The sequence below is a fragment of the Bubalus kerabau genome, chromosome 7, assembly GCF_029407905.1.
Source record: "Bubalus kerabau isolate K-KA32 ecotype Philippines breed swamp buffalo chromosome 7, PCC_UOA_SB_1v2, whole genome shotgun sequence".
Classification (NCBI taxonomy): domain Eukaryota; kingdom Metazoa; phylum Chordata; class Mammalia; order Artiodactyla; family Bovidae; genus Bubalus; species Bubalus kerabau.
In genome coordinates, this window is record NC_073630.1 from 100401212 (window position 1) to 100473300 (window position 72089).

The following is a 72089-nucleotide window of genomic DNA, read 5'->3' on the forward strand; positions in this document are numbered from 1 at the left end:
CTCCTCCATCCTCCCTGCTGCTCTCTTGGTACAAGGTTTCACCATTTTTCACCTTCACCCAACCGTTTCATACCTCCCATCTCCTGTCGCCAATCTTCCTTTTTTCTTCCAGCTGCTACAGAGACATCTCTTACCACTCAATCTGATCATGACTCCATGGCTTAAAAGACTTCCACAGCTCCCTTGACTATAGGAGAGAAACCATGTCCCTTTCCTCTGCACATGAGATTTTGGTAAACGGAAAAATGGCAACAAAATTGTCCCTTCCCTAGATGCATGCACCTTTGCAAAATGACTTTGCCATTCTTTCCTTCAAGAGATGGAGTCAATTTCTCCTCCCTTTCATAATGGACTTGTGATTTGCTTTGACTGTTGGGACAACAGCAAAGCTGATACATGCAGAGGCTTTAAAAGCTCTGTCTTACTCTTCTTTGGAAACTTCAGACATCCATGTGAACAAATCAGTGGATGACAGACCACAGAGCTCGAGGGTCCAGTCATCCTAGACATTCCAGCCATCATCAACTAGCTAAACCACAGGCACATGGACAAGCCCAGCATGGACTTGCAGAAGAGCCTCTGAGCTTGGATCACCCAAGATTACTGATCCACAGGCTCATGAGCCACCACCACTCAGTTTTGGGGTGACTGATGATCAGAACTGGGGTCAGGGAAGTGAGGCCCCAGGGTGCAAAATGTAAGGAGGACTTCACGCATACCTCCATGGCCCTGAACATGAAGCTCCTTGTGTGCCCAAGGTGCCTTATTCACCCACTCCTCTCACCCTAGGCCTGGTCCTGCATAGTTGGGTGCCCAGCTATGCATAATGAGGGCTTCCCAGGTGGCACTAGTGATAAAGAACACACCTGCCAATGCGGGAAACTTAAGACCTGGATTCGATCCCTGGGTCAGGATGATGCCCTGGAGGAGGAAATGGCAACCCACTCCAGTATTCTTGACTGGAGAATCCCATGGACAGAGGAGCCTGTGGACTACAGTCCATAGGGTCACAAAGAGTCAGACATGACTGATGTGACTTAGCACACATTCATACTGATACTGGGATCTTCTCAAATTGGTTCCTGGAAAGTTTATTCCGAACAATCACAGCACACAAATCATGGCCACCAGTCCTTTAATCTCCCTGCCATGTCCTATGACATGCGTCCGAGTACCGAGACCTATGACATATTGCTCTGTACATCCGTGACAGCTCCTGGGCACCCAGGTCAGGTACCGCCCTAAAGCTTTATAGCAGATTCAGAAGTGTGCTGATACACAAAGTTCTGCTCAGGCAAAAGATTGGTGATGTTTAATTTAGACTAGAGATTCTAAACCTTGAATTCTGAACCAGGAAAGTTTGAGAAAATCTGTCAGAGAACGAAAGTATGCATCCATTAATTCCTGCCTAGGAAACCCTCAAGGCACCCTGGAATCCTGAACGGCCTTCCATAATCAGCAACATACGGCAGTACTTTTTCTTAGAATTACTTGAGATTCTTGTGTCTCCTGATCCAGGTAGAATTTTCTTCACTTGGCGCCACAAAAGTCTACCCCCTAGCTCTTTTGCCTTTTTGGCTTCTGTTGTGTTCACCCTTTGTGTTGAGAAATACTGAGTCTACTTTTCTAAGCGCACATCACCTTTGTACCTTCACTCAGCTGATTCTTTGCTAGCTCCCTTTCATGTGTCTGGGCTTCCCTGGAGCTCAAATGGTAAATAATCTGCCTGCAATGCAGGAGACCCGGCTTCGATCCCTGGGGTGGAAAGATCCCCTGGAGAAGGGTATGGCAACCCACTCCAGTATTCTTGCCTGGAGAATCCCATGGACAGAGGAGCCTGGCTGCTACAGTCCATGGGCTCACAAAGAGATGGACACAACTGAGCGACTTTCACTTTCACTTGACTCTGAGAGAGGACTCGGAGAGTGAAACCAGATTGCCAGAACCACGAGATCCTTTAACTGTATCTCACAACCTTGCTCCAGTTTCTGTCTGCTCTGCTGCTGGTCGCTTCCTCCTCCTCCCAGCACTCATGACCCTGGAGATGATCTGTATTTCCTGGTACACTGGGGAGTTTCATCCCCTCCTCTTGCTTGTCCATCAGGGAAGTCCATTACCAGTGACAGACTGGTGTGAAACTGCAGATTTCTCTTCAAGGAGGACAAACACTGAGGTGTCATTTATGCCTCAGAGCTCAGGCTGAATCTGGGACTTCACTCTTGCTTGGCTCCTTCCCATCTTTGGGCTTTCCTAGTGGCTCAGATAGTTAAGAATCTGCCTGCAATGCAGGAGATCCAAGTTCGATCCCTGGATTGGGACAATCCCCTGGAGAAGGGAATGGCAACCCACTCCAGTATTCTTGCCTGGAGAATTCCATGGACAGAAGAGCCTGGATGGTAGCACAGAGTCAGGCACAACTGAGCAACTAACAGTCACACACTCCCTCCCGTCTTCATATGATATCCTGAACTCCCTTACCAGCTTCTCCTGGAAACGCTTCCCTTGCATGTATTCCCCTGCAAAACCCATACTTGTGGTTCCAAGTTATGCTTAATGATCACGGCTGTGAAGTGTCCCTGACCACCTAGGAAAAATCAATTCCTCCTTGCCCTGGGCCAGTGCTGACTTCTCCAGCAACTTCAAAGCTTTGCATTTAAGCAGGTCAACAAGTCAGTGAGTGGTCTCTCTGACTGGTCAGTGAGCACTTTGAAGGCAGTGGTATGGTTCTATTACCATCCATGAGAATACCTCCTGAAACCATTAGGAACACAGGACATATTTGTTCATTAGAAAATTCTTTTCATTGACTTGAAGTCTGTATCCTTGTGATTTTCAATTTGGGGCCCTAATTATTCCTGTAACACAATAGACTGAAAGCTTCTGATGGAGGTTATTTCTCACCAAGTTTTCCCTTCTGGCTTAACTCCTCTGGGTCCAGCCACAGTTTCACATGTCTTGGATTCCTGAAACATCACTATGCTTACCGCTGCCTTTTTTGGTGCTCCTGAGTTTATCAATGTCCCCCTTAAAGCCTCAGAAGCAAAGACAATAAGATGACAAAATAATACAATGACAAAACTACAGATGTAGTTTTAGCAGGATAGATGGTCAAAAACCTCTAGTCCTATATCAAGATGCAGGATTTTTTATCTTTTTTTTTAGATGTTATCATTATTATTTTTAAATTTTTAGTAGAGTACACTTGATTTACAACGCTGTGTTAGTTTCAGGTGTTCCACAAAGTGAATCACGTGGCATGCAGGACCTTTGTTCCCCTGCCAGGGATCGAACCCACCCGCTCTGCTTTGGAAGCTTTGGAAGCCAGACCACTGAACCACCAGGGAAGCCCCAGGATTTTTCTAAGTGAGACTGAGATGGCTGCTAAGAGCATCTGCATGATGCCACACTATGGGTCCAGTGGAGAGAGAGGTGAGTTTAAATCCCTGGGGCCCTTTATCTGAGCTTTTGTAAGACACATTCTCTCTCCTTGCATTTATAAGAGTGAGTTTTGAACCTAGCTTCAGCCAGTCAAGCTTCATCTGATTTAGTTTTATTCCTTTTTTTTTCTCTTTTTTCATCTGTACCCCACTGCTTGTGGGGTCTTAGTTCCCTGACCTGGGTTTGAACCCGGGCCTTCAGCAGTTGGAAGCTTGGAATCCTAAGCACTGGACTGCCAGGGAATCCCCAGGTTTTATTCCTTATTGCAACAAAACAGAAATGTTTTGAATGTTGATGCCACATCAGTTTTGCAACCTTTTCAATCTTCATGCCGGTCAGTGATGAAAATGAGAGTGGACCAGGGTCGTGTGGGAATGCTGTCATTCCCTGCCAGACCAGTATCCAGGCAACGCTGACATCCATCTACAGTCTGCGGGCACCGCTGTGCAGTGAGCTCTGAATCCTGTGCTGGCAAAGGTCTGAATTTATTCACCCATAGGATAGCATGAAGACTTATTTTAAAAATTGCCAAAATCAATTGTTCTTATATCTTTGAAATCTTCTTAATCTATGGAGCAAAATCATCTAGCAATTAAGAACGTGAATTTAGAGTCTGACATAGATAAATCTGAGTTGTGCCACTCAGTTTTGTGACATAAACAAGGTGCTAACATCTCTATGCCATGGCTTCTCTAACACTTCAGTAAGAGTGAGAATGGTTTCCAGTGCATAAGATCACTCTAAGTAAATATGTTTATTGTATCAAGAGTTAACAGAGAAGCTAGCATATAGCAGGTGGCTTAGTGGTACGAGAATCTGCCTGCCAATGCAGGAGACACAAGAGATGCAGGTTCGATCCCTGGGTTGGAAAGATCCCCTGGAGAAGGAAATAGCTACTCATTCCAGTATTCTTGCCTGGGAAATTCCATGGACAGAGGAGCCTGGTGGGCTGCAGTCATGGAGTCACAAAGAGTTGGACATGATTGAACACACAACACACACACATTACATATCACAGTCAAATTCCATACATGTTATAACAAACTAATGGAAGCCTTGGGGAGGGGTTTGGTGCTTAGGGGAAACAGTTATGATCACTAATTCATCATGTGGAGGGGGGTTCTTCCCACACTTACCAAGCAATTCTCCAACGCTAACTGGAGGTACTACAACTCAGTTGAACTCTGAGTTAGATCCCACAGGCTAAGGGCACAGTCCTACAAGACTTCCCGCCTCCCCTACTTCAGATGCCAATCACAAGTACGGGCTATTACCTGTATTTCTGACCTATTGGCTATATTTTGAAAATTTCCACAGCCTCCCCCTTGGGTTTGACTAATTTGCTAGAACAGCTCACAGAACTCAGAGACATATTTACTTACTAAATCACCCGTTTATTATGAAAGGATAGAACTTGGGAAGAGACAGAGGGAAGAAATTCCTAGGGTAAGGTCTGGGGAAGGGAGCTTAGTGAACTGTACTCTGGTTTCTCAAGAGCCTGCTGGGAAATGAAGTCACTTCCCCTCACATTTCACCAGACAAAGCCACCGCCGGCCTCTGCCTAACTTCAAAGATGATGGGAAATGCAACCCAGCACATGCCTAGGAATTCGAGACATGGAAGTATTTGGTGACTAGCACCAATGACTACTGCTGATGAGAAAATCAGGAGTGTTTTTGTTTTCATTTTTTGGACATGACCATCCAAGTGGAGGTGGAGTGTGTACAAGTCTGGGTCCCAGGGGACAGTAAAGGGTGGACCCAGTTTTGTGGAACCAAGAGTTTATATCACAGGAAGCTTATTTAAGGTTAAGAAGTCAAAAGTGAGAGATGAATTAGGAGTTTGGGATGAACAGATACATACAGTATGTACATATAAAATATAGATAAACAGCAAGAACCTACTATTTATAGGTCCCTATACAGCCCTGCTGCGGCTGCTACTAAGTCGCTTCAGTCGTGTCTGACTCTGTGCGACTCCATAGACAGCAGCCCACCAGGCTCCTCTGTCCCTGGGATTCTTCAGGCAAGAATACTGGAGTGGGTTGCCAGTTCCTTCTCCAATGCATGCTAAGTCGCTTCAGTCATGTCTGACTCTGTGTGACCCCATGGATGGCAGCCCACCAGGCTCCTCTGTTCACGGAATTCTCTAGGCAAGAATACTGGAGTGGGTTGCCATTTCCTTCTCCACTATATAGCACAGGGAACTATATTCAATAGCTTGTTTGAAAAAGAATGTGTGTGTATATATATATATATATTCTTATCCTGCAAATGGGGACGTCACCAGGTAGCAGAGAATTTTAAAGCAACGGGATTGAAGGAAGTCACCACTGCAGTGATAATAAATAAAGGAGTCCCTGATCCCTGGGTGTTTGAAATTAAGAAGCAATTAGCAAAGGAGACTGAGAAGTAGCCAGTGAGACTGATTTGATAATAAATATTTTTTCTCTTTGCATTGACTTTGTGCTTGCTCTCCCATCCGCTGCGATTTATTTTTATAACAGCTCTTTTCTTGAACTCCTGCAAAATAGAGTGCCTTTTATCATTTGACTTTTAGCATCTGCATTCAAAACCTGGGGGTGGCCTCAGACCAATTCAGTGCAAAGAGAAATTCAACATTGAACAAGCAGTATAGGAGAAATAATTGACTACAGGTCAGGAGATGAAATCTTAACTTCTAGCCCTGTCACAAATTTGTTAAACACTAGCCCCAGGTCACATAAATGCTCTGGACCATAGTGTATGCACGTATGAGGGTTATATTATTTTCTCCAGAGTCCTTTCTGACTCTACCATTTGGCCCATGTATTCCATGTCACTTTGGTTCGGATCTTACATCTAGATCACATCAATTTCCATGATATGTATTTAACAACATTCACTGACATGTGCAAACTTTTCAAGTTCCCTATTCATTTTACACTGATTAAGATTGGTGCAGTTGAGGGTAATCAGCAAATAAAATATGGAATTCTAAAAAGATGTTTGGCAATAAAATGGAATGAGTAGTCTCAGAGTTCAAGGTAACATGTAGGAAGGATTACCTAATTCTTTTATAAACCTCTTTATTAGAGGGGTTTAATTAATGGCACAACACTAATTAATGGCAGAAACCAACTAACATATAATTTAATCATAAAAGAGACAGACGGTTAGTTTTCTAAGACAGCTGTAGGAAAGTACCACAAACTGAGTGGCTTCTACAGAAATGTATTACTTCTGGGGTCTAGAGGCCAGAAGTCTGAGATGCAGGTATTGGCTAGCCTGTCGTCCCTCTGCAGACATCAGAGAAGGACCAGCTCTCAGTCTCCTACTTTATGGTAGTCCCTTAGCTTGTGGCAGCATAACCCCATCTTTACATGCAATACCCAACTTAGACAGCATATTAAAAAGCAGAGACATTACCTTGCCAACAAAGGTCCATCTAATCAAGGCTATGGTTTTTCCAGTAGTCATGTATGGATGTGAGAGTTGGACTATAAAGAAAGCTTAGTGCCGAAGAATTGATGCTTTTGAACTGTGGTGTTGGAGAAGACTCTTGAGAGTCCCTTGGGCTGCAAGGAGATCCAACCAGTCCATCCTAAAGGAGATCAGTCCTGGGTGTTCATTGGAAGGACTGATGCCGAAGCTGAAACTCCAATACTTTGGCTACCTCATGTGAAGAACTGACTCATTTGAAAAGACCCTGATGCTGGGAAAGATTGAAGGCGGGAAGAGAAGGGGATGACAGTGGATGAGATGGGTTGGATGGCATCACTGACTCAATGGATGTGAGTCTGAGTGAATCCGGGAGTTGGTGATGGACAGGGAGGGCCTGGCGTGCTGCAGTCCATGGGGTCACAAAGTGTCGGACACAACTGAGCGACTGAACTGAACTGAGCAGCCAGTATTTTCTTGCTAAAATGCCCCTGGGACCTTGTCACCTCACTGCTAAAAATCCTTCAATGGCTCCACATAAGACCTTTTGGATAAAGTACCATTTCTCAGCACAGATCTCTAACCTTTCCTCCTTCTGGGTCCTGACTACCTCTCAAGCCTCAGCTTAAACCCTAATTCAGATGTAACGAACACAAGGTGGTTCTTTGAGTGGCATATTTTCTTTGTGCCCTTTAGGAAGGCTGCTCTTAGCGTGAAAGAGCCTCTGTGCCAAGTAGGAAAAAGTATCCCATCAGGGAGGATGAATTATATAAAGCCCTCCTTTCTCAGGGTGGATGTTACCTCAGTACAAGCTCCATACACAGCTTGGGGATGGATTTCAGTGCCAATCAGAACAAAATAATATATCCATATCTAGCTTCCTGGTCCTGCCCACACCTCAGTAAGACTTCCCCAGGCTAACATTCATAAGATCTCAGATTTGCATCTACAAGGAAAAGCGCTCTGATCTCCCAAGCTGATTATTTAAGAATAGAAAATTCTATGGGCGCATTAGGGAAGATGGACTCCCAACACCTATTTCACTGCAGGCTGGTTTCCTCAGGGGAAGGTGAGCTCCTTCAAGCCTGGTTCTGGGTCTGGGTCACATCCCAGTATCTCGGCACTCAGCACACGCTGCAGCACACTCTGTCCATCTCAAGTGAGATTTTTTCCTTTTTTTTTTGACAAGTAGAAAATCTGTGAATTCAAAAGTGCTGGATTAGCTGAAAACAGCACAAGTTGTTGAGGGTGTGAACCTGGGCAGAGTCCCAGACAGGCTGACCTGCTCTGGAAGGAAGCCGCTTAGTGCCAAGGAATGCTCCTAGATTGTGGCTCTAGTCCCAGGCCACTCACCAACTAGCTTGATGGCTAGAGGAATCAATTGCTTGGTAAAACCTTTAAAGGTCTTCCATTGTATGGTTTTATAAGGTCCTCTTGTCCACATTTCTCTCCTTGCTGCCTAAGTTTTTAAATGCTACTAGAATTTCTAAATTCCACTCTACTGTATGCCCTAATGGGCTTCCCAGGTGGCACTAGGGGTAAAGAACCTGTCTGCCAATGCAGGAAACATAACCCCTGGGTTAGGAAGATTCCCTGAAGGACGGCATGGCAACCCACTCCAGTATTCTTGCCTGCTGAATTCCATGTATTGAGGAGCTTAGCAGTCTACAGTCTATGGGGTTGCAAAGAGTGGGATATGACTGAAGAGACTTAGCACACATGCACACATATGTCCTAATACTCTACCAGCTAGACAACCAACATGAAATGATTCTGTCAATCACACAACTGTATGAGTTGCCTTAAACCTGCAAATTGCTAGCTAAAATCAGCAGACCCTGAAGAAACGCACATTTCAATTTGAAGAGAGCTCCAGGGCAAGGAGAATGTTAAGGGGGAAGAATGGGAGGTGGGGCTGTCCAGGCTTGCTGGAAATAGTGTTGTCTGATACTAACAAGGCTGAGTGGCCTCCATTCATCCCCTACCTTCTACAGCATGTGACCACCAACCTCCCGGGGCCCAGACCCACTCCAAGCAAAGATAATGGATAGGACTCTTTGTTAAGGCAAAGAAAAGAGACTCCATAGATACTATAGCACCTGGGGATTGTGCTGAAAGAGGTGGCCAAGCTTAGTGCTGCAAGAAGGGAAACCTCTTCCACAGCCTGAAAGTGGGCTTTTATCTAACACTCAGAAATGAATGGTCTGGGGAGACTTGCCTGCTGACAAAGCAAGAGACTTTATTGGGAAGGATAGCTAGGTGGAGAACAGGAAGGTAAGGGAACCTAGAACTGCTCTGCCGTGTGATTTGCAGTCTTGGGTTTTATGGTGATAGGGTTAGTTTCTGAATTGCTTCTGGCTGGCCCATCAGGGTCCTTCTTGGCAGCGCGTGCATCACGCAGCCAAGATGGATTCCAGTGAGGAGGATTCTGGGAGGTTGGTAGCAAATGTAGGCTGGTGTTTCCACTCTCCTTTTGACCTTTCCTGAACTCGTCCGGTTGTTGGTATCTTGTTAGTTCCACATTCCTTACCAGGACCTCCTGTTAAAGATAATTCATGCAACTGGTTATCACTATGCCTGCTCAAAATGCAGGCAGTTTCAGTCAGTGGTTTCCCTGATATTAGCAGTTCCAGAACTATTTTCCTTCATAACTTCCATATATGTTAGCTGCTCAGTCATGTCCAACTTTTTGTGACCCCAGGGACTGGGGCCCTCCAGTGTCCTCGGTCAATGGAATTCTCCAGGCAAAAATACTGGAGTGTGTGGCCATTCCCTTCTCCAGGGGGAATCTTCCTGACCCAGGGATCAAACCTGGGTCTCCTGCATTGCAGGCAGATTCTTTACCATCTGAAGGGAAGCCCCAGGCCCTCCAGGTGCTAAGTTGCTTCAGTCGTGTCCAACTCTTTGCTACCCTATGGACTATAGCTTGCCAGGCTCTACATGTCATGGGATTCTCCAGGCAAGAATACTGGAGTGGGTTGCCATGCCCTTCCCCAGGGGATCTTCCTGACCCAGGGATCAAATTCGCGTCTCTTACATCTCCTTCATTGGCAGGCGGGTTCTTTACCACTAGTGCCACCTGGAAAGCTTCTGCCTTCCATAAGGGCAGCATAAAAGTCCCTTCAGGTTCTTTCCAGGTTAACAGATTACAGGCTGAAAAACTACTCAAGAAAAACCTAAGAACGATTTGCACCATACTCTGAATTCTCTGAATATAGGAAGTTCTCTTTATAAGCATACCTTGGTCATAGGACTGCACCCCCACCTCCTTATAAAGTTTAAGAGCAGAGCTAAGGGATCCCATTTATTCCACTGTGTACCTGGCCATCGCAGCATGGCTGGGTTTATCTGTAAGCCAAGTGAACACCCTGAAAGAAAAAGAGCATTTTACAAATCTTGAGCTTTTGTCGGGGCATCTAGGAACCCTGTGGGTTATCCTTATTTCCCATCTGAGTCTAAACTGCCTGAAAAAGCATGCCCTCCTGCCAGGGTTTCTCTGCCCTGCACAAAGGCCTTGACAATTTTCGAATAGATGGAGAAGGGTTGGTGATGCCTGTTTTCCAGAATTTTATAAACTTTATTTTATGGAGTTCAGTAATTAAAAATATCCTCCCTAGTTATCTTTATATCTATCCATTTCCCTGATACTGATTTTAATAGCTAAATAGCTTGTAGTTTCCCGAGGGAGCAGACTTCCTTGATTCATTGTTTTCTTATTAGATCTTCAGTGTCTGAGTATTTCAAAAGCTTCAACGCTGCTAATGCTACATCTCTTCCTAAATTCTTCCACTTGCCAAAGCTTTGTCATTTACATATCCCTCTACAGTTTTCTCTCTCTTCTGAGTTGTTTGCCTGTTCCTTCCTTTGATCTTTCCTCTTTTGCACAGGTCTTCCTGGACTAGGCTTCAGGGAGCATTTGTAGCCAAAGGAGAGAAGGTATCCACGCTCACACGAGTGGTCCATGCCCTTGCTGGTTTCTTTCCGTGTAGGTCTTCCTGTAAAAGGTATGTCAAATTCAGGAGTCTTCAGAGGAGGTCTCCAATCATTTTTAAGATGTGAAAATTGACAAAATGCAGAAGTGGACTCTGATCATCATGAGTCTGAGTTTTGGTCTTTTAAGCCAAATATTGACTCATTTGTAAATGACTAGGTGTGAACAGGCACTTTATCTAAGATTTTATCTGTACAAACAAGCACAACTGCAACAGCTGCCGTGGCAAAGATATAGTCTACTCAACAAAGCATTTTTGTAGTCTTTGGTCTTTGGAAACTTTGCTTTCTTCATCTAGAACCTTCGAAATCACAGAACTGGACTTGCACAAAGGGAATTTTTTGGTTTCTGGTCTGGGTAGCAATCACTCTTTACCATAAAGAGCCCTATCCCTTTGCGTGGAGTTGAACTGGAGGGGGAGCTGAGCCTTTATCACTTCTTTGTCTCCAATCAAGTAGCAATTATCGTCTTATCCATTCCCTCTTCAGATACAACAAACAAAAGAGCCAGGCAGAAAGAAGGGGTTGGCAGCACAAATGCAGGATGCTGTATTTACTTGCTAACTCACCTCTCAGTCCAGTAAGAGGAGGAAGTGCTTTCCCAAACCATGAACTCTCAGACCATGAACAGCAGACATCAATTAATCCAGATCCATTACTTCCAGTTGAGGACACTGAGGTCCAAAAGTGGGGGAAAACTTCCCAAAGTCCAGAATATCTGGGGAGAGTGAGGTTTAGCCCATAGGCCTCCCATTCTTTGGGCTTCCCAGATGGCGCTAGTAGTAAAGAACCTGCCTGCCAATGCGGGAGACATAAGAGATGTGCGTTAGATCACTGGTTTGGGAAGATCCCCTGAAGGAGGGCGTGGCAACCCACTCCAGTATTCCTGCCTGGAACATCCCATGGACAGAGGAGCCTAGCGGACTACAGTCCTTGGGGTCGGTCACAAAGAGACTGGATCAGAATCACTCAAATTTACACTCATTTCCAAAGTCAGACTGCTGCTAAGTCACTTTAGTCGTGTCCGACTCTGTGTGACCCCATAGGCAGAAGCTCCAATTCCCAGACAGGTAACCAGCTCCTGGATTCAACATTTTAGTACTGAGCACAGATGAAGACCCCACATGGTTCACCTGCGCATATGAGGATCCATAATTGCACTGTAAAAAAATGAACAACGCCACAGTCCTCCCACTGCCGTGTCTCAGCCAAATGGATAAACACTGCTGAACGGACTTTCCCACAGTGACTCATCCAGGAAAAGACGATTTCATGCTTTCATTTTGTCTGGGCAGCGTAGGTGGAAAGAGGGAAAGAAAGCAAACTTGCTTTTAGGGTGGAAAGCCCACTGATTTGGCACTCTTCAAGGAACACAAAATTTTCCTGATTGTTCTGAGAAATATTAGTTCCCTTCTTTATTTCTCGAAATTGTGTTCCATAGACCATTACATAGAAGTCCTAACATGTTGGATTATGTGCACATTTAAACTTAAGTTTGCTAACAACTAACCATATTTTGGGGCTTCCCAGGTGGCGCTAGTGGTAAATAAAGAAGCCGCCTGCCAATGCAGGAGACAAAAGAGATGCAGGCTTGATGATCCCTGGGTCGCGAAGATCCCCTGGAGGAGGGCATGGCAATCCACTCCAGTATTCTTGCCTGGAGAATCACACACAACCATATTCTAAGACTGCTATCTCATGCTATCCAGAATGTGAGTATACACTTTGGGATGTTTCATTTCTCATTAGATCAAATCTTAGCGAAATGAAGGAGGGTTCAGGCTTGTGGAGTGGGGTTTAAACCTGCTGAAGCCTGCTAGCACCAAAGGGAACTGACTACCTGTGAACATCCTCATTGCATTAAGTAAAGAAAAAAATGCATCCTTTAAGAGAATTTGATTCTTAATTATGGAATTAAGGCAGATTTTTAATTAGGGTCTATTTTGCATGGATCCGGACTTATTCGATAGTTTCAAGCCTCTAACCTCTAACAAAGGCAACGTTTGGAAACCTTAATCTCCAATGCCAACCTCTTCTGTTAGCACAGAGTAGGGTCAAGTGATCTTGATGACATGAAGCAGAGAACTGAATCTATTGCCTAATCTTTCAAACCCAGAAAAAAATCTTTGGCTTGACTTACCCAGGAATTCCCCAATTTTCTAGTAAAACTCTGGAAGCCCAGGTCTGACAAAAGTCCTTTTCAAAATGTCTTAAGGGTAAAGTTAATAGAGTCGTCATCAGAATCTCTTTGCGTTCAATATGTTTAGTTAGTTTCCAGGTCACTAAGCACATTTTTCTCCAGGAAGCCAATTCAGGAATTCCTTTGAACTCTTAGCTCCCCTTCCCACAAAAAAAAATCAACTGTTCTAGCCCACGTTTCTATCCCCAGCGGTCCACTCTCCATCAGAATAGCAAGACATGTCTGGAATAGAGGCAGGGGCTTTTGTTGAGACGGGCCACAGGGTAAACAGAACGCAGCGAAGTGGAAGGCAGAGCTTCTCTATCATTTGTAGCCGATGTAACTGTAGCCTGTACAGTTGAGCAACTCAGCTTCCAAGGCTGAGCCGTGCTTTCTTGGGATTCTACGTGCAAGAGGCTAATGGGCAGCAGTACAAAAAGAAGCACAAGTGTGCTAAAGGTGCAAGAAGTATGAGAGGAAACAGCAGGGGTGTCAGAGCTGGGGCCAGTGGAGAGGGAAAGCTGAAAACCTTCAAAGACAGATGCACGGCAAACCTTTACCAATGATGTTCTTTGTTAGATGCAAGGCGGGCCAACGCTGGGGAACCTGGGCCTGTGTCCTCAAACACAGGAGGTTTGTCCTCAAACACAAGGGATACTTCAAACCCTGAAAGGGGGCTCTCTTCCTTCCCCACCCAACTCAGCTTGATGTGAGGCCTCAGCTCAGAGCCCGCAGCTGAGGAATGCAGGGCGTGTCTGAATAGAACACATCAGAATCCACATCTATGGGATGCTGTTCACACTTGTGTTTACCCAGACTTCCATCCAGCTACAGCCATGATCAAGACACCTAGACCCAAACCCAAGGAGGAGGATGGTGAATTACTGCCACAGCTCAGTTCCTGGTTTAAAACTGCTGGCTTATCTGGGCATGAAAACAAAAGGCACAAGAATGGTAACTCTTTCCGTGAAGAGTTATGGTTTAAACACCCTTATAATCTCTAAAAATCCCTAATTTGTTAAGCCTCTTATCACTTTAGGAAAAACATGTTCACTAGCCCCATTTATGTATCTAATTCCACTCATTAGAGCTGACTCATTGGAAAAGACCCTAATGCTGGGAAAGATTTGAGGGCAGAAGAAGGCAGCAATGACAGAGGAGGATGGGCTGGTTGGATGGCATCATTGACTCAGGGGACATGAGTTTCAGCAAACTCTGGGAGATGGTGAAGGACGGAGAAGCCTGGCGTGCTGCCATCCATCGGGTCGCGAAGAGTTAGACACAGCTTAGCGACTGAACAACAACAACAGTGCTTTAAATAGAAAATCTTAGAGCATGTTTGCAAACTCATTGTAATGCTCAGAACAACCAGTTAAGAGAGTCGAGGTCAGCAGCACACTTTCTGTAAAGGGCGGAGAGTAAATATCCGAGGCTTTGTGGGCCATTCTGTCTCTGTTGCAACTATAAGACCCTGGTTTGTAGGCAAAAGCAGCTGCGAGGAACTGAGTAAGCAAGCGAGTGAGTCTGTATTCCAAAGACTTCACTTATGGATGCGGAAACTTGCATTTCATATCATTTTCATGTATCGTGAAAACACTTTTTTCCTCAATTTTTTCCAACAATTGTCACCTTGTGGCTCGAATAAAAGGAGTAGATTTGGCCAGCAGCCCATCATTTGCAGACCGCCCAACCTAAGTGGTTGAAAGATGGCCATGGCTGCTGTCATGGCAACACCTGCAGGATGCAGAGTTCAGGGCAAGGCAGTGGAGGCACTGAGAGGCAGCGCTGTAGGGCACCCTGCTGCTCTTCAGATTCTAGGACCAGCAACATCAGCATTCCCCGCACCCTACCCCAGACCTACAGAATCCACACCTGCAAGTCAACAACATCCCCGTGTTCCTCGAAAGCTTGAAGGTTACACTGAAGTCTGAGAAGGCTGGACAATGTGATTTAAAGCCTGGGCTCTAAAATTAGAAGGTTTAGGTCAAGTCTTTGTGTCTCTCATTAGCTACATGGCCTTGAACGAATCATCATCATTATTGATGCACCTATTTCCACACCTAAAAGCGTGGGGATGATGATCCATGCCAAACATTCAGACGTATCTGGCAAGTGATGCTTATTAAAAGATGGCTCAGTGGTAAAGAATCTGGCTTCTGTGCAGGAGACCCGGGTTCAGTTCCTGGGTGGGGAAGGTCCCCTGGAGAAGGGAATGGCTACCCACTCCACTATTTCTGCCTGGAGAATCCTACAGACAGAGGAGCCTGCTGAGCTACACAGTCCATGGGTTCGCAAAAAGTGGGACACAACTGAGCAACTACCACTTTCATGTTTTCAAAAATGGGTTCAAGAAAGTCAGGAGCCACACACATGCTTCTAAAGGCCACTTCCCCAAGGACAAGCCACATTTCCAGCCAGTCCCTTGAGTCGAATGACTGAGACTCCAGTCCCCCACCGCCCCCACCTCCCCATCAATTCCATCCAGTAAAGAAACGAAAGGCATCACAACTCCAGGCCGCAGAGTGTCAAATATATTGATGGTTGTAAAGGGACAGCTTAGAGACATTTTCGGTCTGCTGAGATGGCGTGCAGTATACAGACATGCTCTGTTTTTTGAAACCATGTCATTAAGTTTTCAAATACATCTCTGTTTTGAACATGATGTCTTGTTTTTTTTTCATTAGCACAGTTTACTACTCTACAGATTCTCCTAGAGTAAATAAATATAATGACTGCAGAGCAACTACGGATTTGTTTAGATGTTTAACAAGGTGAACTATTTCACAATTAGATCGACCTCTTGAGTTAACAGCAAGATGTTTTTCATGTGTTCACTGCTCTAGTGGGTAGGGAGCGGGGGGTAACTTTACCAATTTGTTTTCTGTTCACATGTTCAGTTGCCAACAGATTCCAAAAGGTAATGAAAAATAACAGACTGTTAAAAACTTGAATTGTAATTAGACCATGGGGTTTTTTTTCCCCCAAGGCCCTTACAGTCAGATAATTCAAATTTACAAGAGGAAAAAATAATACACATCATGGAAAACTAAGTAACAAGAAAAAAACTACTAAAAAATACATCCGTAGAACACAGTGGTCAGTTGTAAACAGCTCAGGAGGGCAAAGAAAACAGACAGTCCTTCTAGAAAGTTACGCAGTCCAATGACAAACTCTGCCTTTTTTTTTTTTCTAGTGGCTATTTTCCTACCACAGTGTTGAGCTTCATTATTATATTAAATAACTTATATGGGTAAAAAGGAGTTTGCTAACCAGCAGCCAACTCAAAACCTTATAGGAAAAGGGAAGAGGGGAATTCACAACACAGCCTGAGCTCAGGGAAGCTAAGTCCAAGGCTGGCTTCCAGCCAGCCTGATCCCTCTGGGGCAACGCCACTGAGCTGCAGTTTGGGATCTAAAAGGAAGGCTTGCTTCCCCTCCCTTCTCTCCCTTTTTCTTTTAAGTTAACAAAGAAACATGGGCTTCCTAAGAGCCAGCCCTCAGCTGGGCAAGTCCCATTAGCAGCAAATGTAGAACCAAATTAAAAACAAAACAAAACAAAAACACACACATACACACACAAAAGAAAGCTCCATCCAGGTGCAGAGCTGTGATTCACATGGAAATTCCAGGAGATGAATCATTGCAGAGCTGGGACCCTTAGAGGATTCTTTCTCAAGTGTCCTCAGTGAACATTTCAGTCTCATAGAATCTGAGTCAATCTGTCAGCTGCAGGGAGCAAGGTCCCCATCTGCTCTTGAGGGAGCGTGCTTGCAGGGACTTCATGATTTTTTTGGTAGCACAAGATTCCCGAACACAAAGGCCAGCCCCTCGATGATCTACGTGATGCAGCGGTGGAGGCGGCAACAGCAGCAATCAGCAGCCCGTGTGTTAAACTCTGCCCAGGAGGCTGGATCTGAGGAATAAAGAAGACACGATCAGAAGGGAGGCGGCAGATGATCTGAAGGAGGATGAGAATCCTCACCTAACACCAGTTTTATCTTTCCCGTGTTTGAAGCTCGATTTTAAATAGTTTACAGTAAATCAGACGAATATCATGTGATATTACATGTATGAGGAACCTAAAAAAATGACGCAAACGAACAGATGGACAAAACAGAAACGGACTCACAGACATAGAAAACAAAGCAGGATTACCAAAGGGGAAAGCAGGGGGAGGGATAGAAATTTTAGAGTAACATACACACACTGTCCATGCATGCTAAGTCGCTAATCCACTGGGATTTGCTATACTCAAGTTTGGGAATTTCTCCACATCTCTAAAGTAATAAAAGTATATAGGGTAAGATAGAAATTCTATATTAATAGTTAACTTCTGACTTTTTTCCAGCTTTACTGAGATATGTGTGTGCTAAGTTGCCTCAGTAATGTCTGACTCTGTGACCCTCTGGACTGTAGCCCATCAGGCTCCTCTGTCCATGGGATTTCTCAGGCAAGAATACTGGAGTGGGTTGCCATTTCCTTCTCCAGGGGATCTTCCTGACCCAGGGATCGAACTCGCATCTCCTGCATTGCAGGCAGAATCTTTACCTCTGAGTCACAGGGGAAGCCAACATATACACACTACTATATATAAAATAAACAACAAAGACCTATACTCCATATTTTGTAATAACCTATAAAAAATCTGAAAAAGTATGTGTATATATGTGTGTGTGTGTGTACACATATATAAAATTGAATCACTTTGCTATACATCGGAAACTAATGCAATATTGTAAATCAACTATAATAAAAAATAATTTAAAATAAATTTTAAAAAAGGACAGAAAAATATTAAGCACTGAAGTCTTTCAGATTTTCTGGGAGAACTGCTAGTTCAGGCAGGGTACATCATTTGAGAATCTGTTGTTGCTGTTCAGCTGCTAAGTAGTGTCCAACCCTTTAAGACCCCGTGGCCTGCAGTGTGTTAGGCTCCCCTGTCCTTCCCTATCTCCTGGAGTTTGCTCCAACTCATGTCTATTGAGTGATGCTATCCAACTACCTCATTCTCTGTCATCCCCTTCTCCTCCCTGCCCTCAATCTTTCCCAGCATCAGGGTCTTTTCCAATGAGTCAGCTCTTCACATCAGGTGGACAAAGTACTGGTGCTTCAGGTTGAGCATCAGCCCTTCCAATGAATGTTTAGGACTGGTTTCCTTTAGGATGGACTGGTTGGATCTCCTTGCAGTCCAAGGGACTCTCAAGAGTCTTCTCCAGAACCACAATTCAAAAGCATCAATTCTTCAGCACTCAGCCTTCTTAATGGTCCAGCTCTCACATCCATACATGACTACTGGAAAAACCAGAGCTTTGACTAGATGGACCTTTGTTGGCAAAGTGATGTCTCTGCTTTTAATGAGCCTTAGTATTCACTTAGCATGTGTGATTTTGCAAAGAACCATCGCATACTTCTTTTTTATCTTCCTTGGGGGTGCTCTGCCTTGCCCAACACCTGCATTACCCTCAGTGTCATTGCTCAGCAGCACAAGAACATGTCCAGAGCTGTGGCGGACATGAGGGAGGAGCTAGTGCTCACCCTAAGGCTCACAGAGCAGAAGGGTAAAGAAGAAATAGCTCCAGTCCTTTGCCTATTACCACGATTTGTTCTAACGATAATAATTCCAACGCCTCCGTACCTTATCTCTCCTCTATAAAAGGTTCAAAGAAGGCCTAAATTTTCCTTTGAAACAAAATCACACAAAAGCAAATATATCTTAGATACCCTGGTTCATAAAACCTAGCCCTGATCGAGTTTAACGAAGGCTCCCAAATGACTCTGGAAAGAAGAGAAAATGGGCCTGTCAACCTGGTACCAAAAGGCACATACTCCTAGAGTCTCTCAGTAAAAATACACAAACAGCAATTTTGGTTATAGTAATTCTATATCCTGGGCTACTTTCACCCATTAAAGCATCTCAAGTGGTTAAAAGACAAACTTATCTATCCTGCTGCTGCTACTGCTAAGTCGCTTCAGTCATGTCCAACTCGGTGCGATCCCATAGATGGCAGCCCACCAGGCTCCCCCATCCCTGGGATTCTCCAGGCAAGAACACTGGAGTGGGTTGCCATTTCCTCCTCCAATGCATGAAAGTGAAAAGTGAAAGTGAAGTCGCTCAGTCATGTCCAAGTCCTAGCAACCCCTTGGACTGCAGCCTACCAGGCTCCTCTGTCCATGGGATTTTCCAGGCAAGAGTACTGGAGTGGGGTGCCATTTTAGTTTTGTTCAAAAATACTAATAAAATAACAAAATGTTTAAATTTGAAAAGATTGTGGATTATGTTTCAAGTCCTAACTCTCTCTCAAACCAAAGAGGGGACCAAGATCTAGGCAGTAAGTGACACTCTCAGATTTACTAACCCAACTGGTTTTTTTTATTTCAGGTCAAATAAAATTTTAATGTTAGAACAATTCTTATCTTTTAGATGAAGAAAATGTGTCAGAGGCCTTTTTAACACACCATGGGGAAATTTCAGTTCCTCATCCCATAAAATACTGGGAGAGAAAAAGCAGCACAGAGTCACTGTATATCTGCCAGTATTAAAAAAAAAAAAAAGCAATAAAACTGAAGGATGGCAATGAAGATTTTAAGCCACAAATATTTAGTAAACAAGAGCTAAGCGACAGAGAGGGCTTGCAACATGCAGGCAGGGACTTCCTACAGCAAGCACGTAGCTTTTTTCACTTCAGGCCAACATGTTTAGATTTGTACAGCAATGCGAAGCAATGAGACTCACCTTAAGGACTTCCATCTGTCTTTCTCTATATGATTTTCAGGTCCTTCACTTTCATAGGATGCCAAGTAGAGAGCTACAATCAACCAAAAGGAAGAATGCATGAATGCGGAAGCCTTCTAATACATTACCCACCTCCATTCATCTCCCATTCAACCTCAGCCAAACTCTACAGCTAAGCACACTCTTTAAAACATCGAATTACAATTGGGAAGCTTTAGAAACACAGAACACCACTTTGCCCCTACTGGACCCTCTCAACAAAACACCAGGGGCCTCTAGACCAAAAAAGCAGTTGGTTAAGTAAGACAATTTATTATTATTATTTGTTAAAGGGATACTTGTGAAAGACATGCAAAGTTTGACATGCCCACAGCATATCTCCCAGGTTCTATTTTTTTAAAAGCTTATTTATATATCTATATATTTTGTTAATTTATTTTTGGCTGGCCTGGGGGGGCTTTTTCTCCAGCTGCAGCGAGCAGGGGCAACTCTCTGTTGCAGTGAGAGGGCTTTTCACTGTGGTGGCTTCTCTTGTTGCAGAGCACGAGCTCCAGGGTGCTCAGGCTTCAGCTGCTGCAGCACGTGGGCTCAGTAGTTGCGGTTCCTGGGCTCTAGAGCACAGGCTCAATAGTTGTCGAGTGTGGGCTTAGCTGCTCCACAGCATGTGGGATCTTCCCAGACCAGGGACTGAACTCTGTATCTCCTGCATTGGCAGGCAGATTCTTTACCACTGAGCTGCCAGGGAAGCCCATAACTAAGACAATTTTTGAGGCCAAAAAAAAAGCTTATAAAGGCAAGCCACAGGACTGGAATATACACTCACATTTATACTCTTTACAAAAAGGAGGACTGGGATGTGGAGCCTTTTCTGCTGGATTGATTGATTTATTTGGCTGTGCCGGGTCTTAGCTGTGGCACATGGGATCTTCAGTCTTCACTGTGGCACATGCGATCCAGTTCCCTGACCAGGGATCACAGCCGGGCCCTCTGTACTGGGAGTGCAGAGTCTTAGCCACTGGACCACCAGGGCTTTTAAAAAGACTCCCGGACCCCTGTTATCTTTTAAAAAGACCTTTTAGCAGGTAAAAAGTTAGGGTTTTTAGGTCAATTTTTCACTCTTCTAATGTTTTCACTTTAATTTTAAGTCAAAAAGATTTCCAAAGCTTTAAAAGCTGGGTATTAATCTTGCCTTCAGAGGTTAGTAACAATCAAGCCCTCTCTGGAATAGATCTTATTAATTCAAAATGTTCTTTAGTCATTATCATAAACACTATCAATCTACCATGAGAAATAGTTAATAGTGCAATTGATTTGTATAATATTAGGCTATAATAGAGTAATATAATCAATCCCCAAGTCTTTTACAAACTTTAAGTATCCAGTCAGTTTTTTTGGTACACAATCACTGTTTCTGTCTCAAAGTCCCTAATGTTTTAACAGGTTAAGACTTTCCATGGTTTATTTTTTACAAATAGCAGCGGGTAGCAACTGCTTTGTTTTTCAAGTTTATCTTGAATATCAACATGTCACGAAACACCTTTTTTCTCCATTAAAGCAAGCCTGAACAAGGGGAAAAAAATCCCTCAGTAACTTTCCATTTGTGCCCCAAAGCTCTGCAGATCTAATATTATAAAAATTTTGTTTAAACACAGAAATGTACTATTGGTGGCTGAAGAGTGAGTGAGTGCCTGACTCAAATATTTTAGGGATAAATCACACAGTTTTTTGTGCAACAGAAAACTCAAGATGGAACAGGTCAGAACACAGGCTTCATACTACATAAGGAACCAGACACCAAGCATTTAATACACTGATTTCCTGATTGTAGGTTCTACAGATCCTGGGAGCAGTCACAGCTTAATAGGCTACCCACCATCTTCACTGAAGACTGGAACTGTGAGCAGATGCTGTAAGATCTTCCGGTCCCTCTCAAATGGACACTCCACTTGTTTCCACGTCATGAATTCACTCACTTGTTTGGCCAGTTCCCAAAATTTCTACAAAAGAATCAAATGAAAGTTGAATTGAAAGGCAGTTGTCAAAAATCATGAGCTTGGATGAAACCACTCCATTTAATGTTCTCTTCTGGCTTCTGATCTTCTGAACTACATCATTTTCTTAATTTAAGAAAAATCAGCTATTGGTATTTTTAGGTAGTGGTGAAAAGTTACTCAAATATCTCTGGATAAGAATAATAATGGTGTAGCTAATTTATTCTACTCAGCACTATTATCTTCTCATAGATTAGCAAGGAAAGAGAAAACTTGGTTTCAGAACTTCAGAATCAAGCTCAGATGGCCTGGCCTCTCTGCACTTGGTGGAGAGGCTGGTCCTCTGCGCTCAGAATTTTGCAGCCTACCCTTACCTCAAAGTTGACATGGCCATTGGGAAGGCGGTTGGCACAGCCCTCATTGAGGAAATAAATATCTTTGATTAACAGACTGAAGAATGGTATCACAATCTAGAGAAAACAAAAAGATTCTGGTTTGTTTTGGGCAAATAAACATTTAGTCTCTCATCAAACAATACAAGATGTTAATGAAGGGATTACATAGTTGCTGTTCAGTTGCTCAATCATGTCCAACTCTTTGCAACCCCATGGACTGCAGCATGCCAGGCCTCCCCATCCCTCACCATTTCCCATAGTAGGCTACCACTGATTAGGATGGGTGCAGTGTTTTGTTGACCTCCCATGACAGCCATTTCCTTCCTTACATAATTTTTCTGAACATGCAAATGCTGTTAATAACCAAAACGAAGCAAAGATGAGTGGCAATGGGAGATGGATGGATTCAGGTTGTTTTCCTTATTTTTCTCAACATAATGGCATATAGTAAAATCTGAAAGTTCTCATTATAATCAAAGGGACAAGATCTAAAGGACTCTTACTTTTCATTCAGTTAGAACCAAATAATAGAATACCTGCCACTGCAGGTACAAAGATTTTTTTTTTTAATGTTTATTTATTTGGCTGTGCTGGGTCTTAGTTGCAGCATTCAGAATCTTTTAGTTGCAGCCTATGGGATCTAGTTCCCTGACCAGGACTTGAACCTGGGCCCCTTGCATTGGAAGCACAGAGTGTCAGCCACTGGACCACCAGGAAAGTCCCACAGGTACTAAGATTTTAAAATATGTGACCCATCTGTCTTTGAGGATCTGTACTTTTTCTATCATTTACACAACTACATTTTAGATGATTTTTCTTTTTAGAGGAACATTTTCTTTTCCCTTGAAGAACTGTATATATGCTCAGTCATTCAGTTGTGTCTGAGTCTTTGTGATCCCATGGACTGTAACCTGCCAGGCTCCTCTGTCCATGGAATTTTCCAGGCAAGAATACTGGAGTGGGTTGCCATTTCCTCCTTCAGGGGATCTTCCCGACGCAGGGATCGAACCTGTGTCTCCTGAGTCACCTGCGTTGACAGGTGACTCTTTAACACTGAGCCACCTGGGAAGCCCCTTCTCTTATAGACACAGCTCAAGATAACATGAGAACTGGGAGTTTTCAGTAATAGTTGCTACAAACTTCCTATTGAGCAAATCTGGCCTTGTATGTCAGAACAAGTCAATACCTGCTGTCTTGGGAAAGCACCAAAGCAGTATAATACCTTGCACAATAGTTGTGAGGGAGGCCCAGGTGAGGGGGGATATGCATGTGCAAGTTAACAGTTGTTAAAAAAAAACAACGAGCCTTCTTTAGTAAGCCTTTCCTGCCTTACATCTTTGGTTTGATAGAGTGGTATTTAACAAATTAACCTAAAATTATAATCTCTGAGACAGTATCCTAATTCCTGCTAAATCCAGAGGGAACAAAGAATAAGACTCTCTGTTCTTCCCCTTTGTAACTTCTGCTGCTGCTGCTGCTAAGTTGCTTCAGTCATGTCCGACTCTGTGCGGCCCCAAAGACAGCAGCCCACCAGGCTCCCCTTCTCCAGGCAAGAACACTGGAGTGGGTTGCCATTTCTTTCTCCAATGCATGAAAGTGAAAAGTGAAAGTGAAGTCACTCAGTTGTGTCCGACACCTAGCGACCCCATGGACTGCAGCCCACCAGGCTCCTCCATCCATGGGATTCTCCAGGCAAGAGTACTGGAGTGGGGTGCCATTGCCTTCTCCGTTGTAACTTCTACTTTCTCTCAAATGCTAACATGTTTTTGAAGATTCTAAATTTGCAACAGTGCAAACGATGCTACAAACACCTGTGGGTGGGCCTATGCTGTTTACCCAAGAGCAGGTTTTTGAAGTTTTCCTAAGCTTATGACTCATGTGGTACATCTATCCTAGATGAAGGGGAGGTCTGGAAAACATATGTTTTGGCTTATACACAAAAATATTAGCATACATTTTCACTTCTAGAGAGAAATTCAGATTTTCCCCTAAAGTCATTTAAAAAAGATAGGCTCTGATTATTTTTTTGTTTTGCTGATTTCTTGACAGCACTTTTGAATGTACTTAAAAAAGTTTTTTTTTTTTAATTTCCTTCTTTATTTTACTCTTTTGGCTGCACTCGGTCTTTGTGGCTGCACGGGTTTTCTCTAGATGCGGGGAGTAGGGGCTACTCTCTAGCTGTGCTGTGTAGGCTTCTCATGGTAGTGGCTTCTCTTGTTGCGGATCATGGACTCTAGATGAGCACGCTTCAGTAGTTGTGGCTCATGGGCTCAGCTGGACCTGAGGCACGTGGGATCATCCTGAGCCAGGGATCAAACCAGCATCCCTTGCACTGCAAGGCGGATTCTTAACCACTAGACCAGCAAGGAAGCCCTGAATTATTTGCTATTGTCTGGAAGTCTCTAAACTGAATTCGTTAAGGTCCCTTCATAACCTTCTCATAATTTTACTGGCTATTTTTTCTATTATTTTAGAACTAAACAGCCATCAGCATAAGGATAAAAGCACACCTGCACCTCACTTCTCTGCAAGACCACCTGTGCCTGCAAGGTGTTGGGCTTTGCCTCTGCCAGTTTCAAATGCCTGAACTGAGAGGCTCTGCCTCTCAGTTTCAAATCTGGCTCCACACTCGACTGGCCATATAAGCCATGAGTCTGCCAACTGTGGCCCCCGGGCCAGCCCATCTCATCACCTGCTTTGGAACGGCCTAGAGGTCATGCAGTTTACATTTTTAAATGGCTGGGAAAATAGCAAAAGAATAATATTTCATGAGCATGAAGTTAAAATTCCAGTGTCCAGACAGCTTTCGTGTGAAACAGTCACATTCATCCACTCACCGGCACATCACCTATGTCAGCTTTTGTGCCACTATGTCTGAGCTCAGTAGTTGCAACAGAAACTGTGCAATTTACAAAGCCTAAAATATTTATGATCTGGTCGCTAAGAGAAAAAGTTTGCCAACCCTAGGTATAAGGCTCACATACTAAGAAAGCCTAGTTTCTTCACTTTAAAATGGAAACAGTGCCTCATTGAGTTGTGGCAAGGATTAAATTAATAATACAAAACTTGACCTCAATTAAGCATCCCCCCCAAACACATGGGCCCCATACAAGGGGACAAATACTGCTGATGGATCATCATCAGGAAAATGAGGACTGAATTATAATTAAGGTGGACCTACATATGGTACTGATCACTCACTGTCTGACAAGGATATTTAAATTCTTCAGGAGTTCTTGTCACATGCCTCTAGCTGGGTGGCACAGGCTATAACGTACGTGAGTTTTGCATTCATGGTGTGTGCCATACAATGCAGTCTTTTTTAAAAAATAAAATTTACTTAAACCAGAAAAAAATGAAGAACAATTCACTTATTTCCCCCATTCCCTACCTCATGTCTCTGGCAACCATCAATCTGTTCTCTGTATCTATAAGCTTCTCTTAAAATGAAAAAATATATATATATATACACACACATATACATATATACATTTAGATCTCACTTATAAGAGAGATCATAGAGTACTTGTCTTTCTCAATCTGATTTATTTCACTTAATGTCTTCCAGTTTTACCCATGTTACCACAAATGGCAAAACCTCATTCACTTTAATAGCTGAATAATATTCCATTACATATATAATGAATAAATTGCAATATGTATATATTTGTATGTATATATTTTATATATATGTATGTGTGTGTATAATGTATATATACGTATACATACACATATACATAAATAATAATTTCTTCATCCATTAGTGGACAAGACTGTTTTCATATCTTGGCTTTGTAAATAATGCTGCAATGAACATGGGATACATATATCTTTCCAAATTATATGGTGTTTTTCATATAGTTGGATAAATACCCAAAAGTGGAATTGTTGGACTGATCCACTAGTGATTGTCAGAACTACTTTTCCAAGATGCAGCAACAGAAATAATCTCCCTTATTATTCCTGCTCTACTCCTGATGCCCATATGCTAGACAGAGCGGTCTGACAAGCTCCTTCACCTTCTCATTTCCTCATGAATGGTTCCCTTCAGATCGGCAGCCCCTATGCAAATCCACCACAGTAAAAATCAGGAGACTACAAGGACTCTGGATTTCCAGAGCTAAGGTGGACATATAGGCTACTAACAGGAACAAAGGTTTGGTTTCTGAGAAGTCTTTCAATGAAGGCTTTCATGGGAAAACTTCTCAAGTAGTAATGTTTCCTAATTCCCTTTCACAATATTCTAAATTCAGAAACTTGGCAGCTACACCTTAAAGGAGTTATCAGTTCCACACCTAGAAATGAATGGTGATGAGGAGGAATAAGTTCCCACGATCAGAAATGGGATGGTGAAAGTATTTAAAACCATACACTCGCATGAGGAGTGGTTAAAAACCAGGAGACACAAGGACTCATAGGAAAAACAGCTATTTAAGGATCATTTAACGGCCCCTATGTGACAGATAGATTTAATCTGTTCTATGATGTGGCTCCTAGAGAGAAACCACATTGGCCACATACACATAATTCAAAGAATATCAAAGATTGTATTACTCTAGTCATGTTTCCAGGAAGACTTTAAAATAGGCAATAACTCAGAGGTAAAGAGTTTACCCTCACTTCAAAAAAAGAAAAAAAGATTTCAATTCTCTTGAATCAAAGATGGCTCTTATCCCCCCAAATGCTTTCATTCATAGACTTGGAGGACAACCGTGAACTAGAAATGTCATATTTTTAAAAAATTTAGTGGTGATACCATTTGTTTTATGAACTGCAGAATACAATCCCTATGCTCAGACAGAACTGGTTTAAGAAAAAAATGAAATTAAAGTCGACAGAATTTATTCAGTGACAGAAAGGGTAAATACTGTTTTTCTGGAAAAAGCTATCAGACCCCCACAAGCACAACATTCACTGAGATCTTGGTTGGGGGTTGGCATTGCTGCAGCTTCAGACTTAGTGGTAAAGAACATGCCCTCCAATGCAGGGGACACAGGAGACTCGGGTTCAATCCCTGGGTTGGGAAGAACCCCTGGAGGAGGAACTGACAACCCACTCCAGTATTCTTGCCTGAAAAATCCCATGGACAGTGGAGCCTGGTGGGCTATATAGTCCATGGGGTCGCACTGAGTAGGCAGGCATACCTGCACGCAGTTCCTGATTAAGGGAGGTGACTCTACAGCCGCTTCCTCCCTTGGACAGAGACCCCTGTAACTCACAGAGGTTCTGCAGAGAAAGCCTTGCACGTTCTGGGTGCTGGTATCCTCCCACAAGTGTGCTCATTTTCTGAAGCTTAAAAAGCTTCTGATTAGATTATTCTCAATCTAGTCATGGAAGTACTGAGATGTGGAAAAGTAGTACTTAAAAGCTCATACAGGGACTTCTCTGGTGGTCCAGTGGTTGAGACTCCACACTCCCAATGCAGGGGACCTGGGACCTGGGGACCTGGATCCTTGGTCAGGGAACTAGATACCACATGCCATAACTAAGACCCGGAGCAGCCAAATAAATAAACATTAAAAAAAATAATAATAAAAATAAAAGCTTATATATTTCCTTGGGCTAAATTGAGATAGTCATCTCTGCTTCATCCCCACTCTGACCTTGCTTCTTTATTTAAAAAATTAATGTATTTACAATAGCTCTCAAACATGATCAGAACCAAAAATTTAGATTTTGGTGAGAAGCAATTTAGCATGCTTAAAAGATGGGGTTTCTTTTTGCATTTGTTTTCATTTTAGATCACGGAGGCTGAAGCTTTTGAGGGTGAGTGACCAAGAGGGCCTAAAATCTTGTATCCTCATTTTCTTTGATTTGTTGGAGCATATAGTTCGAGTTAAAAGATGGGGTAGAACCTAAGCAGAAAATTGTTTTCACCAAGCAACCTTCATCAGCCCATTTACTGTAACCAAGTATTTACTTCTCAAATAACATGATCTCCTAATGTCAAAATGACTTCTGCTTCCCATGTATGAAATGTGGGTAAATGCCCTTCCAAGTCAGGAGCATGGCTGATCCAGGACGGTGTGAAACTGTTTAAGGGCAGGGCAGGTAGTGTGCAGACCATTCATTTCTCAGACCTCATCCTGGCACTTTTCCCGCCACCCACATACCCAATTAGTAACAGCAGGCCTAATGCTACAGCAACTAACCTACTTTCTGAAAATAAATGACTTAACCATGGGAGGTAAGCTAATTCTTTAAAAGATTACATTAAGTCAGCTACCTTGTGCAGAGCTTAAACGTCTGTACTCCATTAAATCAAATTACTCTCTAATGCCATTAGTCATCTTCACGTAGGACTTAATTTATTGCTTGAAACACAACTATGACACATTACAAAATAATCACTTAAATAATGCAATAATAGCATTTGCAAAGCTCGCTACCAAGTTACCTTCCCCTTTCCTCCTTCTTTAGCATCCCCTCTCCCTATGTGGCAAGTGAGAAACATATCTACAGCATATGAACTTTCTTTCTTAGATCTAAACAGGTAAAAGCAGCTGAGTACAGTGCATTTCAGGGCTTCTCCAGAAGCTCAGTGGTAAAGAATCTGCCTGTAAAGCAGGAGCTGCAGGAGACACGGGTTCAGTCTCTGGGTGGAAAAGATCCCTTGGAGGAGGGGATGGCAACCCACTCCAATATTCTTGCCTGGAGAATCCCCATGGACAGAGGAGTGTGGTGGGCTACAGTCCATAATTTCACAAAGAGTCAGACACAACTGAAACGACTTAGCACGCACACACACACAGTGCATTTCAGTGCAACACGTGGCAACTATGCCACGAATAAAACTTGTTTAAACACATACCTTCTCTCTGCTGCTATGAGCAGTTAAAGACCTTTGCGCTGCCCCACGAAGAGCTGTTCGATAATTATAGAAATTGCTCGAAGGGTCCATTTGATGCTGTAGACAAAAGAGAGGAGAATATGAACTACACACTTCTCACCTGCAGAAAGTTTATGAGATCATACTTTAAATGCTGGATTCAAAAAGTCCAAATAATTCTGGGGCAAAATGTTACTTAACAGCAAGAGATCCGCTTCACATACCTCAAGAACATCGAACTTGGCGGTCTTCACTTTGGCCCAAGTTTTTTTCAGTCGAGAGACGGGGCTCATGTTCATGCCAGCTTCCGATTACAATGGAAGGCGAGAAAAAGAAAGTGGAAACAGAGAAATCAGAGAAGTCATTCTAAGGTACATTCTGAAAAAGTGTTCATTACTAAGTGAAAGGAAGTTAGCTTTATTTAAAAAAAAAAAAAAAACTTGCCAAACGATTTTCCAAAGTAGCGGTCCCATTTCACAACCCCACCCAGGTCTGAGAATTCTACTTGGTCCATAATCCTCACAATATTTGGTTCAACCAGTCTTCTTAATTTCAGTCACTCCAGTGTGTGAAATGTATTTCACTGTGATTCTAATTTTAATTTGTATTTCTCTGATGACTAATGAAGTAGAGCTTCTTTTCATATACTGTCTGGCCATCAGTGTATCTTCTTTTATGAACTGCTCATGTATTTTGCCCTTGTTTTCACTGGGTTATCTGTCTACATCGTGTTGCTCTGTAGGGTCGTTTACAGAGTTTGAATACAAGTGTTCAGCTAGATGTATTACAAATACTTTCTCCTGTGACATAAATTGCCCTGACATTTTCTTAACAGTACAAGAGGGAAATTAGGTAATCTTCTGTTACCTAGACTGTGGGCCTTTCAAGTCCCTGATTTAGATGACTTTTCTGTTCAGTATTTTTGCGCAGTAAGCCAGACAATAAGCTGAAGATTCACCAGTTATTTTTATGGGGGAGACGAGGGGGAAAAAAGATTTTTTAAGAGAAAAAGGGATGCATGAGGGGGGTTATTAAAATTAAAATTATTGAATTAAATTCAGTAGATTCTCTGGCTTCAAACTGACCCTGATTCTAAAGAGCCAGGTAAATATTCATATATTTACTGAGTACTTATAATGTATAAGATAGCCATATCGTTTATCATATAAATCAGGGTATTTTTAAATGAAACACACATTATCAATAATCATAGCAAGAAAACAGGTATAAACTAGAAAAAAAACAAGATACAGTGTTACCCCCATGCCCTATGTTTATCGAATGAATAGTCGCTGGTATTAAAAATCCTTGTGAGGCTAATGAGGTCAGCAGATGACAAGTACTAGGAACACGGGTAGTCAGAAAATGTTCCAGTTTCTCAGGCCAACCTCTTGTCTTACCAGTGGAATCATTTGATTTACTCTCAGATCATGTTTCTATAATGCTTGATACACAAGCTTCTCAAACACTTTCTAAAATCCTTAATTTAGGCAAATATCTTTTATAGATAAATATTCAGATGAAGATTAACTAAACGTATTCCATGAATTCTTATATACTTATAAAAGATTAAACATATTTATATCAGTTTGTATATTTAAAGCTTTCTGATCATTCTGAAACAAGTCTGGATTAATAAGTACAGTTTTCATGAACAAAACTGTACTATTTGCTAATTCTTAGTGGGTCCATTTCACAGAACCTATACAAACAAAGGAAACGTATCTCTCAGAAAACACTCACAGATTATTGCCATCAAGGAATTGAAGTTGCCAATGTTAAAGCACTCCCGAGCCACGTCAATGAAATACTCAATCATCCTTGCTCGATGCTTCTTCTTTACAGGCTGTACAGAATGAGGAGAAAGAGAGCAGTTGTCCAACATGTAGGCCCAACAAATATAAAGGAAGTATGAAAAAGTAAGATAGAGGGCTGGGAGAAAAATTCACTTTCTCACCATGCAGATTTCTGTAGCAACCAAGTAGCTGAGGCGATTAAACCATTCCACGTAGGCTTCTAAATTCCGTGTTTTCTTCCGTTCACTGTAGCAACTCTATTGAGAAAGTAAAATGAGCAGATGAGTTGGAGGAAAAAAGGGTGTATGAGGCTCTTGTTTTTGTCAGATATGGGCCTTTATTCTCAGTTTATGAATTAGGAAGACTTTTGAGGATGGGGAGGCAGTGGGGAGGGGAAAAAGAGAACAAACCCCTAATAGTCTTGACTCTCCTGCCTGTGTGTCTGCTATGTCACTTCAGTTCTGTCCGACTCTTTGTGACACTCATGGACTGTATTATCCATGGAATTTCCCAGGCAAGAATACTGGAGGGGGTTTCCAGGCCCTTCTCCAGGGGATCTTCCTGATCCAGGGATCGAACATGCATGTCTTGGATCTCCTGCATTGGCAGGCGGGTTCTTTACCACTAGTGCCACCTGGGAAGCCCATGACTCTCAGTACAGAAATATCAGTCTCTTAGAATAGTCCTGTAAAAACCTGAAGATCGAGAAACCTATTCTGCTGCATTCATGACAATGCCTTCTCTCCCAGGAAACTAAATTACTCTGGGTGAGAACGGTTCTCAGAAGTACCATTCCAAAATATATATATATATATGTCTTTGCTGCATTCTAAAACAATCTTGACCAATTAATAGCGGTGTGACTACCTACTGCTATTCACATAGCATGGAGGAGCTGAGAGTATAGAGGTCTAGAAAATTTTCTCTTAAGATTAAATCTAGGAGATAATTTTGGAACACTGTGTAGCAAGAAACTAGTATATTCCAAGGTAAGTAAAGCGGAAGTTTACACTATCCCGGTTTTTGGAGAGTGAGTGACATATTGTTCAAAAGCAAAAAGAAGTTAAGCTCATCTCAGAATTCAAGGCCAAGCTTAAACAGGTTAATTACACCCCTCTTTCCTTCCTTTCAAATGAGGCAAACAAAAAAGTCCACTAGCCTCTATTGCAAAACCTGATCTTCACTTCCTGTACTGAGCGAAACTATTCTAAGGCCGGAAAACAGCTGCTGCCCCTACTCTGAAAGAGGAGCTTTCATTAGTGGGTGATACAGTCTTTGCCTAATACTTCTGGAGGTAACGCGAGGAAAAGTTTCTTAAGTGTGTGTACGCCGACCTTACAGCCATGCCTACCATCAATTGCTAACCATATGGGCTGCACTCAGGCAACAAACCTGCCATGAGGAATGCACATTAAAACAAGAGGCAGAGCAGTAAAGACCTGTCCTCAGGACACTGGACATGCATCCTGTCTTTACCGCCCCTGCTACTGTTGAATCATGAGCAGAGCATCCTCTCGTCTTTTCTTTCTGACTTAATCTGCTAAAACCATTATCCTTTATCTCCTACCTTCATCACCACAAATGCCTGCATCTACTTGCTTATTAAATTTCCCAATAAGGAGAGAGAGAGAGGACAAAAGTTGGTGATAGGGTAAAAATACTGTTATGGCACTTGGAGACCAGACTCAAAAATAAAAATGTGATGAATCAGACATGGCTGTAAAAAAAAAAATCTTTCTGAGGGACTTTCCTGGTGATCTAGTAGTTAAGATTAAGACCCCGTGCTTCTGCTGGAGGGGGCACAGGTTCGATCCCTGGTTGAGGAACTAAGATCCCACATGCTGTGTAGGATGATCAGAAAAAAAAAAAAAAGCCTCGTGCACGAAGTGCAGGCATACCTCAGAGATATCGTGGGTTTGGCTCCAGACTACCGCAATAAAACAAATATTGAAATAACGTGAATTTTAAAAAAACAACTTCCTGATCTTTAAAACCTAAAACAAAATTGTTCCAATTTCTGTATCTCATACCCACTATCATGGACTAAAGAATTCCATTTCCAACTTCGGGGCTAACCTCTGGGTAGACCCATTACCTTGTCATTGTCCAAAGGGTCCTTCTGCACAAAGGCCTGAACAAATTCTTCTGGGCCAATGTAATTGAGCCTCTCCTGAAACACAAACCCAACAGTATTGAAGAAACACAAGCTTCAACAGTATTGAAGAAAAGGAGAAGGAATGGTCTTTCCATTCTGTCTATTAATTTCTGCCACTATCCATTTTTAACAGGCAACTTGTAAAATGAGCCTTTAACCTTCAAAACCGTCATCATCTTTAAGATCTGAGCAGAGACAGTTTTCTGCTTGGGTCAATGTATACTAGAAAGTAAAAGGCTGAGCGAGCTATGGAAAAATTCATTAGATGGGGAACATGAGGAAGGTCAATAACCTCTTCGCTCTTGCTTAGTATTTATTTTAAAGTGAATTCTCAGAATATCAGAAACAGTCATACGCAAATATCTAAACAAAACATGCTGCCGCTATTTCATAGATTAGCTCCCATTTGGATTATTTTCACCTCTCCCTTGACATTACTGCCGATGAACGTGCTATCTGGTTACCACGGCAAACCAAGTCTGGGTTATAAAGACAAGGATGACAACGGCCTCACCAGCTCTATGTGAGTCAGCTGCTGGGCCAACGTGTAAGGGTCACTGCAGACAGTGATGATGTCCCTTTGGATGGACTGTGGCTTGGTCTTGAGAACTGTGAGTCGATCTGTCGACGTGGAACTGATTTTGGCCAGTACTTCCTCATACTGGCTGAGTGCGGCCAGCTTGCGGATCAGACACTGGATCATCTGCTGGACATTCTTCCGATATGTCTGCCAGGAAACAAGCAAAGGATGACCTCCTCACTCTGCCTGTGCATCCACGCCACAAACTCAAGAGATCTGCACTTGATGCTCTTACTTTGATGCTGGATAGCCACCTTGGTGGAGGGCAGTTAGAGGCAGTCAGTTTTGCTCTAACAATTTAAAAGACACATATACATACGGTGTCTTTTCAGACCTGCAAGATTTAGTTCTTTCCTTGGGTTGCTCTTGGGAGTGCGACTCAAGTTGGGCCATGAAACAACTACAGTGATATTTTAGATGAGCTATTGAGGGAATTCCATATAATAGGAACCACATACAACTAATGTTCTCTGGACTGAAATAGGAACCTATTGGTTTTCTTCTGGGAGGTGAAGATGCACAGATCTCAAGTCAGAGCGTCCTTTTCCTAATTCTTTTTCTTTAGGCCCACCTTCTTGATTTTTCTACTTCTATCATTCCCAATCGCATTTGTCTAAGTACAGACAACTATTTGTCAGAAATACACCATCACTTCCTACTCAGCCCCTAACCACCTTCCTGACTTCCACATATAACATGAGTCCCCACCAAAAGAAGCCTTGGATATTCCTTTTTGGTATCTGACCTCCGTTCGGCTCCTGTCTGTTTTTGTTGCACTCATGAGTCAGCGCTAATGTTTACAATCAAATTCTTTCACATGGCAATTCTCCCCGTAATGCTACTACCAGCTGCTGCCTGGTTTGTGACCACATCATGCTACAGCCACGCACTAAGATAAATTAGTATTAAAAGCAATGCATGTATTATAGATAAATGTTAGTCTCTTGACTTTTAAAATAGTTATTAAGTCCAAAAAATAACTCCACAATCAATCCCTAGGGGGCAGTTATCATGATGTAAGTTAGGGGTATTCTTTTATTCTTCCTTTTTCAGCCAAAAATTGCCAAACACTTAGCCATCTAAGTAAATTGTGACGCTGGTATCAGAGAAAGGCATACAGGCTAATTCATTGCTAGTGTGGTCCTTAGGTTAAAGCTCCAAAGAGGGACAGCCCCAGTGAATTTACAGATGAAAACCCTATATCCATGCTTTACTAACTAATCAGCTCCTTTTCAAAAAGTACCACAATAACATTTGCTGAGATTAATTACCTGAAAATTAAATGGCATCTTACCTACAAGCCTAAGAGCCATCTTTTTTTTTTTTAACAGTGGTAATTTGTTTTACCAGAGCATCTTACAAAATTTTAAATGAACAGATGTTTTCATGCTTAAATGGAGGAAAATCACAAACAGGAGGGAATGAGCAATTCTCATACAGTCAAGGCGAAAAAGCACATACAACCTTCCTTCTCTTCTTCTCTATTTGTCTGGTATATATTCCACTGAGTTCTTTAAACTGGTTCATTAGATGACCTTTTCCCCTCTTCTACCTTCACAGATCACCCTAAAGTCACTAATGAAATACCTAAGGGTTTAAAAAATTGAGCCTTCAAAGCGGCTATCTTCCACACAGCACTAAAGTTCAGTTTAGAAGATGCCATCTATTTGATAATATGCTTGTCACTCAAAGAAAATGCTTCTTCCTTCAGAATTCAAAGCACTTCAGGCCAAATTGAGGGCTATTTTAAATCCTTCGCTGGGGGGTGAGCAAAATGGGTAAGAGGGGGTCAAAAGGTAGAAACTTCCAGTTATAAAATAAGTCATGGGGATGTAATGTCCAGGAAGGATGGTGACTTCAATTAATAATACTACATTGCATATTTGAAAGTTGCTAAGAGATCTTAAAAGTTATCACAAGATAAAAATTTTATAACTATGAAAGGTGACAGATGTTAACTAGACTTACTGTGGTGATCATTTTGCCATGTACATAAGCCATGAATCATTATGTTGTACACTTAAAACTAATACAAGGTTATATGTCAACTGTACCTCAATGAAAGCAAAGAAGAATAAAATAAAAATCCTTCATCCCTATTTCCCTTGCTTCTTCTACTTTCATAATCTTAAGTTACGTAAAAATCCATCAACTTCAAATGGTTTCTGCGGTCTTTGGTTCCAAATATCATAATAAATGCTCCCCAGGTGATTCTGACACACAGCAAAGAATATCTGGTGAAAGATTCTTATTCTGCACTTAAAAAGTGCTTTTTAGGGAACAGGCAGAGGAATGTACAGTGGAGGATTCAGCTAGTGAGCAAAAAGCAGTATAATATGAGGAGAACATGTATGCAACAGGGTACAGGGGAAGAGCCATTCAAATGACAAGGAACGAGTGTGTGCACAGGTGCACACGCAGGTGTGTGTGTGTGTGAGACAGAGAGGAATATGTGTGTGTGATACGTATGTGTGTGACCTCTTTGAAAAGTCTGTTGCTACCACTTGACTCCATTTGAGAAACCAAGGCTTGGCGTTATTAAGCACGCGTCCTTCCTGAATCATGGATTGCTAAATATGTACTTAATCTTTTTTATAACTTCAAATGCCAGTGTCAGTAATTACCTGGCAAATAAAGATAGAATAAAGACCAGCCCCTTAAGGAAGAGAAAATTGCATTCTGCCCACAAGAGTCATTTGTCATGTAATTCAATCATCAGTTTCATTTCGGGTTCCTTGCAGCCAAGTCCTAATAAACCTGTTCATTTTGGGCAAATCCTGAGGCAGGAAACATATTAGGTCATATTATGTGGAACTGTTCTAGCAGATTCAGAACTCAACTAAATTACATAGGGAGCACACCTGGATCCATTGGCTGCCAAAAAAAAAAGTCCCAGGCAAGATGCAACAAGTCCCAACCTAAGCTCACACTCCTTCCCAAGAAGGGAGATCCTTTTTCCAGTGGAGGGAAATATTTTTTCCTTTTCCAGTAATTGATTAGTTTGTTAACTCATTCATTCATTCATCCATTCAAACACTCCTGAGTGCCCATTAAATGCCAGGTACTGGGCTAGGAGTTAAGATGCTATGTGAGCAGAAGGGGCACAGCATGGAGTCTAGATGGGGGGAAAACAAGTCATAAAGAGAGTAATTACTAATCACAGAGTGCTATGAAGAAATTGGTGGTGAGAGCCAACAATGGGGAGTGACCATGGCTGGGTGGTGGGGGAAGATCTCTCCAAGGAAAGACACTTCAGCCCAAGACAGGTTAAGTGGCCTGCCAAGCACAGAACTGAGGAAAAGAGCATCAATCGCAAAACTTTACTTCTAGGATTGACAGAAATGAAGGAGGAGCAGAGAATTTAGAGAACTTGCCAAAGCACTCAAATCAACCAGCTGCCAAATCATGGACCCATTTCTGAATACTGGCTATATAAGTGGCTGAAGAAATAGCATCTCACTATAAACCCAGTCGAATCATGGCAGGTGACATCTCTCCACTCAAACCCTAGATGAATCAGCCAACTCCGTGGTTATACTTGGCTTATCTTCTCATCTCCTCTTTTCACACTTAAAACTCTCTGAAGATGTCAGGGTTTATCAAGGATTTATTATGAACACAGGAGGGCTGAGAAGAAGCCCAGGCACAAGACTGTCTGGCTCCCTTGCTTGGTTCCATCCAATTCTTAAATGGCTGGATCCTGTTAAAAAGAGATTGGACCCAATCTGGCCAATACTGATAGCAGCGATCCCCTTCATGAACTTCCATGACAAGAAGGACAAAAAGCCATCCATTTGGCACTGTATCGGAAAAAGATTTTCAAGGTATTCCTTTGGAAAAAAACAAGGCATCATTTCTACCTTGTAAAAAGGCAATAGAGAAAAAGGAAGCTGACTGCCATATCAACTTAAGTCTCTAAACACAACTTAACTGAAATGAAACACTGCCTGACTCAGGGCTTAGCCTCACACAAGAAAAAGTCCTTATGATGCCACTAATCTTTTGAGCAGCTTGTCATAAACTTAGGTCACTGAGACAGCCCTGCTTCTGCCAAGCAGCATAGCAGCTTAGCCCTCTAAGAAAAGATTTACTAAAAAACAGTGATGCCTAAGTTTTGCCTTTATGAGTGATGAACATACCAATTCCTATCTTGCTAGAACCTGTTACACACAAACTAGCAAAATGATTAGAAGTGTCAGAATTTGCAAAAGGACCCAGGCAACTACTCATTCAGCCTTGTAGAAGTTATGGCTGTTCTGAGCACCAGTGTTCAATATAAAGTCATATGTGCTTATGTGCTCAGTCATGTCTGACTCTTTGCTACCCCACCATGTTCCTCTGTCCATGGAATTCTCCAGGCAAGAACACTGGAGTGGGTTGCCATTTTCTTCTCCAAGGAATCTTCCCAACCCATAGCTCGACAAAGTCATAGGGGAACTGTAAAAGGATTAATTCCACTTTCATGAGAACATAATGTGGCAAGCATGTGCACATTTTTCAAGTGTTAATCCTGGAAAAATTTGTCTGATTTTTTTAAGTTTGGGGAAACAGTATTAAAACATATTCACCAGAAGTAGACAGAATAGATAGGGTGCCTTGTTATAGGATCTTGACGGCACATCACTGAAAGAATGATTTCTCCAGTTAGGGTATCCATAATGGGAAAATGCATTTTAAGACAAATGAAACAAGACACCACTGGCTTTGCCAAAAGCTTCATCTATCTTTTTTGAATGTTGTATCTGGGCCTAAGTAATGTGTTCCCTGGAGCACGCCAGCAACACGGAAACTACAAAGGCCTCCTTGCCCAACAAGCCTCAACACAGAATACCAGTCCTCCAGGCTTGCTTCAAAGAGGATAACCTTGAATTTGTCATAGCTAGTTAGTGCTTATCAAAGGCTCAATTGAAGAACGTGATATTTATGGAAGATTATCTAACAGACTTATTTTCCATCTCCACCTAGTCTAGGTGCTAGCCTTGAATCAACTTCTGGGCACAAGACTTGAATCCTTTTTTCTCTGTCTTTTCTACTCCTAAAGAATTACCTTTGCTAATTTATAATAATCTAATGGCTGCAGTTTTTACCAAGGAGTTATTTGTTGTAAACACTACACAGAACAGTTTCCACGATCATATTCACCAAGTCCTTGCAGGACATTTTAAAAAATTTTTATTTAATTCTTTGAAGAATTTATATGGTTTTGCTCCTCTGATAGTGAAAATTATATAACCAACTGTGTTTTCCTTTTACCTAGAGATTTACAGTGAAATACAACAATCTTGTCCTAGTCAACTGGTTCTTAATATTAGACTATTCGTTTTCTCCTTTCCATGATACAGACTATTTCCGATTTAGTATTACTAGATATTCCTAGATATTCCTTATTATCTGTTAATATATAAATATGTTATTTTACATGTATTAGTATTTATATCTCCTACTGTGATATTCTTTATCTAACTTGCTAGATCAAACCTTTCTGGAAGGAAGAGAGGTATCAATAAAACAACATGAAAACATACTTGCAACATGAATCCTCTGCATGAACTGACATGAACATACCCCCAAATTAATCACATAAAACTTTAGATCACATTCCTTTGAAGTGGGATCGTCTAATCAGCTCTGTTTGGCGCACCAAACAGAACAGTACTCTGTGGAGAGGACTTGCCCAAAGGCAGAAACCCAGAGGAAGCAGAGGAGATGCCAATGTACAAGTCAGCAACCACTTCCCAACTAAGACCCTGCCTGGAAATGCGAATGACTCTATTCAATTTAGGTTACCAACCTCCTCGCCACTGGCTATTCGGTGAGCCAGATCTTTTAAGTTTCTCATCATTCTTTCATCCCGAAAATCATAAGGAAATGTTTCTGTCCATTCTGTCAGGAGCTGAAGAATTTTCGGTGCAATTTTTCTTATCTGATTCTAGGGAGGAAAAGCAAACTGAATTCAGTGATATCCATCAAATAAATAATTACCAACAATGCTACTGATAAAGTTCCAGTGCAAAGTCTTTGAGGCTAAAGAAGCTCTAGTGCCCCTCTCCCAAGTCAATGTCAAGTGCTACCAGCTTCAGGAAGGACCTGGGGATCTTCCATGGCCCTGGACTTATATTTCTTCTTTATACCATTCCCCATTCCCTTTGCATAGCCGTGATACTCTTCAGCCCAGGGAGAAGCCACAGTGACTTCAGGAGACCCACTTCACAAGATTTAAGCCATAAAGCTACCAAACCCAATAGGAAAAAAGTCAAGTTCAAAATATATCATTACCTTATCACTGTTGGGATCACTTAGTCTCTGGTGCTCAACACATAAGTGGCAAACTTTGGCCATTAGCTCATACGGATGCATAAATAACCGAGAACTCAACAGGAAGGTAAATATGTACGTTCTCTGTGGCAAGAGAAAAAAAAAAGTTATCATGGTTAGAGCCTACATCTGAAACTAGTATCTTCCCTAAACCTGATGCATCATATATCAAGTTCTCCAGTGATGCTTACTAGTAGGAAAACAAGATGGATTTCTCCTTTACCTTCTGATACATCTTTTCCCTTAAACCATACTAAAAATAACAGAAGTACAGGATAAGTTGAGCTACTAAATTATTCACACCACATTTTTATATCTACCCTCTGGGAGCCTGCATACCAGGACATATAACTCAGCCCAGTAAAGAAGAATGAAATTCAGCCCACGGAGATCAATCTAACTTACATACACCACCCGTACAGAATCTTGTTCTGTGTCCAAATATTATGGTAACTCAATGGAAATTAAAAAACAAAAAACCACCCAACCCACATCAGTTCAAGGATTCTCCAGTGGGTCCAGTATTACACACTGGAGCATCTGTGTGCTTGTCAGAACATTCAACAGGCGTTCAAGTCATCTGTTTACTTGCTCAAAGGCTAAGCAATTTGATAAAACATAATATCACACTATATACTTTTCTTTAAGCACACTGTCTCCCAAGAAGCCAGTAATGAAGTAATGCTTATTTGTTATAATAGCTTCAGACTCCCAATAAAAAGAAAAATGCCATGGGTTTTTTCTCCCCCTGAGGCACCCTTTTATGGCTCATAAACACTTACAGGGCTGAATAAGGGACGCCTTTTACTTTTGATTACAAGTTTTCCCTGTGTGGCAACATATTTGAAAATGCTATGTAACAAATCACACACAGAGAGAGATAACTCAGGAACAAACACTACAGTGAACTCCAGTGGCAAGCACAGACTGTCGTTTGCACACCAAGGTCATTATTACATTTATAAAAGCATTTGAATCCAGTGTCTGGATATCTTCATGAAATCTTTATCAGCAAGCAGCTGTTGAGGAACGGGGTCAGCCACAGCACAAAGGAAGTGGGGAGAAACATCACTTGCTCTAGAAATAGAAAACCCGGGTTTGATTGCTGATGTCGGGCGTGAGACCATGTGCCAACCGAATCCCAAATTTCAATTTTTTTCCTCTCTGAGTCTCTTGGAATTGCTCTAAAGACTGAGAAAATATAAATGGATTTCCTGAATTAGAAAGGATTACCTATACATATGTCAGGGATCAAAGGAAAACATAAGCAAGCATATTATCTGATGTCCAGTCTACAAAGAATTGCATCTTGAATGTAACTCATGTTCTCTTTTCTAGGAAGCTTCCCTGTGTTGCTTCACCTTTCTCAACATAGTGATGGTCTTGGAAACCAAAAAGGCACTAAACATTCGAGAAGCATCCGAGGTTCTCTGGCATTTCTATTTAAGGATCATGGTACACGCACGAGTCAAACCTTACAGTTATTTAGATGGTCTCTGACCATCTACACTGTGATGCCAACCCTGAAAAGAAAACTAATATGCAGAACTATCGTATCCAGGCTCAACTGGGTCTCAAAGCACTCAATAATCAACCTGCAACTTCTTGTTAGAAAAATTCCTAGCAACCCAGATATAATTGTGGAGCATCCAGGGTCCCTGTCTGCTGCTGCTGCTAAGTCACTTCAGTCATGTCCGACTCTGTGTGACCCCATAGACGGCAGCCCACCAGGCTCCCCCGTCCTTGGGATTCTCCTACTCTATTGTAATTTCTGCTGGATACCAAGGATGTGTTTCAGAAACATGTGAATACTTACATCCGGATAATAATCCACATTGGGTACCAAGTGCTGGATGAGCGCTTCCAGAGACCCGGAGAGGAGGTTGTTGTCATGGTAATACAGCCCCCCACAGCTGTCCTCTGCAGACTGATAGAGGTTTCGGTTGTAACCACTGCTGTCAAACATGGCAGAAAAGGGAGGAGTCTGAGGCATGCTTTCCTAAAATGAATAAGAAAGGAAGAAACACGGTGTCAGTAATAGGCAGTCCCAAAGAAAAGCAAACTTTAATAGGCATGAGGCTTTCACAGTCATGAAGAAGCAGGCAAGTTTTAACCCAGGTTAGATTCTGAAACAATCTCAGAACTCATCAAGAAGTACACTGCTTTTGAACAGCACATGAATGCATATTTTTGAGTACCAATTGTGTCCAATAAAGTACCATGAAATACTAGAATCAAAGGCTCCAATCTATGCCTAAAGTCAAGTCTCTGGCTGCTGTGTTTAGATCTTATGCCTTCACATTTGGTTAGGAAGGCAGGGAGAGGGGTTGAGCTTTAAACTGCTTTATCCTCCCAGTCAAGTATCATCCTAAGGTGGAAACATGCACCTTCAAAGTTGGTGGGGAAGAATTACATAATGCTTAAGAAATATTGGACTAGCATTGGGCATATTAGGAGATAACCAAAACAGAAGTTGAAAACCTGAAACCTAAGAGAAGCCTAGAATTAAAGTATCTGTGTGTGTACGTGTGTGTGTGTGTGTGTGTGTGTGTGTGTTTATGTTCTTGTTTAGTCACTAAGTCATGTCTGATTGGTTGCAACCCCATGGACTGTAGCCCGCCAGGCTCCTCTGTCCATGGGATTTCTCAGGCAAGAATACTGGAGTGGGTTGCCATTCCTTTTGCCAGTGGATCTTCCCAACTCAGGGATCGAACCAGAGTCTCCTGCACTGCAGGCGGATTCTTTACCACTGAGCCACCAGGGAAGCACTGTGTAAGTTTATAGACGCATATATATATCAGGAGATTTCATGCCAACTCCTCAGCATTCACTGGAAGTCTGATGCCATTCATTTTTGCCCCTTTGTGTTAAATTCTTTCAGGGTGAAGGGCTCTATAAAGCCTCAGTGCTTGGTAAACACACAGGCTGAGAAAGCACCTGACTGAGGAACAAGGAGTGCTGTGACGTCCGCTCCCTGTGTGTGCTTTCCTGCTCACATAGCCCGCATAAGAGGGTGTTTGCTGGAGGCCAGAGGCTATTAAGTTATTACTTGGATTCCAAGGAACGGAGCTCCTGGCCCCAGAACAGACTCCCGTTTCCAGCAGCCTGTCTGGACAATGGAGGCATTCAGGAGTTGCAGAGATGGAAGGTTTCAGAGGCAAACAATGAGGGAAAGGCAAACTCCAGGGCTTGGACTGACAGGCCCAGGGTGTTTGGAGGCTGCAGGAGGACACAACCTGGGCTAATCCTTCAAGAGGCTTAAGATATTTGCATCCGAATGGGGGCGGGGAGTGGGGTCTGTCTGTGGCTGTACATCCCTCTCCAAGCACAACTGTCCCAGGTTCCCCCTTGCCACCCTCCCACTGGGGCCAGAGCATCACAGTACCTGCACGTGCCTGGGCAGGGAGCTGCCAGGGGTGGGGTGTTGGGAACAAACAACACCCACTGTAAAGCTGCCCTGGCAGGTGAAATGGCATTTAGGGAAAGAAGCATCAAGAAAGTGAAAATGGAGAAAAATAATAATTTCAGTATTTTGTGGTCGATCCCATCCATAAACCAATACTGAGGGAGAACATAAAACCATCCATGGTGAAATAGCACAGAGAAAGAAAGATAAACCTCATATGATACTGCTTATATGCAGAGTCTTAAAAAGTGATATAAGTGAATTTATTTACAAAACAAAAACAGACTCACAGACATAGAAAACAAACGTCTGTGTTTACCAAAGGGGAAAGTAGTGGCGGGAGGTGGTGGTGGGGATAAATTAGGAATTTGGGATTAACTGATATGCATTACTATACATAAAATAGATAAACAACAAAGACCTACTGTACAGCTCAGGGAACTATATTCAATCTCTTGTAATAATCTATAAAGGAAAAGAATCTGAAAAAAGAATATCTTTTTCCAGTAGTCACGCAGGGATGTGAGAGCTGGACCATAAAAGAGGCTGAGCACCGAAGAACTGATGCTTTCAAACTGTGGTGCTGGATAAGACTCTTGAGAGTCCCCTGGACAGCAAGGAGATCAAACCAGTCAGTCTTAAAGGAAATCAACCCTTAATATTCTTGGAAGGACTGCTGCTGAAGCTCAACACTTGAGCCACCTGATGTGAAGAACCAACTCACTGGAAAAGACCCTGATGCTGGGAAAGATTGAGGGCAAAAGGAGAAGCGGGTGACAGAGGACGAGATGGTTGGATGGCATCACCAACTCAATGAATATGAGTCTGAGCAAGCTCCGGGAGACAGTGAAGGACAGGGAAGGCTGGTGTGCTGCAGTCCATGGGGTAGCAAAGAGTCAGACATGATTTAGCGACTGAACAGCAACAGTATATATATGTACAACTGAATCCTTTTACTGTACACCTGAAACTGACCCAACATTGTAAATCAACTATTCTCCAAAAATACAGTCACAAATGGGAAGAAAGTGAGGACTGAGAATCACTGTCTGGGGAGACCGGTAACCACCAGAATCATTGCTGCCATCCCTCTCGCTTGGACGTGGTCATAATGGCCACGGGACCAGGAACATTGAGATGCAGACGTTAACACAAATGCTCTCCACTTAGTTGGTAAGATCTTATACACGGGAATCACAGTTAAATAAACAACTCAAGGCTAACATTTTCTAAGACAATGGACAAAGTATGCTTCTGTCCTCTTCAAACTGCCAGTTTTCCATGAGTCTGTTTCACATGCAGTATCATCTTTGCACATGGGTTGTTCCTGGTGGGAAGAAAAACAAGAGACCATCTGCCCTTGCCCTGAGAAAGTCCAAATGTCCTTCAGCTGGGACACCAGAGACTGAGATGAGAAACACCTAAAAGTTACAGCCTGGAAGGAACCTTCCATTTGGATGCGGTCACCTGCCTCTGGCTTAAAAAAGCTTTAAAACCACACAGTATCCTTGGCATCCAAGGTTGACGAGTGGAACTCACTCCATCATGCCCTTGAAGGTTTTCTTTTTCCCCTTCTGCCAAGAATCATGAATTTTCCTTGATTTTTCCACTCACTCATTGCTACTAAAACCATCATAGTAAAGTGCTTTGGGGAGAGAGTAGGCCAAGAGTTGGGAATTTCAGACAATCAGAAAGTGCCAAAAGTTCAAAAGGACCATAGGAAATCAACTAGTCGAAAATGGAAATAGATTTCATTTCACTTTCTAACTGCAATCAATCTGAAGTGGTTGCCCAGAGGCCCCACGAAGAGTAAGGATTCAAAGGCTGTAACTAGGTGGGGAACATATGCTAAGGGATTAGCATCTAAGGCTGTAACTAGGTGCTAAGGGATCAGCAATGACTAGAAAACAGTTCTGCAAGAGGCCAAGGTCCAAGCGCCATGACAGTCTGGTCCACTCTCCTCTGTCCACCAGTGCACAAGCTGAGACCCTGTGCAGTGAGGTGAAGTGACCAGATTAGGACCACACAGTCACGTGGCTACAGCATCCAGTGAGCCCGATGGAACGTTCTTGCATCTTGCACACACACACCCCTGTGGCCTTCGGTTGATCGATGATCGACAGGAATCACTAACCCACAAAATGGTCACAAATTACTCAGAATTCCCTTTCAAAAAATCAGCACCAAAAGTACTTCTTAATTATTTACTCCCATAAAGTGGACAAGGATCCAGATATGGACAAAGACGCAGACTGTATGAAGCCCTCATGTGGGGCTTAAGAGCCTTGAAAACTTTGGAGACTCACTTACTCACCCCTAGGTATATTCTTCACCTGGAAAATTATTTCCACTTCTGCTCTCTCCTTCCAAAATTCTAAATAATAACAAACTACCAATTTCCTTTATGGCAAAGTTAGAGCATTTTTTAGAGCAATGACAAAAGGCATTTGTATTGTTCCTGGGAACTGTGTACAAAATATCAACACACCAAAAAAACTCTCTGACCAGGTACCAAAAGAAAATACTGCAAATAGCAAAGGATGTTAAACTGAAATAAGTTAATTGGAGTTATAGTTTACTAAAAATCAAATTTAAGAAAAGACCATGTCACTGGTTGCTTTCTGCCTTCTAATTAGCCCAAAGTTCTGTTGCTGATCAGCTGATTGTTTGACCACAAACCATCTTGATAATTCAACTTGCATACCGTGTTTCAAACCCAGGTCTTCACATTCCAGGTTCAAAATTTACAACTCTACATCATGCTATACTGCAAATGGTCTTCTTTGAACTTCTAATGTTTACCCATAAAATGAAAAGCCTGTCAGTCTGCCCCAAATTGTAGTCTATTAGAGTAATTTATATGCTTTACAAGTTCTACATAAATCCTTGCTCCCAAGATGTATGATAGGCCATTAATTACTCTTATTAAAAAGCAACACTGTCAACAGAAGTATTTAAGATACTGACCTTTGCCATCAAAGAATAATCCCCTCTAATCAGAGATTTCAGAGATTCTAATATACACTTCTTTGTATTTTAGTTTCTTTGAAATTGGGATTCATTAGATAGTTGAGTGACAAGAAAACACATTTAACCATCAGTCTTTTTTTTAGCAATATATAAAAGAGCATCTTATAATGGATGACATCTTAGATTCAATGAAATACAGTAATATTTGCTTGTGTGTACTTTATAGATTTCCAGAAAAAAAAATCTGATGAGATAAAATGACACAGAGAAAGCTCATAGATCACAGTAGGCATAACTAATTTCTGGACAATCTCTAGCAAGTGGCCAGTCTGTTTTCTGGAAAGATCAACTGCCTTGTGTAATAGATGTATTTGTTAAACAAGGGGAAAGGTCAGCAGAATGGCACAGAAAGTACTGTTTGTGAAGTGGATTTTTAAATACTTCCAAAGATAAACATAGTGGAATTTTTTTTCTCTCAAGTATCTTTCCTCTTATTATCCACATCAGGAACTACTGTTTATTTAGCATTACTCAAACTTGATGTCCAAGACTTTAGTTCAACCTGCTACAGTTCTAGAATTAAATAGGGAGGCTCAGAAGATTAAATTTCGGCTTGGTTTTTGTTTAAGAAAACAAATTCACAGAATGTCCAAGTGCTGGACATGAGAATTCAAAGAAGCATTTAGCCCCGGGTGCTATTAATTCCAGGAATCCTTTGCTGACGTTACCGCAGTGGACGAAGGACTGGGTTTAAGGTAGTTCCTACCCACAGCTTCCATTTATTTTCTTTAATCTCAGTGAAGCTCTGGCTTCTTATCTGCAGCAAACCTTCTCTTTATAGCTCTCACAATTACTATGTTCTGTCTGTTGGGTTCTGTAAACTCTCAATTTACTTACCTTCTCATCCTTTCCAACATAATCTCAACACTAACTTCTCCATCCTTCTTTAGCACATCCTCCACCAAGTTCTCCATCCTTCTTTAGTACAAATTTTACCCAACCCAATGCACCTGCTGTGGGGACCAGCTAGCAAAAATTCTGGTTTAGGAGAAATTCACTTTTTTCCAAAATTGAAATAAGTGACAGCATTAAGTGCTGTGCTGTGCTCAGTCTTGTCCAACTCTTTGAGATCCCATGGACTGGTGCCGGAAGGCTCCTCTGTCCATGGGATTCTCCACGCAAGAATACTGGACCAGATTGCCATTTCCTCCCCCAGGCGATTAAGTACTGTCCTTAATTTGCTGGTTAAGTCAAACTTCAAAACAGTTAACTCCTTTGGAAAAAGTGAGATTTATGTGAGATGCTTGAAAAAGCTGTTGACTCTATTCAAATTACTACCAGGAAGATAAGGCTTAAGAGACAGGTTAATCTCACAAACAGTTTGCATTTTGCAAAGTTTCATTTGTAACCCAGTTGCTGGAAACTCAGAATATATTCTATTTGGCCAGTGGCTCTAGCTTTTTAGGGAGATCACAAACTTCTCTGCAAGAAATCAACAAACAAATGTGTATATACTTATAGAGAGCTCAGATCTCAGATTAGGAAGTATGTGTGCTGGCCTATATAGAACTTGGATTTGTATTTATTACCCACTTCCTCAAAGAAGGAGAATATGGTGGTTCTGAAGAGAACCTTGGTGTAACACATTCAAAACTGGCTCCTTAGAAAGCAATAAATATTTGTTTGGTTTTTTTTTTTTTTCCTGGTAGTACTGATCCAATGGAGTTAAAGAGAATGAAAAAGACACTTCTTTTTTGGGGGGCAGAGATAATTAAATAGGCCTTCCCACCCTGCCCCCCACACCCTCCACAAATTGAGGACTTTGGAATGGAGAGAAGGCAATGAGACAGTGGGAAATGAATTTGGTTTTTAAAACAATGACCCAGGATAAAAGAAAGCTTTGAGTTGCCAGAATTAGCATACAGATTACAGGTTCTTCTGGGACACTTCCCAAGGGGAGGTAAGCGATACCCAACCCAGGTATACAAGATGAATGCTCTTTCTTAAAATGAATTTGGGAACCTGGAAAGTTGGTTGACAGACAAGATATCTCACAGGAGCAGCTAATTCAGTCACAAAGATATATCATGTTCTTTCAAGGACCCTGCCAGAGTTCAGCGTGACATTGATCCAGCAGCAAGGAAGCAGGCTCTGGGTGATTTAAGGGATGAATGGATTTGAAAGGCATGCCTAATGGTTTCAAACCAACTAAGGCACCAGATGAAAAGCTGCCTTTTCTCGAAACAGCAGACTGCGTTTGAATCAGCGACTGCTTTTGCAGAAGGTTATTTATGGGGAGGCAGGTGCAGGAGGCTAAGGTGGTTTCAGGTGACAATGCAAATTGGAAAAGAGGGCCAGGAAAAGATGGGTGTGGGAACTAAATCAAAGGCCATCCTTCAACATCTGCTTAAGGTGTTTTGTAAATCTCTACCAAGATGTCAAGTCAGCATTTCGTTTACACCCAGGAGAATGAGATCGCAAAGGGTAGGAGTACAAGAAAAAAAAGAGGTGTATTTCTCCCTATTTCATCACAGAGCGCCTTGGTGAGATATTTAATAAATCCAATGCCTTTATATTGATTGCTATCCTTTTGCTTCTGTTAAAAAATGCTGGGCATGTGTCCCAGTGAGGTAGAGGACAGCCACTCTATCACAGTTGAACTTCGAAACCATATTTGCTTAGTAAGGAGAGGCTTAATTTAAGATCCGGGAATGACTGGTTCCCAAATTCCCATCCAGATTCCAGAGGAACTTTGCCCTTTGGTGAGAGGCCACCACTTCCCTTTCTCACTTGAGGTTCCAGAGATGGGAATGAAAAAAGAGTTCACATATTTCAGCTTGACTCCAGCTGGGATCTCAAGTACTTTTATCCTCCTACAGGCACTGCGGAATCTCAGAAGACAACAGTTAACAGTAGGCTCAGAGAGGGTTTCTCTAATTATGGATCTGAGTTGAAAGAAAGTAAAATCAAGTTTCCAACACTATCTAAAACAGGATTATTTTGAGCTTGAAAATGTCTCAAAGATTATCTTCTCATTTCTTCCTAGCAGCATCTCTGGATGCTAGAAAAGCTACACCTTTGCTAACCTCCTTGAAAAAAGAGGTATTGTGTTGAGATTACAAACAATACAGAGCAGACAAGTAAGAATTGACTCACCTCTTTGGCATGAGAACAAAAAGTAACTAACTCCCAGATAAGTACATTCTTTGGAACTGAGCCCCAAATGCTTAGGAGATCTCACACTCAAGGGGAAATAATCAGTATTTCTGAGGAAAGAAGGTCCTATTTCTCTCTATAAGGATGAAATAGGGGTATTTCCTAATTTGTTACAGGTTTCCATATAAAAAATGAATTTGCATTTTGCTTCATTTGTCCTAGATGCTACCTTTTTTAAACAAAACTAATTCCTAATTAACGAAGGAAAAGAATTCTGACTCAAATAATTACTATCTTTGGTTTCCTTGGAAGAAAAACAAAGCTAAAATTTGTCATCTTTTGACTTGGGACTATCTTGTCAGCAGTTTATCAAGACACAAAACAACAATTCAGTACATGGAAACTATAAATAGGCCTAGAGAATCATTTAAAACCTTTCTTTGAGATAAATCTTTACTATTTTTTTTTTTTTGTAGGAAATGATCACAGTGCATGTTGATATTCTTCCTGCACCGTTTTTCATCTACAATTTCCATGCAGTTCCTGAAGATAACAGTAGATGGCTCCACGTTCCTTGTCGTTGGAAGGGCTGGTGCATTCTAGCAGAAACAGTAGGTGCTGGTTTAATAAAATAAAATTAAAAAAAAAAAAGAAAAGTAAAAGGACAACTGGAGTTCTGGGGGAAATTTTTTGAGAAATTGGTGTTTGTGATTGTGGCCAATTACTGAACTTTGGGAGGTGGCATTGCTCATGATATACAGTTGCAAACATACAAAGCCAGTCGGTCTTATTTCCTTATGTCTTGGGCGCTGTTTATGATGAGAATTAATTGTCATTTTCCCAGAGGAATAAAAATGATCTTCTGGATAATCAAAATCATCATCATCTAATTAAGGGCTGTCAAAAAGAACTTGCTGAGATATTTGAAACTTTCTTTTTCTGGCCAATACATCAGCCACTTACACACGTAGCTACTGAGCATCTAAAACATGACTCGTGCTATTTTTTTGTTTTGTTTAATTTAGTTAAACTTAAGTTCATATATCCCCATGTGGCTAGTTACTGAACAGCACTGGCTATCATATTGCACAGCACAGAGATAAGTAGTGGAATCATCATTTACACATGATAGATTTCAAGTCAAACTACAGAATATCAAATGGGGAAGCAACCTTAACTAAAAGGGTTTATGTTTCTCAACCCAATTTACCTCAATAGGAAAATAACCTGATATTTAGGACATTTCGTAAACAAGTATAATTTTCTATTAACATGGTTACTAGGATAATATTATCTTTCTGACTGCAAGTTCTTGAAAATTTACCCTTATCTGCCACCCCCCTCTCCATTCTTCCCTTTTAGATAAATAGAAGGATATTAGTGGTCTATAAAGTGCTTTCCTTTCTTACAAGACTAACTTGTGCTTTCTCTGTGTTACAGTAATTTTCATACCAGAGTTTCCTAATACAATATGAATCAACTGAATGACTTCTAGACATAGACATACCTTGAAACAAGGTAATATACAGACCATATAAAGTAATATACAGACTGGTCAAAAGACTGATTTTAAGATGATCAGTTTTAATAGTAACACTAATTTAAAAGGTCAAAAAATTTTCCTCATTCAGCCTTCTTGAAAACTAGCATTTTTAAAAACACTTGTAGGAGAAAAACAAAAGGCAGTTCAGGTAAATAATAAATCTCTACATAATTTTCATCAATAAGAAATTTCACTCTCCTATCTCATTTTTGTGTACCCATGAAGTAGCTGAACATCTAACCACAAATCATGACTTCAGCCTTCATTCTTCCACAGCCAATAAATGGTACAAATGGATGAAGTGATAGTATAGCAAAATAAGTCAGCTAACATAGAGCTAAAAGAGACTCATAAATCATCTAGTTTGACAACTCATCAATTTCACAGATATTGCAGGCATAGGGAGAGAGGGAGTGACTTGTTAGGGCTCCAGACTGATTAGACCCTTAGTCTCTACTTCCAAGGCAGAAATCTGCCTATAGCACTTGGCTACATCTGTCATTCTAGGATAAGAGGGTTGCACAAATCTAATTTTTATAAATTTAACTGTGAACCCAAAAGTACAACTGAAGGAGAGGTAACATTTGAATTCAACCACTAAAGACAAAAACCTCATCAATCTTAAGCAGTATTTTCAATAGTACAATTTGTCTCCTTACAACCACACAAAATGTTATGGCTTTTCCATTTATTATCTGTGGCATCAGAATCAAGATTCTAAGTCCCTGCTTTAGAGATGCCAGATTCTTCTCCCAAGGAAGGGAGGATACTCTTATTTCCTCATTTCCTGTTCAAGCAGATATTCTCTCTGGGGTCATCCGAATGCTCCTCCAAAGTCCAATTGTTCCAGGCCACCTCTGGAGACTGATGAAGTTGAACCCACCTTTTCCTCTGCCATATTAGGTACCTTACCAACATAGACCATCACCTAGCTTTGCCCTTCAATTTTCTTAACCATTTCTTTTTTCTCCTAGAGAGGTGTTATTCGATTGATATTTTTTTTTTTTGTCTATTGTAGCTTATTAGCTAGTAGTTAATTTTGAACTGTAAGAATGCAGTGTTAGTAATAATATAAGAAGTGTGAATTGTGATAAATAATATTTAAATATTTAATATATGGATAAGAATAAATTAAATTTAAAAAACAATAAATATAAATGGTTTATGATTTTCTATTCCAAAAGTCAGTAGGGTTTCAAACATCAGATTAAGTGTCTGCTGCTGCTGCTGTTAAGTTGCTTCAGTAGTGTCCGATTCTGTGCGACCCCATAGACGGCAGCCCACCAGGCTCCCCTGTCCCTGGGCTAGTGGAGCATATAAAATAGAGCAAGACTGAAAATGCACCAAGGGTGAAATAAATTCTAAGGCTTTAATAGTCCATTAGACCACTGGAAAGTACTAGGCTTAGTAGCCAGAAATGTTGCCACCTCTAAGAAAACAAAGGATTGACCAACATGTAGTAGAAGAATGCCAACAAGAAACTTGCTAATCCGTAGCTGATCATCTCCACTTTTTGCCTGAAAGGTGTAACAGAGCATCAACTGTGAACCCTGATTTCTGTCAAAAATGCCCCAGGTCCTCCCTGGCCCAACCCCCTCCTCCCTCCCCCCAAATAAAATAACCATTAATAATAGGATCCAACAAGCTGCCACACTTTTTAATCTGTTATGAAAATCTCAACAGCCAAGCATTTTTATTTTTATTTCCTCTTAGAAGTCACTTCTACATTTGCCCTAAACCTCACCTGACTAGTTGTTTTCCTCCCAAATCTCTGATCAGGCATATACTCTGGTGAACTGTAACCTCCTTGTTTCTTAGCCTAAGCTTATCACCATGGTCTATGTTTTAAATTAAGACACAGCCATCACATGCTAAGCTCTAGACGCTGTCTTCGGAAGGAAAGAATAATTATTCACCCCATCTGAGTCTGACTGTACCAGACATTAATCAAGAGGCCTGATCCCTGAACTCTTCCCCTTTATGCACCCAGTTCAGAGACCCTCCCAGGCCATCAGATCATCGAGGTCTAAATATAGATCTACGCGCACCAGCAGTCCCTGACCACCGTCACATGGTGCTGCTGACGAAGGACTCCTTGGAGACGCTTTCGACCCAAACACACGTACACAAATGTGTGTGCATATCCATTCATATACACTATACCCACCGAATTCGTTAGCAAAGATGGGCATATCCATCCACTCAGAAAAGAGGGTCGCTCCCTAGAGATGCCCTCTTGGTACACTTGCGCCACTCTGCACTGTCAGAGGACTTAGCTACGTTGCTCTCCCCTGACCTGCGCGGATCACATTGGGGTAAGGTGAGAATCAATATTCCATTGGTACGTAGACAGACAGACACACCTACGTACCCTCCAGCCCCCCTGTTCTTTTTCCCAGGAACGGCAATGAAGTTTCCACGGTTCCCCGAGAAAGGAGCCTCCCTCCCGCCAGCAGCCCGCGAGGCTCCCAGGTACCCACAGTTCAGATTACTATCTCCCAGCCAGGTGACCCAAGACGACTCACCTGAGCTCAGGCAAGAGCAAGGGGAAACTGTCCCAAGTAGCCAGCCAAACGGAGGAATTAAAGAATATCACCGTGTCAATGGTGAGCACATGACTTCTGTTCCCTTGTCTCTTCTAAGAGTCAAACCTTAAGATTGTAAGGCTCCGACACCAAAAATAAACAGCTCCCCTCCCCCCCCCACGCACGAAAACTAGCCAAGAAGTAGAAGAAAACAACCTAGGAAGGGCGAAGAGGATGAAGAAAGGATGAACAGCGACTAGGACTCGGACAGATCTTCAAAAACTGTACCAAGATCTCGAGACAGAAGGCCTGGCTGTGGGATCCGGCTGAGAAAAACAAGGCAAAAACCTAAGCCTGTCCCCTCCTGGACCCCATCGGCTTGGGTCCCGCACCTGTTGGCACCGTGACCGCTCCAAAGGTGGCCCCAGACGCCCTCGGTGGCCAGGCAGGAGAACTCCCCACTCCACTCGCTTTCGCGGAACGCTCTGCACCAGGAGCGCTCGCTCGCCCTGCTCTCCCGCCGCCTCCAGGGGCACCGACAGCGGGAGCGAGTCCGAGAGCCTGGGAGAGGGCAGCGCGCGGCAGGGTCGCGCGTTCCCGCAGCCGGGCTCTGGTTTCTCCTAGGAAAACTACTGATCAGGAAACAACTCACCTGCAGATGGACCCCGCGTCCTCGGCTTCCCGACTGTTTTCCGTGTGCCCACCAACGTAACCAAAGGACAGGGAACCAAAGCGCGCGGGAAGATGAGGGGGAAAAAAAGAGAACTCTGTCCAACCAGTCCGGTGCCTTGTTTATACTGAAACTACGGCCGCGGCCGGGGCGCACACCCACTTGGCTCCGAAGACCCGCCCCCGCCGTCAGCCCCGCCCCGCGCCCGTCCTCACGGGCCAATCACGGCGAAGATCCCCGCCCACTCCGCCACCGCCCCCGGCGCCCGGGACCCGCCCACGCGTCCCCAGGGGCCCGGGACTCCAGCAGCGAGGTTGCCTCCGTACCCTCCCACGCTGCGGAGGCCGGCGGAGCCCGGCGCCGCAGTGTTTACCAGCGCTGGTTCGGCTCGCTCGGTTGGCGTGAGCTTCCTCCCAAGTGCACCTGCCGGGGGCTGTTTGTGCAGTCATGTGTGTGCCTGTGTGTGTTCGTTTATTTGTGTGCTACCTGTAAATACCGGCTCGACTTGTTATACCGTCTCTATTAACATAATTATGAGCTAGAGGTTACTGTCCGTGTAACTTTCAGAAGAGAGCGGAGAGAAACCACAAGAACATTCGCTCAGCAAATATTTACAGAAAACCTGAGTGCTAGGGTTGTGCCAAACGCTGGGGGCACACTCCAGGTTGGTCCCTGACATGACGCTTACAGTCTAGTGGAGGACAAACATTTAAAAAATCGTCACCCGAACAACACGTAAAATTGAGGCTGTTACAGGTGCAACAATGAAAGGGAACTGTGCTGTGAAATAAGATTCTGGAGGCAAAGGGGTGGCCTGACCTCAGTAAATGTCTTGCTGTCATGGTAACCTTATACTTTATCATTGGATACTTGATAACTATTTTAGAAAAAGAGGTAAAACCCCCAGTACTTCACCTTGTACTAAGAAAAAGAGACTGGAGGGAAGAAAAGATGAAAAACAGGGGAAGGAAGAGATGCAAGAAAAAGATTTTAAGAAAAATCTTAAAGCATCAGGAGGATACATGTGTATGTATGGCTGAGTCCCTTTGCTGTCTGTCTACCTGAAACTATCACAGCATTGTTAATTGGCTATATGAAGTGAATTGAAAGTAGCTCAGTCCTGTCTACTCTTTGCCACCCCATGGACTGTAGCCTGCCAGGCTCCTCTGTCCATGAAATTCTCCAGGTCAGAGTACTAGAGTGGGTAGCCATTCCCTTCTCCAGGGCATTTTCCTAACCCAGGGATCAAACCCAGGTCTCGATTGCAGGCGGATTCTTTACAGTCTGAGCCACCAGGGAAACCCAATTGGCTATATGCTCCAATACAATATAAAAAAAATAAATAAATACACACACACACACACACACACACACAGACTCTCTTGCCTGCTATGTGACCTTGGATAAGTAAAGCAGCTTTTCTGAGCTTCTGTTTTCCCATGTATAAAACAACATTATTCATACCTGGCCTATAGGACTATAATTAGGATTACTGAGATAGAGGAACGTTTTTTGTCTCTGTGCCATCTTCCCTCCCTCCGTCCTCCTTCCTGGGATGGAAACAGTGCTCTTGAAGTTCACCTTGCCTATGCTTAGCTCATCCCTTCCCTCAGCTTCTTCATCGGTGCCTCCTGGGGCTTCTCTTTCATTAATTATACTCCATCCTTCTCTTCTACAAATGGGTCTCCCCCACCCCACAACTCCCCTCTACCTCCCCGCACCATGACTCAGGAAGCCACTCTCACTTATCTAAGCTTCCCTACAGTTTAAAGAAGGAGCCATAAGGCCAAGACAGCTTGGCATGGCCAGCTAGCTATTCAGAGTAAAGCACCAGGCTTGGGTGGCCCAGCCCTGTTGTGGTTGTGCTGCTTGGCTAGTTTTTCCAGCTCAGTTTTCCACCCTGGTTCTGCAGCAAACAAGCCATAAGAGGTTGGGCAAGTCATTTCCAATCCTGAGGTTCCTGCTCCTGTAGCAATAAATAATAGTTGGAGTAAATCATGATTTCTTAATGGAAATGTTTGACATCCTTTGTAGTAGCCTCCGGATATACCCACCAGCCCAAAAGTTTTGCCCAGTTTTACATTCTGCAGTTTTTCTTTCTTCCATCCAAATAAAAGATGTTTGTTTTAATTTCTCAAAAATATATAATAGATACTATGATACTATTGATTCGGTGCTTTTCCAAACCACATTCCTGCTCCGCATTCTGGCTCATCCCCCAGGGCCCCTTCCAGCTCTCTGTGTGAGAGTAATACATAAGGAGACTGCTCCAGAGTTAGGTGGCTCAAACTCTAATCCTCTATCTCTTAGCCAGTGATCAAACCTTAGAAAAGGCAAGGAAGGATTCTTGAGGCCCAGCTGACTCATCTAAAAAATAGCAGTCATGATTTATAAAAGCAAATTCTTCATGGAACAAGATGAAAAGATATAACACACAAAATAAGCTTGGAAAAGTATCCCTTGGAGAAGCATTCTCTGACCTCATTATTATTTTTTTAATTTATTTTAGTATTTATTTAATGCTTCCCAGGTGGCGCTAGTGGTAAAGAATCCACCTGCCAATGCAAGAGATACTGGAGACATGGGTTTGATCTCTGGGTGGGGAAGATCTCCTGGAGAAGGGAATCGCAACCCACTCCAGTATTCTTGCCTTAAAAATCCCAGGGACAGAGAAGCCTAGTGGGCTACAGACCATGGTGTGGCAAAGAGTGAACCCGACTGAGCACACATACACACGAGGCCAGGTCTTAGTTGTGGCATGCAGGATCTTTACCTGCAGTATGTGGGATCTTATTTGTACCATGTGGGATCTAGTTCCCTGACCAGGGATCAAATCCGGGCCCCTTGCATTGGGAAAGTGGAGTCTTAGCCACTGCACCACCAGGGAAGTCCCCTGATCTCCCTATTTAAAACTGTAATGCCCTCCCCCATCCATCTCATCCTTCTCTGCTTTGTTGTTTCTTCCATAGCACTTTCTACCATTTAACATACTGTCTATTTTACTTATTAGCATTTGCTTCCCTCCCTTCATTATAATCTAAGTTCCATAAGAGCCAAGTTTGTGGTTTGTTGTTGCAGTTGCGGTCTTTCTGCTGTTTCCAATGTCTAGAACAGTATCTAACACACGATACACACTCGCTATCTATATGTTGGTTGAATGAATGAATGCCTCACAAATGGTAAATAATAGCTTTTATGAGTATGTATTTAATTATCTTTTATCATGAAAAGATATTCATTCCATCCTCTACTTGTCATAGTTTCTTTCTGGTCTTTGGACTCCATTGGCTCAGCTCTTGTCTCTGACATGTTGGTAAGCTCAGTAATGTTGGTCAAACTGATGCAAATAAACCCCTGCTGAGTAGGACCTCACTTGGGTAATAAAAACAGCCACTTGTATTGAGCTTCTATATGGCCAGCTCTGTGCTGAACATTATTTTTCTTTCCCTTCCCTTTGGACCTGAAGCTCACAAAATTAGAACAGTCGTCACGACTGATTCATGTCCCACATTCCTCCTTTTATTTCACTCTCTTTCATTTCCCATCTAAGACCCCACTTCTCACCCAAAGCCACTTACTCCTTCTCACAGATGTGGTACGGATGTTTTGATCTGCCTTTCATGAATGATGATGTGTATTTTATGTGAGCACCATAAGAGTTTATTTACCTAAACATTATTGTGTAATCCATCTCATTTTCTTTCTCGTGGTTTTTTCTAAGTTTTGATCATCTATCCATCCATGTTGACATAAGTTGATGGTGTTCATTTCGTTTACTCGCTGTTGAGTATTTCATCATGTTCATTTTATGGACTGAGCGACTAACACTTTCACTTTCATATTTGTGTACCTTATTGTTTGTCCTCAGCAAAACTCTGGGATATAGGTACTGTTTTCTCCATTTATGAGATAAGGTATTAAGGCTTAAGAAGGTAAATAACTGCCAAGAACATTCAAATGAAGAAGCCATGAATTAAACTTGTATCTCTCTGATTCCAATGTTCCAATCCACTCTACAGAATGGATATAATTACTCTAAGATTTTTGAAATAATATCTGAAAAAAATCCTCTATTTCTTGGTCATATCACATGTCCAAGATATTTCTGTTAAAACTAGTAACTATGTGTATATAAATTAAACCAGAGTCTGGCTTTTTCATTGCTCTTAAAACTGGTAGATATATGTAGATAAACCAGAGACCAGTTCTTTTCATTGCGAAGCAATGTTTATCACTAGTCTCAGACACAAGTTAAATATCATTTTTGTGGCTTATGATTTTCTTAAGACACAAGAAATTTAAATGAAAATCTCACAAAGATAGCCTTCAAATGCTTAAAGTGCATCATATCAAAGAGGAATAAGGCTCCAGAACACCAAATAGAACTAAATAGGGAAAAGTATAAAGGAATGGACCAAGGCTTCAGAGTAAGAAAAAGAGTAACAAAGGTCTGTCTAGTCAAAGCTATAGTTTTTTCCAGTAGTCATGTATGGATGTGAGAGTTGGACCATAAAAAAGGCTGAGTGCCAAAGGATTGATGCTTTCGAATTGTAGTGCTGGAGAGAAGACTCTTGAGAGTCCCTTGGACTGAAAGGAGATCAAACCAGTCCATCCTAAAGGAAATCAGTCCTGAATATTCATCGGAAGGACTGATGCTAAAGCTGAAGCTCCAATACTTTGGCCACCTGAGGCAAAGAGCTGATTCATTGGAAAAGATCTTGATGCTGGGAAAGATTGAAGACAGGAGGAGAAGGGGATGACAGAGGATGAGATGGTTGGATGGCATCACCAACTCAATGGACATGAGTTTGAGCAAACTCCAGGAGATGCTGAAGGACAGGGAAGCCTGGCATGCTGCAGTTCATGGGTCACAAAGAGTTGGACATGATTTAGTGACTGAACAACAATGCTCCCAATAGAAAAGCAGCCTTTTTTGGTATTGAATTCCCTCTCTCTGGATCTTAAAGGGCCGTATGAAATGGCCAAGTAACTCTCCAGAACACTTCCACATATTCTCTTTCATTTAGCTTCTTAGTGTCACTCTGAAATATGAAGATGAAGAGTCTAAGGATATGGAATCTTAGCTCCAAGTTTATATATGGCAGGAAACAAAGGCATAGGTCACACTGCTTATCAACAGCCAGTCTAGACCACATCCTCAGCCTTCTCACTTTCAAAGCCAAGGAAGACAAACCCATGTTTTATAAGTATGAGGTACACTGCCTCACATATATTTTGACAGAAGATTACAAGAATTTCAGAAAGCAGAAACAGGAAGAATGACCAGATGCAATTAAACAGTTCCTAAGCAAGGTATGTTAGTATAAGTTTGCAGCTGGTTAATTTGTCCTTTGTCTGAACTAATCGCAGCTTCTCTGGATATGCAAAATCAACAGATGAAAAGAAACCAAACTCTATAATACCTAGGTACTGCACAGATACCATTATTTTATATAAAAGGGTGGGAAAAGCGATTGCTTTTGCATGAGAATCAATTTAAAGGAAGAGGGAGGAAAGAAAACCACAAGATTCCCCCCGTACTGCACCCTTTCACAAAGGGAGGATGAGATACTAGCGTGGTGTGGCTCAGTAGAGACAAAGACATTTTGGAACCAGAGGTCTGATTTGTTGGCATCGTCTGTTTGGATTCTCCCTTTCATGTGGCTATAATGGGATGATGAGATGTTGATCAGGTCAATTAGAGCAGCCTGGCTCTAGACCTTACAAAAAAACCCTTATATTCCCCTGCTTTTTAGCATGAGTTTTCCCTGACTTCCCTTTCCTCATCTGAGACCCTAGAGTGAAACAGGGAAGGAAGCTGCTTGGCATGCTTGGGTTTCGTGGCCTCTTCCTCATTCTAGCCTGAGTAAAACGAATTCTGCCCATGGGCCCTCCTAGCCTATGAGGGGGCCATGTTGGAATTTCACAGTAATAAAGCATGTATGTGTTTGACACTGACCTCTGTTCCTACCTTTTCCTGGAACCTGAAGGAAGGATGGTGAGCACAGGACCTGAAAATTTAGATATTCAAGATTCTGAGTCCCTGGCCCTTCATAACGATAAAATGAACCCTGCCACTTGGGAGGAATTTTTGCAACGAAACACATGATTGGGTCAGCCTTGGAATGGTCTCCTCAGTAATAACTCCTAACAATTGTTATCATTTACAATACTCTTTCACAGCACTGCCTCATTTAGGGAGAATACTGAGTTCATGAAGGTGACTCCGTTCTAATGGTGGTTATTACAGAGGCATATATTTTCCTTTCCTGGGATCACTAAAAATATTATAGACAGCTATTCATTTAGATTTGCTAGGAAGTTACCACTAAGCAAAAGGGAATTGACTAGAAAAGGTAACTTCAGGGAAGTCTCTTCCACACATCTAGGTGATCCTCTAGGTGACAAATTGTCACTGTTTGTCTGCTGGACTTTAAAGTTGTACAGAAGAATGTCACAACTGCATGGAAAATTCCACAAAGTAGGTAGGTTTACATAGTAGGTTTTCAAAGTGCCCTAAGAAGATGTAAAAGTTACCATAATGTCATTTATACCAGACAAGAACTACAGAAAAGCAAATATATTATTTTTCCTTTATAAGCATCATTACTTTGCTCATTTGCCAATTCTTACTTATTCATACAAAGTAATTTTTGCAATACCCTCAGAAGGCATATTGATATCGAGAAACAATATTGCTTGGCCTGGTTATGAGACAATCTCAACATCATTGATTATATAATGCATAGTGATTTTTTTTAATACAGAGAAAGAAATATTTCATAACCTTAAGCACTATTTTAATATAATGTATCAGTTTGAGCAAACTCCAGGAGATGGTGAAGGACAAGGAAGCCTGGTGTGCTGCAGCCCATGGGGTCACAAAGAGACGGACACAGCTGAGCAACTAAACAACAATAAATCATTCTTTTGAGAGGAGATTCAACTATATTTAACATGAATTTATTTAGATAAATATTCTTCATCTTGTAAAATCTTTATAGTGAATGGTAGACATACTATTTCTCTAGTTCAAATTTCTCTTTATAGTGGTTTGGTCTGCTTTCTTGCAGAGGAGTTGATCTTATAATGAATGAAGAAAAAGTTTTATGTTTCATATTCTTACATCCTTTAATATTGTCTGATTATTTTGCTAGACAGTCCCCTCAGTTTTGACTAATTACCAGTCTATGTCCTAGAACATCGAGTGTTGTAGGGAAGGGAGAAAATGAATAATAGAATAATAAAATCTTAGAGCTGAGAAAAATTAATGATCATCTCTGTTCATCTTTCCCCACCTCAATGCCACCCACCAAGGCATTTATTAATTGAGGAAATTGAATACTAAGAGATTAGATGATCTCTCCAAGGCCATCCAACAAGGTAAGAGCCAAGGTTATACAAGTCAAAGAGCCTGGATGGCAAGTCAAAGACTTCAAAACCTACCTGATTTGACTTCCTAATCATTCATTCAGGGCTGAAATTTGTGGAGCTACTTTGAGGTTCAGTTCAGTTCAGTTCAGTTGCTCAGTCGTGTCCAACTCTTTGTGACCCCATGGACTGCAAGACGCCAGGCCTCCCTGTCCATCACCAACTCCCAGAGCTTACTCAAACTCATGTGAGTTGGTGATGCCATCCAACCATCTCATCCTGTTCATCCCCTTCTCCTCTGGCCTTCAATCTTTTCCAGCATCAGAGTCTTCAAATCAGTCAGCTCTTCCCATCAGGTGGCCAAAGGATTGGAGTTTCAGCTTCAACATCAGTCCTTCCAATGAATATTCAGGACTGATTTCCTTTAGGATGGACTGGTTGCATCTCCTTGCAGTCCAAGGGACTCTCAAGAGTCTTCTCCAACACCACAGTTCAAAAGCATCAATTTTTCAGCACTCAGTTTCTTTAAGTCCAACTCTCACAACTATACATGACTACGGGAAAAACAATAGCTTTGACTAGATGGATCTTTGTTGACAAAGTAATGTCTCTGCCTCTTAATATGCTATCTAGGTTGGTCATAACTTTTCTTCCAAGGAGTGTCTTTTAATTTCATGGCTGCAATCACCATCTGCAGTGATTTTGCAGCCCCCCAAAATAAAGTCTGACACTGTTTCCACTGTTTCCCCATCTATTTGCCATGAAGTGATGGGACCAGATGCCATGATCTTTGTTTTCTGAATGTGGAGCTTTAAGCCAACTTTTTCACTCTCCTCTTTCACTTTCATCAAGAGGCTCTTTAGTTCTTCTTCACTTTCTGCCATAAGGATGGTGTCATCTGCGTACCTGAGGTTATTGATATTTCTCCCAGCAATCTTGATTCCAGCTTGTGCTTCATCCAGCCCAGCATTTCTCATGATGTACTCTGCATATAGGTTAAATAAGCAGGGTGACAATATACAGCCTTGACATACTCCTTTTCCTATTTGGAACCAGTCTGTTGTTCCATGTCCAGTTCTAACTGTTGCTTCCTGACCTGCATACTGGTTTCTCAAGAGGCAGGTCAGGTGGTCTGGTATTCCCATCTCTTGAAGAATTTTCCACAGTTTATTGTGATCCACACAGTCAAAGGCTTTAGCATAGAAAATAAAGCAGAAATAGATGTTTTTCTGTAACTCTCTTGCTTTCTTGATGACCAAGCCGATGTTGGCAATTTGATCTCTGGTTCCTCTGCCTTTTCTAAAACCAGCTTGAACATCAGGAAGTTCACGGTTCACGTAGTGCTGAAGCCTGGCTTGGAGAATTTTGAGCATTACTTTACTAGCATGTGAGATGAGTGCAATTGTGCGGTAGTATGAGCATTCTTTGGCATTGCCTTTCTTTGGGATTGGAATGAAAACTGACCTTTTCCAGTCCTGTGGCCACTGCTGAGTTTTCCAAATTTGCTGGCATATTGAGTGCAGCACTTTCACAGCATCATCGTTTAGGATTTGAAATAGCTCAACTGGAATTCCATTACCTCCACTAGCTTTGTTTGTAGTGATGCTTTCTAAGGCCCACTTGAATTCACATTCCAGGAGGTCTGGCTCTAGGTCAATGATCACACCATTGTGATTATCTGGGTCATGAAGATCTTTTTGTACAGTTCTTCTGTGTATCCTTGCCACCTCTTCTTAGTATCTTCTGCTTCTGTTACATCCATACCATTTCTGTCCTTTATTGAGCCCATCTTTGCATGAAATGTTCCCTTGGTATCTCTAATTTTCTTGAAGAGATCTCTAGTCATTCTCATTCTATTGTTTTCCTCTATTTCTTTGCACTGATCACTGAGGAAGGTTTTCTTATCTCTCTTTGCTATTCTTTGGAACTCTACATTCAAATGGGTATATCTTTCCTTTTCTCCTTTGCTTTTCACTTCCCTTCTTTTCACAGCTATTTGTACAGCTCCTCAGACAGCCATTTTGACTTTTTGCATTTCTTTTTCTTGGGGATGGTCTTGGTCCCTGTCTCCTGTACAATGTCATGAACCTCCATCCATAGTTCATCAGGCACTCTGTCTATCAGATCTAATCCCTTAAATCTATTTCTCACTTCCATCATATAATCATTAGGGATTTGATTTAGATTATACCTGAATGGTCTAGTGGTTTTCCCTACTTTCTTCAATTTAAGTCTGAATTTGGCAATAAGGAGTTCATTATCTGAGCCACAGTCAGCTCCTGGTCTTGTTTTTGGCGACTGTATGGAGCTTCTCCATCTTTGGCTGCAAAGAATATAATCAAACTGATTTCAGTGTTGACCATCTGATGAACTTTGAGGTTATGGAAGTATAATTTGTTTTCAAATACTGATGACAAATACTCTCTACTAAATACTTCTTGATGAAATGATAAAGAAGAATTCATTAGGTGTTGCTAATACCTTTTATTAGATTTCTCTAAATATTGCTAATATCATTTATCTATTTAATATTCAAGATAGTAATACAGTAAACTCTTGGTTGCTTTATCATTAACATAACCATAGTTTAGACTATTAGTCAGACTTTATAAACTGTACTCAAGAAATTATGAAATCCCCTGGCAGTCCAGTGGTTAGGACTCTGAGCTTTCACTGCTATGGGTCTGGGTTCAACCCCTGGTTGTGGAACTAAGATCCCACAAGTTGTGGAGCATGCCCTTCCCCCAAAAAAGGAATAAAAAACCTTCTTTAGTAAGCATTTGCTGTTGTCATCATGAAAATATATACCTAAAAGTTATTTTTTATTTAATTTAATAAAATAATTTTCATAAGACTGTATCCCCTTTCATAAATATTATAGCATTGTTGTGATTTCTAGATAATTTTGTGAAGTTTAATTTTGTAAAATGTCCAGACGTTTTGACTCATGGACAGCCATTATTTTCATAGTAACAGCAACATTTCTGTTCAATATATTTAAATATTGCTGTGAAATATGTAATACTAAGTATGTTTTTATGCACAAAAACAAATGGGGCAGATCATATAATTTAATTATTTCACTGAATTAGAATGGCTGTCCCTGGGAAGGGGTGGGGGTGGGACTGGGCATGGAAGACAACTTTATGTGAAGTGTTTTTGCTGTTGTTGTTCAGTCACTAAGTCATGTCTGACTCTTTGAACCACATGAACTGCAGCACACCAGGCTTCCCTGTCCTTTGCTATCTGCCTGAGTTTGCTCAAACTCATGTCCATTGAGCCGGTGATGCCATTCAACCATCTTATGCTCTATCACTCCCTTCTTCTCTTGCCCTCAATCTTTCCCTGCGTCAGGGTCTTTTCCAATATAGTATTTATTTCTTTCATAAAGAAGATATAAAGCAGACACGACAAGATGCTTGATATTATCATTTGTGGGTGGTGAATACACAGGTGTCCATACCTTTTCTTTTTTAAATTTTGTAAAGTTCTTTCAAAAACACAAAAGATTTTTATGGTGAAAATTGGATGTTTTCATATAACTATGTTACATAATCTTAAAATTATTTCTTTTCTTCTTTTTTTCTTTCTTCCTTTCTTGTGCTGTGCCATGCAACACTGGGCTGGAAGAAGCACAAACCAGAATCAAGATTGCCAGGAGAAATATCAATAACCTCAGATATGCAGATGACACCATCCTTATGGCAGAAAGTGAAGAAGAACTAAAGAGCCTCCTGATGAAAGTGAAAGAGGAGAGTGGAAAAAAATGGCTTAAAGCTCAACATTCAGAAAACAAAGATCATGGCATCTGGTCCCATCACTTCATGGGAAATAGAAGGGCAAATAGTGGAAACAGTGGCTGACTTTATTTTGGGGGGCTGAAAAATCACTGCAGATGGTGACTGCAGCCATGAAATTAAAAGGCACTTACTCCTTGGAAAGAATGTTATGACCAACCTAGATAGCATATTCAAAAGCAGAGACATTACTTTGTCAACAAAGGTCCATCTAGTCAAGGCTATGGTTTTTCCAGTGATCATGTATGGATGTGAGAGTTGGACTATAAAGAAAGCTGAGTGCCAAAGAATTGATGCTTTTGAACTGTGGTGTTGGAGAAGACTCTTGAGAGTCCCTTGGACTGCAAGGAGAGCCAAACAGTCCATCCTAAAGGAGATCAGTCCTGGGTGTTCATTGGAAGGACTGATGTTGAAGCTGAAACTCCAATCCTTTGGCCACCTGATGGGAAGAGCTGACTCATTTGAAAAGACCCTCATGCTGGGAAAGATTGAGGGCAGGAGGAGAAGGGGATGACAGAGGATGAGATGGTTGGCTGGCATCACTGACTCAATGGACATGAGTTTGGGTGAACTCCAGGAGTTGCTGATAGACAGTGAGGCCTGGCGTGCTGCAGTTCATGGGGTCGCAAGGAGTTGGACATGACTGAGTGACTGAACTGAACTGATGCAGCTTACAGGAGATCAGTTCCCTGACCAGAGATTGAACCCAGATCACAACAGTAAATCTCAGAATCCTAACGACTAGGCCAGGGACTCCCTAAATGTCTGTATTTAAAGTTTTCATTTTAAAGCAATATATACTGGTAAAGTTATTGTTTTACCTTTTCCTGCTCATTTATTAATCACATTTATAAAGTATATCTTAATAAAAAGTCCAGAGAATTTGTGGCTCAGCTGGTAAAGATCTCACTTGCCAATGCAGGAGACACAAGAGACTATAGGTTTAATCCCTGGGTCTAAAAGATCCCCTCAAGAAGGAAATGGCAATCCACTCCAGTGCTTTTGCCTGGGAAATCCCATGGACAGAGGAGCCTGGTGGTGTAGAGTTCATGGAGGCACAGAGTCGGACACGACTGAGCGCACACACACGCATATAAACACACACATACATACACACAAAAAATTATATATATGAAAACTTTTTTAAAGAACGTTATGCATCTCACAGAGTTTATCAAGATTATTAGCTTTCTCTTGCTGTGATGTGACTGTGTGTATATTCTCTCAGACTGTGATGTTTATTATGAGTATTAAACCCACAAAAGAGCTTTGAGTCTGGATAGAAATCTTCTTTAAGGTCAAACCTCATACACATTAACACCACTAGCATATGACTAATGTTTCTAGGGCTTGGAATTAACTAGTGATAACCTTAGAATCTACAGTTACCCACATAATTATCTCCAATTAGCTGTCTCTGAAGAGTGGTCAAGAATGAAAGGAAAATAGAGGTTGAATACATGGAAATGTCTATTACTGGAATAGTCCATTCACTTCAGGTCTGTTGAGAGAGTCAGAGTATATGTTTTCAAGATGTGTTTGATGAGTAAATGGGGTGGAAGGACAGGCCTGTTGCCAGCAGAGGTGAAATTTGGAAAGAGATGAAATAAATAGAAAATTTCTGGTCCAGAACATATTTCTCAGTGACTTTAAAGAGATTATCTCCCAAGAAAAAGCATGCAAGGAAATAAGCCTAAGAAAGACCAAGGCCTTCTCTGTGAAAGGATGAATTTAACAGCTCTCACAACAAGAAATCCACAACAGAAGGTCAAATAAAATATCTTAGCCTGGATAAAATCCTCCAAATATATAAAACACTTGTCTTAAGTTCTGTTTTGTTTCTTAAGAACTCATAACAAACTCTTTTTGAAATGCCCTGCCTTCCTAAGTTAAAAGTCAAACACCAGCTGTTACAAAAGGCAGTTGTGAGCCCAAACTTTCTAACTTCCAAAATACTAACAAGCTGTACTTTTCCCCCCAGAATAGCTGAACTGGGACATACTGTTTCGAAAATATCTCTAAATAGATGCAATTTTGGCTAGCCCTGCCCCCACTCTTGCACTAAGGCTAATAGTTGACAGTGGTCATTTTTTAATTCAAAACATACAACAAAATAAAAATGAATGTGAATTTTGGCCTATGGCTTTCCACCAGTGAGGGAAAAACCTAGCCTTTAAAGTATATCACAGTGATATAACTCTAGGAACATCTAGCTTGATAAGGTGCCTATACTAGGTTTCACAATTTTTTACAGGAGCTTTTAGGCTTTCTTTCCTTTTATTTTTCTTTTATCTTCTTTTTTCAAAAATTTCCCTTTCTTTCTTTCTCTGTGATTTACATAGCAGGGTAATTTTTTACTCTAAATCTCAGAGTAATTAAACCAGGAAGAAGTAATGTTTGAATCTGTTAGACAGTTATCTTAGGGAGAACCAACCAATATATTGAAATAAGTCATTTGCAAAAAAGGCTAGCTGAACTTGTTCCAGAGGATACAAAATGAGGAAGAAAATGTAAAACAGGACAGCCTGTTGAGAGCAGATAACAGAAGGGACTCATTTTCTCAACTGTAAAGTGAAAGCAGTGAACACTCTTTGAAAGGGACCCTGGACGGTATAGGAATAAGTATTAATAACAGGGATCCTATTGGAGAAGGCAATGGCACCCCACTCCAGTAGTCTTGCCTGGAAAATCCCATGGATGGAGGAGCCTGGTAGGCTGCAGTCCACAGGGTCGCTAGGAGTCGGACACGACTGAGCGACTTCACTTTCACTTTTCACTTTCATGCATTGGAGAAGGAAATGGCACCCCACTCCAGTGTTCTTGCCTGGAGAATCCCAGGGATGGGGGACCCTGGTGGGCTGCCGTCTATGGGGTCGCACAGAGTCGGACATGATTGAAGTGACTTAGCATAGCATGGAGAAGTTAACATCTCAGATTCTTAGTTTTCTCAACTGTAAAATGAGGGGTTGGAGATTCGATTTCAGAGGTGTTTTCTAGCTGGCAAATACTACTTCATATTAATACTGTTTTTAATTGTCAGTTTTTAGACTTATTCCATCTGGATGCCTCAGCAGAGAGCCAAGAGGCCTGAGGAGGCCAAGAAGTGATGGACTTGACCCAACTCTACAGACTTGGTTATGACTATAGTTCTGGTTATATCTTTCCCCAGAGTTCATTGTCTGCATTATTATAGTGATGAGGATGCTTCAAAGAGTCCCCAGGGATCTGTTGTCACTTTGCCTAAGGCTCGGCCTAACACTAGAGGCAGTGGCTGCAACTCACCATCACACAGCATAGTGATACCTCTGTTCTGCATCTGGTTTCATAAGCTTTGACATTCAGCTTCAGTGATTGAAGGTCTGGGGCTAATTTGGGGGGCTAATTTCTTATCTAACAGATGTGCATTTCATATAGGGTGACCAAGCACCTCAATCTGCTCAGGACTATCCTGGTTCTGGGCTTCCCTGGTGGCTCAGTGGTAAAGAATCCACCTGCAATGGAGGAGACTCAGGCTCAATCCCTTGGTCAGGAAGATCCCCTGGAAAAGGGAATGGCTACCCACTCCAGTATTCTTTCCTGAAGAATTCCATGAACAGAATCAGATGGTAAAGAACCTGCCTGCAATGCAGTAGACCTGGGTTTGATCCGTGGGTGGGGAAGAACTCCTGGAGAAGGGAATGGCTACCCCCTCCCCCTGTATTCTTGCCTAGAGAATTCCATGGATAGGGAAGCCTGGCAGGCTACAGTCCATGGGGTCACAAAGAGTCAAGCACAACTAAGCAACTAACACTTTCACTTCATATTTTTTTCACTGCATCCTGGTTGTAGCCCCCCAAATCCTATGTCTTGGGCAAACCCTTAGCTCCTGGCAAACTGGCACAGTTGGTCAGCCTAATTTCACAGTTTACCAAGAACCTTCTATGGGTTTGGCCCTAGAAAAAAGGAAACCCCATGAGAACAAAGCGGACAAGATTCCTGCTGTCATGAGGCTACCATCCACGTGGGTGAGACAGACATTAAACAAGGGAATAAATAATAAATAATCATTACAGATGGTGGTCATCACTGGGAGGGAAACAGCTGTTGGGCTTTGCTTAGAGGGGGTCAAAAAGATTTCTCTTGAATTAGACCTGAAGGATATGAAGTTGGTCATGAGTATTGCCAAGACAGGTAAGTTTTAGATCATTTCTAAAAATTAAGAGATATTTCAAGAAAATCTTAGGAGAATATTATTCTCCAAAACTGTTTATCCATTTATGTGCTTACTGTTAGAATCAGATGTAGAATAAAATGCTTATAGAATAATTAGAATAGAAATGCACTCACACAAAGACCTAATCTACAATGCCAACAGTACCCACAATACTTGGTATTAGGTGTCAGTATCTATTAAATAAATAAAGGAGAGTAATATTTTGATTTATTAATACTATGTAGCTACCCTAAACTTACTTTTCCCAAATTATATCTTTTTTCTCAACCAGAATATCTATGAGGCAGATGGAATTATAGATCCTATGGACCATGGAACAGCCATGAAGCTACAGGTGAGGGCTCTTCTAAGCCAGTCTGTGCCTGCTGCTCCAAGCCCTTTCCTTTGCTCTGTGCCCAGGCATCAGCTCACAGGATGTTAGGTGTTCTGCTACCCAAGTTGAGGAGCGATAGATCTTCAAGACTTCAGCTTTATTGGTGTCTCTATTGGTGGGCTGTGGTGTGACTAATTAAAAGAAGGTCCAAGTCTAGCAAACTCTAGCTAGATTCTAGCAGAATCTAACAAATGAACTAATTTACCTTTTCCATCAGGAAATTTCTCAAGTCCCTTGAAACAGCTCATTATTATTACTTTCTCACTTGTTTTTTTTTTAACTTTTTATTTTATATTGGAGAAAAACTGATTAAACAGTTATGTTGTGATAGTTTCAGGTAGAGAGCAAAGGGACTCAGACATAAAAATACATGCATCTATTCTCCCCCAAACCCGAAAGAATACATGCAGCCCAATGTTCATTGCAGCATTGTTTACAATAGCCAAGACACAGGAATGGATAAAGATGTGCTGTGCTGTGCTTAGTCACGCAGTCGTATCTGACTCTTTGTGACCCCATAGATTGTAGCCCGCCAGGCTCCTCTGTCCATGAGATTCTTCAGGCAAGAATACTGGACTGGGTTGCCATTCCCTTCTTCAGGGGATCTTTCCAACCCAGGGATCAAACCCAGGTCTCCCACATTGCAGGTGGATTCTTTATCATCTGAGCCACCAGGGAAGCCCAAGAATACTGGAGTGGGTATCCTATCCTTTCTCCAGGGGAACTTCCTGACCCAGGGATCAACCCAGGGTCTCCTGCATTGCAGGTAGATTCTTTACCAGCTGAGTTACCAGAGAAGCCCGAAGATGTGCAACAATATATACAATGGAATATTACTCAGCCATTAAAAATGAAATAATACCATTTGCAGCAACATGGATAGACCTAGAGATTGTCATACTGACAGAAAAGGAGAAATGTAGTATGACATCCCTTATATGAGAAATCTAACAAATGAACTTACGTACAAAACAGAAACAGACTCACAGATTTAGAGAATGAACTTATGGTTGCCAGGGAGGAAGGATAGGAGGAAGGAATAGTTAGGGAGTTTGGGATCGACATGTACATACTGGTCTATTTAAAATGGATAATCAACAAGGTCCTAGTGTATAGCACAGGGAACTCTGCTCAATGTTATGTGGCAGCCTGGATGGGAGGGGAGTTGGACTTTCTCACTTCTGATCATAGTACCTTTATTTTCTCAGTTACTCAGGCTACAGACCTCAAAGCCAACTTGGCCTCTTTATCCAGGCTTATTGCCTACATCCAGTCAGTAGCTATATCCTCTAATTTTTCTACCCCAAAATCCCCCTTACTTTCCCTCACCATTCTAGTCCCATTGCATTCAGAGAATAGAGAAATGACCACCTACCCAACTCCCACCCCTGCATCTCCCAACAGGACACATACAGATACGCATACAGCACATTTCTAGATTAGACTAGGTCTGATATGTGAGATCTCAGAAACTTGAATTGTTCAGTTGCTCCAAAACTGATAGTAGTTTTTCATACTGAAGCCTGAAGGTTTTCAACCAAACTTTCCAATCTTACCTCTTATTTTGCTTTTACATGTATAGTAATACAACTGAGTTTACTACCTGTCTCTGGAAATTTTTTTTTTACATTTTCCCATTTCTATGACTTTCCTCAGACTCTTCCATTTACCTGGAATGTCATTTCTTAGTTCCAAAATATATTACAAATAACTATTCCTGTCTGAATTTTAGAAACCCATTGAAAATATCATCATTTTAAGTTCCTAGAGGGAACTTTTAATACCTGGCACAAGCTTAATAAATGAAGTCACAATGACCATCACACTGATCATTAATTTTATTTTTTCAAAGCAAAACACATCTTTACTAAGTTTTCTCCAGCAATATCAGCCTCTCCCCTATTTAAAAAGTATGTGTTTCCTGTTTCTTAGAAAATAAATATAGATTCTCACTGCACTCTATTGCTGTTGTTTAGTTGCTCAGTCGTGTCTGACTCTTTTGTGACCCCATGGACTGTAGCATACCATGTTCCTCTGTTCATGGGATTTCCCAGGCAAGAATACTGGAGTGGGTTGCCATTTCCTTCTCCAGGCATACCAATGATTTAACGCTAACAAACATATATATTTTTAAAGCCTAGTTGAATCCTCCTGTTGTAGGCTTCAGGGATTCAAAGCCACAGTCCCTGATGCCAAGCTGACAGTGAATGGACACAATTGCAGGATTCAGCCCTGAGCAATCACCG

General features: G+C 41.8%; 1 protein-coding gene across 2 annotated transcripts; it reads right to left on the reverse strand.

Annotated features, from left to right (window-relative positions):
* Nucleotides 1-15868: 15868 nt before the first annotated feature.
* On the reverse strand, nucleotides 15869-54220 carry RASGEF1B (RasGEF domain family member 1B). Of its 2 annotated transcripts, none has more exons than XM_055588907.1 (14): nucleotides 54072-54220; nucleotides 41636-41818; nucleotides 39781-39903; nucleotides 39296-39433; nucleotides 33439-33651; nucleotides 32865-32939; nucleotides 30931-31026; nucleotides 30717-30819; nucleotides 29198-29277; nucleotides 28956-29051; nucleotides 22124-22219; nucleotides 21632-21755; nucleotides 19759-19831; nucleotides 15869-16938 (listed from the first exon to the last, which is right to left on the reverse strand). In XM_055588907.1, exons 2-14 carry the CDS (start codon nucleotides 41810-41812, stop codon nucleotides 16914-16916), a joined length of 1419 nt encoding a protein of 472 aa, XP_055444882.1. In that variant the 5' UTR covers nucleotides 41813-41818; nucleotides 54072-54220; the 3' UTR covers nucleotides 15869-16913. The 2 variants fall into 2 exon arrangements, with proteins under 2 accessions (XP_055444882.1, XP_055444883.1); XM_055588908.1 differs by lacking the exon at nucleotides 54072-54220 and adding an exon at nucleotides 47093-49833.
* Between the last annotated feature and the right edge of the window lie 17869 nt (nucleotides 54221-72089).

Excerpts from the sequence above, each read along its gene's own strand:
- RASGEF1B (XM_055588907.1), bottom strand. The coding sequence starts at position 41,812 with ATGCCTCAGACTCCTCCCTTTTCTGCCATGTTTGACAGCAGTGGTTAC. Across the intron at positions 22,220-28,955 it reads CTCATAGCAGCAGAGAGAAG|ATTGTGATACCATTCTTCAG; the intron begins GTATGTGTTTAA and ends TGTTTTCTCTAG. Across the intron at positions 16,939-19,758 it reads GACAGATGGAAGTCCTTAAG|ATCCAGCCTCCTGGGCAGAG; the intron begins GTGAGTCTCATT and ends TTTATTCCTCAG.